Source organism: Dasypus novemcinctus, chromosome X (assembly GCF_030445035.2).
Source record: "Dasypus novemcinctus isolate mDasNov1 chromosome X, mDasNov1.1.hap2, whole genome shotgun sequence".
Taxonomy (NCBI): domain Eukaryota; kingdom Metazoa; phylum Chordata; class Mammalia; order Cingulata; family Dasypodidae; genus Dasypus; species Dasypus novemcinctus.
In genome coordinates this window covers 51062636-51134724 of record NC_080704.1, presented here as the reverse complement: position 1 = coordinate 51134724, position 72089 = coordinate 51062636, and positions in this window count along the sequence as shown.

The window sequence follows — 72089 nt, the reverse complement described above, 5'->3', positions numbered from 1 at the left end:
CATCATGATCAAGTGTTTTATACCAGTGATACAAGGGTGGTTCAGCATAAAAAAAATCAATCAGCATAATATACCACATTAATAAATCAAAGGAGAAAAATCACATGATCCTATCAATTGGTGCAGAAAAGGCATTTGACAAAATACAGCATCCTTTCTTGATAAAAAATATTACAGAAATAGGAACTGAAGGATATTTTCTCAACTTGATAAAGGCTATATGTGAAAAACCCACAGCTAACTGTATTAGTCAGGCAAAGGGGTGCTGACGCAAAGCATGAGAAATATTTTGGTTTTTATAAAGGGTATTTATTTTTCATAAAAGCTTACAGTTACAAGGCCCTAAAGACTCCAACTCAAGGCTGCTTTCTCACTCAAGTCTGTTGCATTTCTTGAAGCAAGATGGCAGACGATCTCTGCTTGGTCTCTTGGACCTTCCCACCTACTCAGCTGCTCTCTTCTCTTCAGCTGCAAACTATCAGCCAAATGACTCATCTCTCTTCCTGGGGCTTTAGCTGTTTGAACTCTGTTCTGTCACATGGCAAGGCTGAAATGACCAAGTTCTCTCCTCTTCTGTGTCCTTTCTGTGAGTGTCCATTTATATCACCCCACCAAGGGGGCAGCAACTCAGTCTGAATCATGCCCTTCTGATATGATTGAATCAAAGCCCTATTCTTAACAGGTAATTTAATCAAGACATAATAGCTGAATCTAATGCATTCAAAGGGTATCACACCATGAGAAGTAGATTAGTTTACAACCAAAATAATATCTCTCCTTGGGTTTCATAAATAATCTCAAACAGCCACATTCCACCCTCTAAGTCCCAAAAAGACATTAGAATATTCAAAAAACCTTAAATCCTTTCAGTTAACGATGCTAAGTACAAAATCACATCACAGTTATAGAAATGCAGTTTGTCTTGTGGCAAAATTTCCTCTGGCTGTAGAACTGTGAAACTTACAAAACAATTTTTCTGCTTCCAATATACAAAGGAACAGACATAGGATAAATATTTGCATTACAATAAGGAGAATTTGGTAAGGAAACAAGAGTCACAGGTCCCCTAGAGTTCTGAAAATCTGCAGGGTCCATTAGACCTGAAATCCATTAGATTTCAAAGTCTGAGAGTCATTCTTAAAATGATGATTTCCTCTCCTCCTTGGGGCCTCATGTGGTCTCACCCTTTCCACAGGTTTGTCCAATGGCCATTTTCTTGGTTCCACCCTCATCAAGTATCTGGGTGGTGACTGGGCTCCAGACTTCACCTTTCAAGAACATTGGGGTGATGGACACACTTTCCCCAATCTCTGGGGTAGAGTCTCAACACCCTTAGTATAGTGAGGTGGCAGCAACATTCTCCCTAATCTTTGGCATATAGGCACAATCTCCTCAGAATACTGAGATGGTGACCTGACCTTCCCTAATCTATGGGAAACAGTCCCACCTCTCTCAGAGCAGTGGGGTGTCAACCTCACATTCCTGAACCTATGGGGTACAGGCCCACCCCTCTCAGAGCAATGGGGTGGTGACTTCATTCTCTGCATCCTATGGGGAGTGTGATCCACCCTCTCCATAGCCTGGGGTGGCAAAACTCTCCCTGCAAAACAAGCTGGAATATCCAACCTCTTCAATTGTTGGGAGCAAGCACACTCTCTCTGTACACATGAGTGGGGTTCCTCTCTTAGCTCAAGGAGATGTCTTAATTCCAGACATCAGCTTCCATGATTTTCCTCTTAAAGACTTTTCCCTTCCATCTCTCCCCTCTCTGTGTCTTTTAGTCCAGGCTGACAGTGATTTTCTTCAGACAGATCTCACAAAAAGCTTATTGGTTTAGAATGCAGGAAGCAGGGGTACAGGCCATTAGACTGTAAGATTTTCAACAAGTCTTTCCTGGATAATTGCATTTTCAATCCTGACTTATAAGTTCCAACTTTAGTTAATTCCTCAAATGGGGCACTATCATCTGGGGGCTTGATTTCCAGAGGCTTTGAATTTCTGGAATCAGTTTCTGGTTTCTTTTTGCCCAACAATTCAGTTCTCAGCTTATCTCTTTCATCTAGCATTTTACTATAAGCTTCAAGGAGAAGCCAGGCTGCATTTTCCACATTTAGTTTGGAAATCTCCTTGGCTAAATGTCCAAGCTCTTAATTTTCAAATTCTGCCTTCCATATAACATCAGGAGACAATCTTGCTAAGTTCTCTGAAACTTTAAAACCCTGATCACCTTTCCTCCAGTTTCCAATAATAGTTTCATCATTTACTTCTAAAGCCTCATCAAAAGTCTCTTTAGCATCCATATTCCTACTGACAATCCCTTCAAAGAAATCTAGGCATTTCCTATTAAGCATCTCACAATTCCTCCAAAAAATACCCTTAATCCATTTATAGAACCATTCCAGTATTTTTGGTAATTGCATCAGACTGTACCCCGCTCCCGGCACCAAATTAGTCAGCGAAAAATGTGTTGATACAAAGTACCAGAAAACTGTTGACTTTAACAAAGGATATTTATTTGTCATAAAAGCTTACAGTTACAAGGCCCTAAAGAGTCCTACTCAAGGCTACTGTCTCACCAAAGTCTGTTGCCATGTGTTGAAGCAAGATGGCAGGTAATCTCTGCCTGGTCTCTCTGGCCTTCTCAGCTGATCAGCTGCTCTGCTCTCTTCAGCTGCAAACTATCAGCAGGTGGCTTATCTCTCTATCCTGGGTTTTAGCTGTTTGAGCCTCCTCTCTGACACATGGCAGGACTGAAATGACCAAGTTCTTTTCCCTTCTGTGTCCTTCTTCTGTGAGTGTCCATTTATATCAGCCCATCAAGGGGGCAGGGACTCAATCTGAGTCATGCCCTTCTGAAACGGTCAAATCAAAGCCCTAATCTTAACAGGTAACTTACTCAACACATGTCAGCTGAATCTAATACATTCAAAGTATAGCACACCCAGAGAAATAGATTAGTTTACAAACATAATCTCTCTTTTTGGGATTAATAAATAATCTCAAACTGCTACACTAACGTTGTACTCAATGGTGAAAAAATGAAAGCTTTCCTGTTGAGATCAGGAACAAGGCAAGAATGCCCATGTCACCACTGTTGTTCAGTATAGTGCTAGAGGATCTAGCTAGAGCAAACAGGTAAGAAAAAGACATAAAAGGCATCCAAATTGGAAAGGAAGAAGTAAAACTTTCTCTATTCACAGATGATATGATCCTATACCTAGAGAGCCCCCAAAAGTCTACAAGAAAGCTGGTAGAGTTAATAAATGGTTTCAGTAGAGTGTCAGGATACAAGATCAGTATGCATAAATCAGCAGCGTTTCTATATACTAGTAATGCACAATCTAATGAGGAAGTCATGGAAAAAGTCGCATTTACAATAACAACTGAAAGAATCGAATATTTAGGAACAAACTTAACCAAGGATATAAAGTACTTGTATTAAAGAAACTACAATGCATTGCTAAGCAAATTTTTAAAACAGTCCATGCTCACAGATTGGAAGACTAAATATCATTAAAATGTCAATTCTACACGAATTGATAGGCAGATTCAATGCAACCCCTATAAAATTTCCAACAGCATTTTTTAAACAAATGGAAAACACAATTATCATTTATTTGGAAGAGTAAGGGGCCCCAAATTTCCAGAAACATCTTAAAAAGGGAAAACAAATTTGGAAGACTCTGACTTCCAGACTTTAAATCATATTACCTAGCTGCAATGGTAAAAATAGGATGGTACTGGTCTAAAGATAGACACATAGACCAATGGGAGAGTGTTGATGGTTCAGAAACAGACCCGCACATCTATGGGCAAGTGATTTTTGACAAGCCTGTCAAACCCACCCAGCTAGGGCAAAGCCATCTATTCAACAAAAGGTGCTGAGAGAACTGGATATCCATATCCAATAGAAAAAAGGAACACCAAAAGAAGACCCCTATCTCACACCTTATACAAAAATTAACTAAAAATGAATCAAAGGCCTAAATATAAAAGATACAAGCATAAAACTCCTAGAAGAAAATGTAGGGAAATATCTTCAAGACCTGTTGGTAGGAGGTGGATTCTTAAACTTTACATCGAAAACATGAGCAATGAAAGAAAATATGGATAAATGGGACCTCCTCAAACTTAACCACTTTTGTGATTCAAAGAACTTCATCAAGAAGGTGAAAAAGCAGCTCAGTCAATGGGAGAAAATATTTAGAAACCACATATCTGATAAGGGTTTGATTTCCATTCTTTTTATTTTTTTATTTTTTATTTTTTTGTCTTTATTTTTTTAATATTACATTAAAAAAATATGAGGTCCCCATATACCCCCCACCCCCTTCACCTCACTCCTCCCCCCATAGCAACAATCTCTTCCATCATCATGAGACATTCATTGCATTTGGTGAATACATCTCTGAGCACCATTGTACCTCATGGTCAATGGTCCACATCATAGCCCACACTATCCCACATTCCACCCAGTGGGCCATGGGAGGACATACAATGTCTGGTAACTGTCCCTGGAACACCACCCAGGACAACTCCAAGTCCCGAAAACACCTCCACATCTCATCTCTTCCTCCCATTCCCCACACTGATCAGCCACCATGGCCACTTTATCCACGCCAATGCCACATTTTCTTCGATTACTAATCACAATAGTTCATGAATAGAATATCAGTAAGTTCACTCTCATTCATATTCTATTCCTCCATCCTGTGGATCTTGGAACGGTTGTATCCACTCCAAATCTATATAAAGAGGGAGCTTAGATTCCACATAGATGCTGGATGCAATCCTCCTGCTTTCAGTTGTAGGCACTCTTGGCTCTATGGTGTGGTGGTTGACCTTCTTCAACTCCATGTTAGCTGAGTGGGGTAAGTCCAATAAACCAGAGTGTAGGAGCTGAAGTGTGTTGAAGCTCAGGGCCTGGCTATCATATGGTCAGTCAAGAGATTCAGGTCCCCTGGGTATATATTAAACCCCAGCACCAACTACAGTTCTGGTAAAAGTAACAGGAGAGGCTTGTGAAAAAAGATCACATCTGAGTCCAGCTCCATCACACAGAAACACAAACTCCAAAGAAGGGCCAACTAGCATGGCACTGAACTCCATCTGCCATGTGCATAGACCATGTGGGTCTCTTTAGCCCTCAGAAGAATCAATACCCAGGATTGTATCTACTTTATCTCAGAATTACGTAATATTACCCACTTTAAAAAATAAAAATATTAAGAAAGAGAGAAAGAGAAAATAAATGAAATGAAAAATTTGCAAAGTCAATAAAATTGATAAACTTTTAGCTGGATTAATCAATTATAAAAGAGAGAAACAGAAAATTACTGATATCAGGAATGAAGGCGAGGATATCATTACAGACTCCACAGACATTGAAAGAGTAAGGGTATACTACAAACAACTCTCTGCATGTAAATTTGACAACTTAGATCAAATAAATCAAGTACTTAAAAGCCAAAAATCACCCAAACTAACCCAAGAATAAATTGGTAACATGAAGAGCCTTTTATCTTTAAAATAATTGAATTTGGGTTAAAGAGCTTCCTACAATAAAACCTCTGGCATATATAACTTCACTGTGAATTCTACCTTTTATTTAAAGAAAAATAGGCAAACTTCTAGAAAATAGAAGACAAGGAAATAATTCTGAAATTATCTGTGAGTACAGCATTATCCTGACACCAAACCAGGAAAAAGACCTAACAAGAAAAGAAAACTATAGACTAATATTCCTTATGAACCTAGAAAAAGTTTATCAAATCGAATTAAACAATATATAAATAGGTTAACCCATCATAACCAATTGTGGTTTATTCCAGGAATGCAAGGCTGGTTTAACATTAAAATAACAATTAATATTAACATAATAACAGAATAAAAATGAAAAACATAAGATTATTTTAATAGATTCATAAAAATTATTTAATAAATTAAACATCTCTTCATGATAAAACCTCTGAGCAAAATTCGAATGCAAGGAAACTTCTTCAACTTGATAAGGGTCTTCTATAGAAAACAGTAACGTAATACTTAATAGCTGAAGACTGACTATTTCCCCCTAAAGTTAGGAAGGCTGTCTGCCCTCACCACTACTCTTCAACATTGTACTTGATGTCCTAGGCAGTGCGGTAAGGCAAGAAAAAGAAATAAAACACAAAGGGATTGGAAATGACATAGTAAAATGGTCTTTACTTTCAGATTACATCATCCATGTGGAAAATCCGAAGGAATCTACAATGAAGTGACTACTAGAACAGGGGTTCTTAACCTTTTTTGCTCCATGGACCCCTTTGCCAGTCAGCTGAAGACCATGGATCCCTTACTAAGTCCACACTATATTGTGTATTATTTAAGAAATATATCACACCTGCTACAACACATCCCCACAAGAATAATGGTTTTTTGAATTTCAATTCAAGCTCACAGACCCTTTGTTAAGAATCCCTGGACTAGAAATAAGAAGTGAGTTAAGCAAAGTCACAGAATACAAGTTAGATATACAAGCATCAGTGACATTTCTATATTCATTCTATGAACAATTGAAATTGAAATTTTAAAATACCATTTTTACTATCATTAAAATTTGAATTATTTATGGTTGAATTTAACAAAACATGTGTGCAAGATCTGTCTACTAAATCTACAAAACATTGTTTAGAGAAAATACTTTAGTAAGTGGAGAGATGTATCATGTTCACCCATCAGTATACTCAATATTATTAAGATGTCAATTCTCTCCAAATTGATAATTGATCTTCAGAGTCTGTGCAATCCAGTCAAAGTCTAGTGCTTTTTTGTATAAGTATTCAATCTAACTTCTAGAATTAATATATAAATGACTTAGAATCACCAAATTATTTTCAAAAATAAGAAAATAGATGACTTACATTACCTGCTTTCAGACTGTCCTATAAAGCTATGGTAACCAAGACTGTGTGGTAATTGGTGTGAGATTAGATGTAGAGAAAAATAGAATAAAACATTCCAAAAATACACCCATGCATATATGATAGTTCAATTGATTTTCAATTATGGCACAAAGGGGTAGTTGAATCAAAAGAAGACAGTCTTTTCAACAAATTGTTTTGGAACATTTGAACATCCATATTAGAAAAATGAAACTTAACCCTTGCTTACACCAAAAACAAAAATTAAAGTGAAATAGCTCATAGACCTAAATGTAAGAACTAAACTCCTATTTTAAAAAAACATGGGAGGGAGCAGGGTTTGGTTCCCCATGCCTCCCAAAGAAGATAAGCAGATGCAATAAGATGATGCGATAAGCTGATGGATGAGCAGACACAACAAGTAGGGAATGGGTGTGGCTCAAGCAGTTGAACACCCACCTCCCACATGGGAGGTCCTGGGTTCCGTTTCCCATGCCTCCTAAAGGAGACTAGCAGACAATGAAAAGACACCGAGAGCAGATAATGAGCAGACAGATGAAGGAACTATCTTGGGGGAGACACGGGAGAAAATTGTTGTGATCTTGAGTTAGGCAAGGATTTCTCATATGGGAAACAAAAGCACAAACCAAAAAGAAAAAAAATTAATTAATTGGACTGGATCAAAATTTTATACTTTTGTTCTCCAAAAGGCACTGTTAAAAATTGAAAGACAAGCCAAAGATGGAATGGGAGAAAATAGTTGTAAATCACGTATCTGACAAAGGACTTGTATCCAGAATATATACAGAATTTTAAAAACTCAACAAACAATCCAATTTTTAAAAAGTCCAAAGACTTGACAGACATTTCACCAAAGAAGATATTTGGATGGTAAATAAGCATATGAGAAGATGTTCAACATTTGCTATTAGGGAAATTCAAATGAAAATCACAATGAGCTACCATTACGTAACTATTAGAATGACTAAAATAAACTATATATTATATATATATATATATATATATATATAGTTTATATATATTACTAAGTGCTGGCTAGGTACAGCTACTATGGAAACAGTTTGGCAGTTTCTTATACTTAAGTTGAATATATACTTAACCATATGAACCAAAAATCCCTTGCCTAGAAATGTACCCAAGAGGAATGAAATCATGTACACACAAAGACTTATACTCAAATATTCATAACAACTCTATTAATAATAGCTCAAAATGAGAGAGAATCTAATTCTCAATCAATTGGTGAATGGGTAAACAAACTCTGATGCATCCACACAATTGAGTACTAATCACCAATAAAAAGATACAAACTATTGATACATGTAATAACATGGATGAATCTTAAAATTATTATGTGGGAAGCAGATAAGGCTCGAGTGATTGGGTTCTTACCTACCATGTGGGAGATCCCATGTCCAGTTCCTGATGCCTCCTGGAGAAGGCAAATTGGTGCGACCGGCAGGCGCAGCAAGCTGGTGTAGCAAGATGATGCAATAAAGAGACAAAGAAGAAAGGCAATAAGAGACACAACAAATCACCTGAGGTGGCTCAGGTGATTGAGTACCTCTCTCCTACATGAAAGGTCCCCAGTACCTTCTAAAGAGAAGATCAGCAGACACAGAGAGCACAGCAAATGGACACAGAGAGCAGACAGTGACCACAAATAACGGGGTGGGGGGAGGGATAAATAAATAAATAAAAATAAATAATTTTTTTAAGAAAACCATTATGTTAAGATAAAGAAGCCAGATCAATCTGTGTGATCTATCATATGACATTCTAGAAAAGGCAAAACTATAGTGACAGCAGATCAGTGGATGCCAGGGGTGTGAATAAGGGTCACATGGGAGTCTTTGGGATGATGCAAATATATATATTGTGATTGAGGTAGTGGCTACATGACTATATGTTTGTTAATACACATCAAATTTTACACTTAAATGTAGTGAATTTTATTCTATGTAAGTTATACCTCATAAAGCTGATTAAAAAAATTCAATGAGATCATCTTGATGTAATGCCCTGAGAAGGACATAACATCATCTGTATAGTTTTTCAAACAAAATTATTTAACTATGACCTGTTCTTTTTTTTTTTTACAGTTTTTTTTTGTTACATTAAAAAAATATAAGGGAAACGGACTTTGCCCAGTGGTTAGGGCATCCGTCTACCACATGGGAGGTCCGCGGCCCAAACCCCAGACCTCCTTGACCCGTGTGGAGCTGGCCCATGCGCAGTGCTCATGCGCGCAAGGAGTGCCCTGCCACGCAGGGGTGTCCCCCGCGTAGGGGAGCCCCACGTGCAAGGAGTGCACCCCGTAAGGAGAGCCCCCCAGCGGGAAAGAAAGTGCAGCCTGCCCAGGAATGGTGCCGCCCACACTTCCCATGCCGCTGACGACAACAGAAGCGGACAAAGAAACAAGATGCAGCAAATAGACACAGAGAACAGACAACCGGGGGAGAGGGGGGAATTAAATAAATAAATCTTTAAAAAAATATATATATATATATATATATAACAGGTCCCCATATAACCCTCATGCCCCTCACTCCACTCCTCCTACATAAACGTCTTTCATCATCATGGCACATTCATCATATTTGGTGAATTCATTTTGGAGCACTGCTGCACCACATGGATAGTGGTTTACATTGTAGTTTACACCCTCCCCCAGTCCACCCAGTGGGCCATGGCAGGATATACAATGTCCAGCATCTGTCCCTGCAGTACCACCCAGGACAACTCCAAGTCCTGAAAATGCCCCCACATCTCATCTCTTCTTCCCACTCCCTACCCTCAGCAGCTACCATGGCCACTTTCTCCACATCAATGCTACAATTTCTTCCATTACTAATCACAATAGTTCCATGGTAGAATATCAGTAAGTCCACTCTAATCCATATTCTATTCCTCCATCTTGTGGACCCTGGGATGTTTGTGTCTATCCCACCTCTATATCGAGAGGGGGCTTAGATTCCACATGGATGCTGGATGCAATTCTCCTGCTTTCAGTTGTAGGCACTCTTGGCTCCCTGGTGTGGTGGTTGACCATCTTCACCTCCCTATTAGCTGACCTGGGTAAGTCCAATGAACCAGAAGGTAGGAGTTGCAAGTCTGCTGAGACTCAGTTGTTCGTTCATTTGTTTGTTTATTGTTATCTTTTTAAAAGACACATAGATCACACAAAATGTCACATTAAAAAATATAAGATGTTCCCATATACCCCAATCCCCACACCCCCACTGCTCCCACATCAACAACTTTTTTCATTAGTGTGGTACATTCATTGTGTTTGATGAGTACATTTTGGAGCATTGCTACACAACATGGATTATGTGATCTATTCTTGAATAAACTCTTAGACTAATCAGACTGTGAGATGTTCTACAAGACAACTGGCCTGAAATATTTCAAAATTTTCAGTATCATGAAAGACAAAAAATGGAGATTAAAAGAGCTACACTAAGTAAATACAATGGGTAATCTTGAGAAATTTGAATATTGATTTTTATTAAATAATAGTGTCTGTTGGCCTATCTCCTCAAACAGCTGTCCTAGAAGCTCAGATAGCAGACTCCTGCCTAGTCGCTCCCCCTTCCCCCGCCCCCCTCCCCGCGCCCCTAGCCTCTCCGCCTGCCCTCTGCCTAGTAACTAATCGCAACCACCTATCGGAAGGCAGTACCCGCCTGCACCAATCCCCGTCCCTATAGACAGCAGAGCTAACTTAATATCCGCCCCCATTCCTAGTAACTGCTTATGGCAGCCAACCACAAGTCCGCCCATGCTTCTGCCAATCCCCTACCGCCACGTCTCCCCCACCCTCTGCGTCTCCTATATAACCCACTGTACTTCCTCAATAAATCGGACTTGTGCACAGACCTGGTCTCCGTGGCATCTTCCTTTCCCCTGCCGTGTGTCCTCCACACCTGAGAGCCCCCGAGGCCGTCTGCCGCGACCTCGAACCCCGCTAAGGTGCGGCCCTCCTGGCCCCTCCAGCCGCCCCCGTCAGGAGGAGAAACCCCCGCAAGTGTCCTTTGAATATTGTTTCCCAAGTATTTTGTTTATGTAAGAAGAATTCCCTTGTTGTTAGGAAATATACGCTGAAGACTTTTCAGGTGAACGTGAAGTGTCAAAATGACTAGAACCATCAAGTTGTCCAGTAAAACAAAGCAAGCAAATACAGATATGCAGAGAGACAGAGAGAGACAGACAGACAGAGAGAGGGAGAACAGAGAAAAAGACTTAGAGGAAATATGCCAAAATGTTAACGACTGGTGAATATAGGTGAAAGGTATTTGTTGTATTATTCTTAGAAGTTGGTTTAAGAGTTTAAGATAACTTATTGCAAGTTTAAAATCCAGGTTTTAAAAAAAGATTGATACATATTCAGTCAGTCATATTTGCTCTCAATAGTAACATTAACACATGTTTAGTAAATAAAAGTGTTTTGCACCATGAACAAACAAAATAAATTTTTAAATGGAAAAAAATCAGTGCATTATTCAATAAATTCAATAGAAAAGCAGCTATTCAGAAAGAAATCTATATAGCATACATGAACATTAATTGTAAGTGGGTAAAAGTTAAATGCAAAAATTCAAACCATAAAACTTGAGCATTTGCTGACAAAGTATCCTCTAAATAGAGAAGAGCTTTCCAAGTTTAAAGAAATTAAAGGCAACAGAAAAAGATTAATAGGATTTATAATGAAATTAAAACTTCTGAGCATCAAAAACATAAGATTAGACCGTAAAAATTTTTAACAAATACAATGAATGGCTTATCAACTTGATCTTCAATATGTAAACTATGTTAAACACATTCAATAAGGAATATTTTAAGACCAGTGGAAAATAAGGAAAGAACACAGTCACAAAACAGAAATATAAAGAGCTGAAAGAACTAAAATTGTATTTAATCTTTAATACAATGAAAGAGATACCTAAATGAAATACCGTAATAGGTTCTATTTCCATGAAATCCAAATAATAATGTTTACAAAGTGGTAATTCCCCTTATTACTGAAGAAAATGGGAAATCTCTACCTTTTCTCATCTCTGGTAGGATTGTAAATTGGTAAAACTTTTCTGAAAAAGCAATTGGGGAACATCAATTTCAAGCCTTAAATTCTCCATAATCTGGTAACCCTTCCTAAGGAAATAATCAGAGATGCAGTCCAAGATTTATGCATTAAGTTAATATTTGTAATACTGTGTAGAATAGTGAAGGTATGGCAAGAGTAGAAATATCCTGCAATTAAGGGCTGGTTAAATCCCTTTGAATACATACAAAGAACCAATATGACTCAGGAATTAAGAAGGTGCTTATGAAGCAAATTTTAATGGCATGAGAAATTACTTGAGCTACTATTAACTGAAAACCTCAGAGTCCAAAATTCTCTATCAAGAGAATTCCAACAATTTAAATATGAATGCTTAGAAAAGGACTTGAAGGAAATAGCCCAAAATATTCACAGTAGTTATTGCTGGGTAATAGAGTTATAAATGGTTTTCTCTTTTTCTTTGTACCTTATAAATTCATATTTTCTTCAGAATATATGTCTTACCTATATTTGGGGATCTGACAACATTATTAATAAGAAAGAGGTCTGGTCTTACTTTATTTCCTTTTGGGAAGGAAAGCCCTGAACTTATATAATCTTGATGCTGGATTGGCCTTGGGACCATCTCATCCAACTGATCCCATTCAGGATTCTTCTCTATTTTACCTCTGCCAGAGGGTCCCTTATCTGCAGCTACACTTCCAGGACTGGATGGGGAGTGCACAGATTACAGATACACATTTTCTGTATAGACAATTCAAATTTTTTGGAAGTTCTTCCCTATTGAGCTGAAATTGAAATCTTTTAAATTTAAGTTAAGTCTTTTCTCAGGCAGTTAAGTGTGAAATGTACTCCTCACCTCCAAATATCCAGAGATAGCTACAAAAGGCCCCTCCTCAACCATTATTCCTGTATCATAATGTTCAGACCCCTTTTTAAAATCTTTTTTTAAAGATACATAGATCGCACAAATGTTACATTAAAAAATATAATAGGTTCCCATAAACCCCACTCCCCACACCTCCCACTCCCCCCACATTAACAACTGCTTTCATTAGTGTGGTACATTCATTGCATTTGATGAGCACATTTTGGAGCACTGCTACACAGCGTGCATTAGAGTTTATGTTGTAGTGGGTTATGGCAGGATATATAATGTCTTGCATCTGTCCCTGCAATATTATTGAGGACAACTTCAAGTCCCAATAATGCCTCAATATCACACCTCTTTTTCCCTCTCCCTGCCTTCAGCAACTCCCGTGGTCACTGTCTCCACATCAAGCCCCCTCTCAATTTAGATGTGTAGTGGACATCACCATCCCAGGGTCCTCAGGATGAAAGACTAAAATATGGATTAGAGTGGACTTACTGGTATTCTACTATAGAACTATTGTGACTCTAGCAATGGAAGAAATGTTCAGACCCTTTGAGATAATGGTCACCTTAACTTCACTATTCTAAATGTGGTCCATTGGCCAGCAACTTGGACATCACCTGGGAGAGCGTAAGCAGATTTAGAATCTCAGGATCTATCCCAGGCCTCCCAAATGAAATTTGCATTTTAACAAGATCCTCAGGTGGTTTTCATGCACATTATAGCTTAAGAAACTCAGGCCTCAAGGAGGACACATTCTCATTTGTCAACATTTCATTTAATAGGTACTCTCAAGACTATAAAATATTCCAATAGTCTTGTGACATTCAAAGTGATTGTTAGCTCTTCCAATATATCCATTCATTACAGAAACAAATATTTATGGAGTTCATCACTTTGTGCAAGCCACTACTTAACAAGCATTGTTAAGTATAAGACAAATGTGAAAAATTAAATCACTGCAAAGGTCTAAGAGTTTCAGGCCCCAGTGGAAGAGTTCTCAGAAGACATAAGTGATAAATTGGCCAAAGGACTGTATACACAATGGCAGCTATTGAGGCTTAAGAGAGGCAGAGATCATCTGAGATCAGGGTAGTTAGAGAGAAGTGAGCTTGTATGTGGGTTTGTCATGATTAAATGTCCACAGTCGGGTCAAAGCTGTGGTTAGGTCATCCCTGGACATGATCATGGTGGATCTAAGAGGCAATGTGACCTCAGGCAGGGGTTCTCAAAACTTTAAAGGGCATCAGTATCATCTGGAGGGCTTGTTAAAACCCCAGGTCACTGAGTTTTCTGAGTTTCTGAGCCAGTGGGTTGGGATGAGGCCTGAGAATGTGCATTAAACAAGTTCCCAGGTGAGGCTGATGTTGCTGGTCTGAGGATCACACTTTGAGAATCACTGGTTTTGGAGCCAGAGTTAGATCTATCATTTATTAACTTAAGTGGTGAGTCATTTTTTGTTTTTTGAGGTTTCTCATTGAGAAGTGGAGAATTACAATAACCACCTTATAAGATTTTCGATGAGTAAAGGAATAAAAGTATTTGAAAACACCTTAGCACACTGCCTGGAACACTGCAGGTACACACTAAAGTTTAATTTAATCTCTATTCCCCTCCCCAAAATGATTTTTTTGTCTTTATTCATTTTTTTAATATTACATTAAAAAAATATGAGGTCCCCATATACCCCCCACCCCCGTCACCCCACTCCTCCCCCCATAGCAACATTCTCCTCCATCATCATGACACATTCATTGCATTTGGTGAATACATTTCTGAGCATCATTGCACCTCATTGTCAATGGTCCACATCCTAGCCCACACTCTCCCACATTCCATCCAGTGGGCCATGGGAGGACATAAAATGTCCGGTAACTGTCCCTGCAGCACCACCTAAGACAGTTCCAAGTCCCGAAAATGCTTCTACATCTCATCTCTTCCTCCCATTCCCCACACCCAGCAGCCATCATGGCCACTTTCTTCACACCAATGCCACATTTCCTTTGATTACTAATCACAATAGTTCATGAATAGAATATCAGTAAGTCCACTCTAATCCATATTCTATTCCTCTATCTTGTGGACCTTGGATTGGTTGTGTCCCCTCCACATCTATATCAAGAGGGGGCTTAGATTCTACATGGATGCTGGATACAATCCTCCTGCTTTCAGTTGTAGGCACTCTTGGCTCCATGGTGTGGTGGTTGACCTTCTTCAACTCCATGTTAGCTGAGTGGGGTAAGTCCAAAAACCAGAGTGTAGGAGCTGCAGTCTGTTGAGGCTCAGGGCCTGGCTATCATATGGTCAGTCCAGAGATTCAGATCCCCTGGGTATATATTAAACCCCAGCACCAACTATAATTCTGGTAAAGTAACAGGAAAGGCTTTTGAAAAAAGATCACATCTGAGTCCAGCTCCATCACACAGAAACACAAACTCCAAGGAAGGACCAACTGACATGGCGCTGAACTCCATCTGCCATGACCAAAGAACCTGTGGGTCTCTGTAGCCCTCAGAAGAACCAATACCCAGGGTTGTATCTACTTTATCTGTCTCTGGGACTCTGCTCAGGTGTGCATAAGGGCAACCCCTCTGATAACCTCCTGGCTCTCTTTTGGAAACTCATAGCCACATAAACTCATTTGTCCTTTTCATTTCCCCCTTGATTCAGGTCAAAAAGCATTTTTAACTCCTGTTATTATATGTAAACTGAGATATTCTGCTGGTCCAAGTTGAACCTTTTATTCAAGGTCCTTTTCTAGTCACATCATCAGCTGGTACTTGGTAGTAACCCCTCAGCGCCAGGGAGGCTCATCCCCTGGAGTCATGTCCCATGCCGGGGGGGGGGGGGAAGGCAACACATTTACATGCTGAGTGGCTTTGAGACTGGCCACATTTGAGCAACAAGGAGGCTCTCAGGAGGTAACTCTTAGGCACACTGCAGCTCTAGGCCTTGCTCTTATTTCAGGTGCACAGGCTCACAAGCATAGTCATTAATATCAAGGGCTCATTGTTGGACCTTCCTTCTTTTTTGGTCTTTGCCGTTGCACTTGGTGGATTGTTGCTGTTCCTTTAGGGACTGTGATAGAGCTCCCCTGGTTAGGAACTCAGCACTCCCTCATTTGTTGTTTTTAATTTTTTCCACTATGAAAATATCCAAACATTTTTATGTACCCTGGATATATGCCCTGTAGAACTCCTTGCCAACCATGTGTCCCCTGTCACTAACATCCCACACCAGTATTCCTCCACTGCCATTGTTGAACCTCTCTGTGATCCAAAACTTCCTGAAAAGTGAAACCCAATATATTGCCAGATTCCCTGAATAGTAAAATGGAATATAGTGATGATTTTAAAGGTTAAATATAGAATACATATTAATTTGGAAAAGTTCTACATCCTATCTTTTTCTTTTCTTTTTTCTATTTATTAAGCTTATCTTCACAAGAGTTTTAGATCACAGTACTTCATATATACAATATACAGTACTCCCACATATCCAACATAAAACCTTTTCCCTTCCACAGCAATAATCTTTTTACATATTCATACTATATTTACTGAAACTGATGTACAGATATTGAGACAATAGCTTTCAAACAAGGTAACATTTGTGTTTACATTGTGGTTTATATTTTAGACTATACAATTTTCTAAATTTTTTGTTATCTTATGTTTTACATTATGATTTACATTTTAGCCTATCAGTCCCTATATATTTTTGGTGTAATTTTACATGTCTTATATCCATCCTTGCATACTCTTGCAAAATACTTCTATTGCCCACACAGTTACATTGGCTCCATCTTTTCAATACCTCTTTCCCCCTCCCCTTAGGGCCCACAGTGACAGTCAATCTTCATTGCTTGAAGGGTCATGTTCAGAGATAGTTGCAACAGTGTTGAGGGCTTGACATGCTCAACTGCCCTAATGCCCTGGGAGCCACCATTTCTCTTGAGAGATACAGTTCCCTCTATTTGATGGCATCAGTCCTCCCCAGGATATGGGTATACCTTCACTCTCATTAGGTCAGAAGGGGCGTTGCAGGAAATAATGGCTGAAAACTTCCCAAATCTACTGAGAGAGATAGAGGTACATGTCCAAGAAGCACAACGCACCCCAAACATCATAAATCCCAACAGGCCCACCCCAAGACATATACTTGTCAAATTGTCCAATGCTCAAGACAAAGAGAAAATTCTAAAAGCAGCAAGAGAAAAGAAAAACCATCACCTACAAGGGAGGCTCCATAAGATTAAGTGCTGATTTCTCATCTGAAACCATGAAGGCAAGAAGGCAGTGGTATGATATAGTCAAGGTACTAAAAGAGAAAAATTTCCAACCAAGAATACTCTACCCAGCTAAACTAGCATTCAAAAATGATGGAGAGTTCAAAATGTTCACAGATAAACAGAAATTGAAAGAGTATGCCAACAAGAACCTTGCCCTTCAAGAAATACTAAAGGGAGTTCTGCAGGAAGAAAGGAAAAAACAGGAAAGGCAGAAATGGAGGTGAGTGTAAGAGCAACAAAAAAGACAAAAAGAGAAGGAAAAAAATAAACAAAATATGACAAGCACAAGTCCAATCAAAATATGGCTAACATAAATAATTTCTTGAAAGTAATAACACTGAATGTCAATGGATTAAACTCACCTATCAAAAGATTCAGACTGGGAGATTGGATAAGGAAATATGACCCATCTATATGCTGTCTACAAGAAAAACATCTTAGACCCAGGAATTCATGGAGGTTGAAAGTGAATGGTTGGAAAACAATCTTACAAGCAAACAATAACCAAAAAAAAAAAAAAAAAGGCAGGAGTAGCTATATTAATATCAGACAAATAGACTTTAAATGTGAAACCCAAAATGATTTTACTGGACAATGTTCACTGTGGCATCTTCTTTGGAGGACAGGGGTAGTGTTGGTGTTGTGTGACGGTCACTTAGGAGTGGGCATAAGCCCTTTTCAGCGAACCTGGGGTGAACCTTCCATATCATTGGTGCATGCTGGTTAGTGTCTCATATGGCTGTGCCGGCCCATCTGCTGACAATTCATAGTGATTGGCAGTGAGTCAAAACCAAGCTACCACAAGGCTTAGAGAGACCATTCCAGGTACTGTGCCTAGAGGACTGATTTGAGAAACAGAAAGTAGAATTTACAAATTATATTCCACAAGGGAAAGATAAAAATATATTTCTAATTTATTGGAACTAAAAATTCAAAGGTAATGCCTTCAGATTAGGATCCAAGATGGCATTGGGTAGCTAAGGTAGGGTACAGTTCTCTTGCAAAATAGGGGAAAGGCATGGAATTTGTCTAAGGGAGTCACTTTGCAGACCCCTACAGACCAGAAGAGTGCTGCATGCATCTTCCAGAGGGACTGGGGAGGGAGAGACAGAGAGGCCAAAGGGAAAACCATGAGTTGATACCTCTCTAGCTGAGAATGCTGTCCATCTCCCACTCCCAAGGTGAACAGCCTTGGTAAAATCTGTGACTAAGTGGTCTACAGAGAGGGGAAAGGACAGGTTCCTCCTTAGGAAGAGGGAGAATGCAGCAGAGGGCTGAATGTGGTTTCTCTAGCACAAATATAGCTACTATAACTCTCTGGTTCAGAAGAACTAGTGGAAATTGAAAGATTCCTCTCTGTGGAAGGGTTTGCTGAGGAGCTCCATTTGCTGGCCAGCTAGGGAAGTGAAGGATGACAGCCATGCTGGACCTGGTTGGGCCCCATTAGTGGTTCTCTGTTCCCGTTTTGACTACTTAACAAAACAATATTAAAATTTTGGAAAAAGTTAAACTGAAAATCAAAGAGAGTTGTGAAAGAAAACCACTTGGCAAGACAGAGAAATTGATCAACAGAGCAAAATCAACAGCATAAACAGATGTCTAGGTATCAACAAACAATAATAACTCACACTAAGAAACAGGAAGATAATGCCCACTCTAAAGAATAAGACAAGAATCTAGGTGAGACTCAGGATTGAAGACAACTAATAAATGATTCTCATTCAAACCTCCTTAATTAATTTAAGGAGATGAATGAAAATATGACTAAAGAGATAAAGGATATTAAGATAACACTGTGTGAACATAAAGAAGAATTTGAAAACCTTCAAAAAAGTAACAGAACTTGTGGAAATGAAAGACACAATGGATGAGAGTAAAAATATATTGGAAGCATATAACTGCAGATTTGAAATGTTAGAAGAATGAATAAGTGAATTTGAAGACAGAATATTTGAACTCAAAAAGATAGGAGAACGGACAGAGAAAGGAATGCAAAAATTTGAACAGGGTCTCAGTGAATTGAATGATAACACAAAATGCACAAACATACACATTACAGGTATCCCAGAAGGAGAAGAGAATGGAAAGGGGACAGAAAGAATATTTGAGGAAATACTGATAGAAAATTTTTCAACACTTACAAAAGACATGAATATCAATATTCAAGAAGGACAGTGTACCCCAAACAGAATAAATCTGAATAGACATACTCCAAGACATCTACTATTCAGAGTGTCAAAGGCCAAAGATAAAGAGAGGATTTTGAGACCAGTAAGAGAAAAGCAATGCATTACTTGCAAGGGAACCTCAATAAGGCTAAGCACTGATCTCTCTTTAGAAACCATGGAGGTGAGAAGCAGTGGTATGATATGTTTAAGGTGCTGAAAGAGAAAAACTGCCAGTCAAGAATACTTTATCCAACAAAACTATCCTTCAGAAATGAAGGTGAGTTTAAAGTCTTCACAGACAAACAAAAACTGAGAGAGTATGTTACCGAGATTAAAGGGTGTGTTACAGCCTGAAAGGAAAAGACAAGGTCAAAAGCCCTGGAGAAAAGCTGAGAAATGAAGAACATAAGAAAGAGAAATCGAAAGGGTTAAGAAAGACAATAGTAAGATATGACAACAGAAAGCCAAGGGATAAAATGAATGAAGTACATAATGCCTTTATAGGAGTAACACTGAATGTTAATGGACTGAACTCCCCTATTAAAAGACATAGACTGATAAAATGGATTTAAAAAAAATAAGCCATCTATTTATTGTCTACAAGAAACTCACCTTAGACACAAGGACACAAAGTGGCTGAAAGTGAACGGATGGAAAATGATACTCCATGCTAATAGCAATCAAAGGGAACATCTTCAGACTTCTTATTTTAAAGAAATTTCAGCAAGCCTGTATATTTGGAGGAATATGAACATAGAACTTTCCCCTTTCTCTGTATAAAAGAGATCCTCTCACTTCCACACAATGAACAAAATGACTGGGCAACTGAACCTATTTCCCTATCACAATTTCTTTGGGAACTATTAGGATCCTTAAAACATTGAGGGATCCCTCAGGTATATTTATTCACTTGAATTTTACTGCTCACAGTAAAAAGATCCACTAAGAAACATAGGATCTTCTTCTTGATACCCAGATTGAAATGGGAATTTGGTTGATTCTCCTTGCACCTCCAGTAGCCTCCGACACTCCAGTGGGAATTTGTTCACTAGATTATATCTGGTAGTTAATTAATCACATAGCAAACTTTTGATGGGTTAAGACATAGCACAGGTAAGTTTTGACTGATGTGGAGGGAAGAAAGGATCACTCTGGAAGAGAAATCCTTGCCTATCTAAGTTTGGGATATTTAGGTGACATCTGCAGGACAGTGGACATCTCAGGTCAGGACATCTAGCAGGGGAATGAGATAGGAAAGAGAACAAAGTTTTCCCACTCTGCAATTTTACTTGAGGTTTCAAAAACAGACTTAAGGCCTTCTCTTTTTGTTTCTTTATCCTCCTAAAAACTGGACTTTAACAGAGAAAACATGTCCCCTCTCAGATTATGCGTCCTTCCTGGCTCCATTGTTTGCCTTCTGGATCAAATTTAAATGGCCTATTTCAAGAGCAGCCAGTATGCATTCACTCCAGTGGTGTACTGTATAAATAGCCATCATGGGCAATTAGTGTCTCTGATTTTTTCTTCTTCTAAATAATGCAGTTGAGTGATGTTTAATATATTTCAGTTTTGCTCTCTCCAAATCATGTCAAGTAAGTTATGTTTTCTTATGCCTTGCAAAGTTCATGCATATATGACTTCAACTGTGATTAAAAAGGATAAGGGGGATTTTTTTTTTAAAAAAGGATATGAACCAGCCATTCACTAACATTTTATAAGCATGAGATTGTTTTGGTCAGAAGATTTCCCTAGGAAAAAGTCTATTTTTTTTAGAGAAGACATTTTTTAGACAGTGAATATCAAGTTTCCATATAATATTAAATGGGAATTCTTTTATTATTCTTGTCTTTTTTATCCAACCACATGCAACAATGTCATGTATATTTGCTGCTCTGAATCACTTTAAGCTATTGATAAATCTGTTCTCTCATGATCCCAATAGCAGCAGCAGAAGTCTGTCTGAAAATTAGGGGTTACTACTCTTAGCTTGTTGATGATACTTATACTCTTTGCCATTGGTTCTCAAAGAATTAATTTCTTAGGCTTGATGCCTGAGACAAAGGTTGACTGAGAGGGAGGGTGTTCTAACAGCACTTGTGAGGGACAGCAATTTACCCAAGTACCAGGGTACAGTCACAGTGACCATTTTTAACTTTTTATTTTGAAATACTTTCAAACTTACAGGAGAGTTACAAAAATAATACAAACCCCATGCAGAGAATTTTGAAATACTTGTATTTGCCCTGATACCCATATCCACCAATTTTAACATTTTGCCACATTTGCCATATCATTTTATTTCTCTATTCCTCTATCTATCATTCCATATATCTATCTATCTATCCATCTGTCTATTTACAAATTCAGTTTTGAATACTTGAGTGTTGGAACATCATGTTCCTTGAACACTTAATACTGGTCTAAGAAATGTACATTTCTTAGAACCAGGATATTCATTGAAGTAACATCCTCCTTAAGTGCAGTTATCAAGTTCAAGAAATTTCACATTGATATTAATCTTACAGTCTGTATACCAATTTTTTCATATGTCCCAATAATGTCCTTTTGAACCTTTCTCCTCCCTTGCTAGAGCCTATCCAGGATCATGTATTGAATTTAATTGTTATTGTCTCTTTAGTTGCTGTTTCTTTTTTTTTTAAATTGTGGGAACATTTATACAACATAAACTTTCCATATGAACTACTTCGAAGCATACCATTCAGTGAAAATAATCACATTCCCAGGGTTGCAATACCCTCACCTCCTTCCATTACTAAAACTTTCCCATATCCCTAAATAGAAACCTTACACCCATGATGTATTAAATCCCCATGCCTTCTGTTCCCCACCCCTGACAACCTGTGCTCTAATTTCTGTATTTTCTTTTGCAGTTACCATGGGCCTTAAATTTAACATCCTAAATCTATAACAATCTTGTTTGCTTAGATACCACCTTAACTTCAATAGTATATGGAGACTATGTTGCTATACCTCTTTGTCACCCCACCTTTATGTAGTTCTTGGCACAAATTATGTATTTACACTTGATGAGTCCAAACCACTGATTTATCATTAATATTTCATGTCTTTGCATTTTAGAGCCAGTAGGAAGTAAAAAAATACAATAGTACTGGCATTTATATTAACCTGTGTCATTACCCTTACCCTTTATTTTTTCATGAAGCTTTGATCTATCATCTGGTATTCTTTCCTTTCAAACTTCAGAATTCTCTCTTGCATCTCTTGTAGGACTGGTTTAGTGATGATGAACTCCCTCACCTTTTGTCCCTCTGGGAATGTCTTAATCTCTCCCTCATTTTTAAAAGAGTTTAAAAGGCAGGTCCCCTGGATATAGAATTCTTGGTTGACAGTTTTGTGCTCTCAGCACTTTAAATATTTCACCCCAATGCTGTCATGCCTCCATGGTTTCTGATGAGAAATCGACACTATCGTATTGAGGTCCCCTTGCTTATCCATTGCCTCTCTGTTGCAGCTTTCAGAATTCTCTCTTTATCTTTGGCATTTGACAGCCTGGTTACAATATGTTACAGTGTGGATCTATTTGGATTTTTCTTTTTTGGAGTTCATTGAGTGTTCTGGATGTGTATATTCATGTCTTTTGTTAACTTTGGGAAATTTTCAGGCATCTTTTTCAAAAATATTCTCTCTGCTCTTTTCTCTCTTTCTTCTTCTGGGATTTACACAATATGCATATTGGCAAACTTGATGGTGCCTCCCAGGTACCTCAGGCTCTGTTCACTTCTCTTCATTCCTTCTTTCTCTTGTGCCTCAGACTGGACAATTTCAATTGTCTTACCTTCAAGTTCCCTGATTTCCAACTCTGCCAACTCCAATTTGTTATTGAACCCTTCCAAGGAATTTTAAATTTCTCTTACTATGATCGTCAGCTCTGTTTTGTTCCTCTTCACAACCTCCATGTCTTCATTGATACTCTTTTTATGTTCACCTATTGTTCTCCTGATTTCCTTTAGTTCTTTATTCATGTTTTCCTTTAGCTCTTTGAGCATATGTAGGAACGTTTTGTTAAAGTCTTCTTCTGGTGTGTTCCAGATCTGTTCCTCCTCATTGATTCTTTCTAATACTTTAATTTTCTCCTTAGCCTGGACCATCATTTCCTGTTTCTTCTTTTATGTTTTGTAATCATTTGTTGAAACCTGGACATTCTAGTATTTTAATGTGTTATCTCTGGAATTTAGACTTTGAGGCATCTGTTCCTTAAGCTTATATCGAGCTGGTGTTATGACAGAGCTTTCCTTGAATGCCAGGAGCTACCAAAAACAAAAAAATGAAGGAAAAAAAGGAAACGCCTTTCCTAATCTTTGCAGATTTACCTATGCAAATATTATCCTTCAGAGTTTATCCATGCAATAAGTTTAGAGATTAGCTCGAGGCCAATGCATAGGGGCTGTCCTTATCTTTTCTGTACATGCTTCTTGACTTGAGTATGAACATGAGGCTCTAGAAATTCCCCTGTGTGCACCAATATGATTGTCTCCCTTCCCTAAGAACCAGTTTCCTTATGGTCCTGGGCACTGTACTCTATGTCCTACAACCAGGAATCCCTTGCCCCAGGCAGCCACAATTTGACTCCTCTCCCACAATGTTGTGAAGGAGAGCTCTGTGAGCTGCCTTCTACATACAGGGCATGTTCTAGGATGGTAAATATGTGATGAGTATCCTGGTTCTGTCTCTGAGGCCACAACCTGAGTGGTAGGGCCAGACATACATGCTCCCTTTGTGTGCATAAGGGTTACTCTGCTTCCTCCAGACTGAGACCAGGAACTCATACTTGGAGCATAGGCCAGCTCCAACTGAGCTGGCGAGGGGATGGGGGGAATGGCCAGTCATGGTGCCATGAGATCCTAACACTTTTAAGATACCTTTAAAAAAAGTACTTGGTGTTTACACTGCTACTATAAATCTTTACCTGTTTTCTGGAGCTTTGAGAAAAGATGTTTCTGCCATTTCTTGCTGGTTGTTCAAAGCTTCTGTATGGGGACAGAGGCCTGAAGTTTCTCACTCTGCCATCTTGATTAGAACAGGGACTTCCATGAGAAAGACATCTAGGAATCAGATCATCAGAGATGTGCAGGCTCTTTTTTGCCAGCCTATACTCTCTGAGAAGACCCATTTGGGCAATAGGTTTCTCTAATTGTACTATTTTTTCCTACATCTGATTATATTTCATAATCACTGCAGGAAAGATAGCACCAATGGCCTAAAGAAAGAAAAAGGACTCAGAATTTGTTACAAAGCATGACCTTAATAGACTGTACCTTCAGACATGCCCACCTTCCTCTTCAGTTGCTGTGTCAGCACCCTAAGCCAACCATCCCACCTTCTAGCATCTTTTCTTAGTTTCTGTGACCCTCTTCGTGACCCTCTTCTTGCTGCTTCTACACACAGCCAGCGCCAGGGATCCTTAACTTCATTTGGTCACACAAACTGCTGTCTTGGAGTCAAGGATCACCCAGGAGGTTCCCCACCCACACTCCAGAAAATTGGCTTAGCTCAGTCTAAAGCTCTGTTTTCCAAAAAACTAGAGTGAGAGAAGGCAGGCTTGAGCCTGTCTGTGCAAAGGAGCAGATGTGTAAAAAAGCTGTGAGTTTGGAAATGTGTTGTTCTGGTGGAGCAGAAGCTATTGGTGCACTCTCAAGGAACCCTCAGCACTCACATTCCCATGTACCCTGACCCAACGGCTTCTTACGTCAAGTACCTGGGACTCTGCCTGAGGACTTTCTCTGGCCACTGAAGTGAGCTAGACTTACATATGGGATATGCTGGAAGTGATGGGCAGTTAATGGGTCTAGAAGTAGCCTTCAACTGGTGACTGAATAATATTGGTGGATAATACACCATTTCTCTCATCTCTCAGGCAGGATAACTTTGAAGTGTGTTCTACACAATCTTTTAGAGGTCCCCAGTGACATTGAGCCCCATTTGTACACAGCAACAATCTTCTCATTAGCTCACCCTCTGTTGTCTCGCTTTCCTTCCCTGTCTTACTTACTGTCTCTTATACTATCACTTCCTAGTATCAACCCTCAAATCCTTGTATCACGGTGTGCAGGAACCCAACCTAAAAGAGGTAGCTAGAACATGGGATGCATGGGATTGTGTCTAGCAAAGAGGCTGCACAAATCACCTGGGACCATGTTGTGATAAGACTTTATTCTATGGTAGCTAGGGGATGAATACTTGATTGGACACCTATCCATAGAATCACCCTGGAAACAGAGAGAAGAAAGGATTTAAGCAGTAGTTCCTAAGGTGTGACCCTCAAACCAACAGCATAAGTGTCATCTGGGAACCTGTTAGAAATGCAAATTCTTGTCTCCACTCCAGACTACTGAATTGTATACTCTGGGGGTGGCACCCAACAATCTGTGTTTTAACAAGCCAAACAGGTGATTCTAATGGCCCCTAAAGTTTGAAAACCACTGGATTAGTGAGCAGAGGAGAATCTGGCAACATGGCAACCAACCACCAGGTTACAATAAAAGCCCAGGTGAAAGATCTGAAGCCTGAGCTATCATATCATATATCAAGGCCTGAGCTATTGGTTTGGGATTCCTTCTTCCCTTTTTTTGCCTCAGACTGTGCTCTGCAAAAAGAGTGTGATTAATAAATATTTTGGCTTGGTATCTCCCATTCCATTATGAAGCAAGTGGCAATGGTGATGAGAGGGGCATGGGTGGAGGGAGGTGGGGAGAAGAGAGAATCTGGGTGCTGGGGTTACTTGGTTTATATGAAGTTTGGTCACCACTGACGATACACTTGGAGCATGGTCTTTTTCTCAGTCTCAGGGTCAAAGTCTTCTCCTAAACAAGTTTGCTCTTCTTTTGAGCAAACAGCAGCTACCCCCCTCTGAAATCAAGATCCCATGGCTTGTGTGTATGGGCCTGAGAAGTATTGTAAATCTGAGAATTAAATCCCCATAAACTGAGCAATAAAAGATTTTTAACAGTAATTACTTCCTGAGAAAGGGAACATTGTGTGTGGACAAGGGGGAGGGATAGAGTTTGGGAAGATGGATAGAGGTCTCCTGCTAAGTGGCCTAAAATCCCAAATTAGTTTATGCTAGTTTGAGACCTAATCCATATTATTATTATTTGCTGTTGCTTAACAACCTTTTCTTTTTTGTTTTCAAAGTCAATTTGACCAGGGTCTTTATAAGTCATGAGTTTTCCGAACCCCATAATTATGCCCTACAACCTTGTCCAACATCATCCCAGACCCTTGGTGCCTTTTGGCGGGGCTGTGGGAACTCAAAGTGCCCCACCAGTCCCCAGGGCTGGGTGGGTGAGTGAGACACGGTTGGCAACTGCCCATCCCACTGGAGCACCAGCTCTGGGAACAACGAAGCCTTTGACTGAGGCCTTCACGGGAAACTGGATGACATTCTCTGGGCCAAAAGGAGTAATTGGGAAGGTAGTTTTGTGGGTTGTCTTCCAAGCCAGCATTGAAACTGGGCTGTAGTGAGTCTGAAAGGAACCTGGCAGAGGAGGAAAAGGCCCTCCCTGTGCCAAGAACTGCTCAAACCAATCAAACGGAGCCAGTGTGGTGAGGAAATATTTCTGACTGGCAAAGATGGGTCCACTGTCTAGTGATTTACTGTAACTGGTGACAGCCAGTGTCCTGCTTGGTGAAGTGTGGCCTGTTGAAGGAGAACCTGACTGGATACCTTCTACCAGGAAAATGAATGTCTTTCTAGAGGAACTGAAGGGGAAGAATCTTTTGTTATTGCAAAGCCCTAAAAGGTCATTGTATGCCCTTCTTAACTAGACAGATTGAGTTATTGCTCGAGCTCTGTTGCATAAAATTAATATGAAAATAAAGATGCGAATGCACAAGAATTTAGTAGCATATGGATATTTTTCATAAACAAAGAGAAATAATTAGCTTGAAGAACAGGCTATGGTTGGCTACACCCAGGGACTTTTCAAATCAACTAGGGTTGCTTTGTAGATTAAGTATAAAGCTGCTATGAAATGAGTAAACACAAAACCTCTTGTCAGATAGAAAGACTAATGGGGCCAGTGTCAGCCCTGGGCTAGAGAGAACAAATCCACAGAGCCAACTCAGTCCCTTTAAAGCTCCCTTTGCAGAGGGGCATCTGGTCTTGTCCATTTGCAGCAATGTTTCTCGTTGTCATAACAACCAGCTGTAGAATGATCAATCTGGATACTGAGTGTCCTACCCAGTTCAATTGTTAGAAACTACCATAGGTTTTAATTATTTCAGTAAGTTTAATCATTGATATGAAAAACCTGGCAGTGATTGCCTTGATTGCTTCATTATCAACCTAAGGATGGTCAAAGAACCAGGGAAAGGGTCGCAGAGATTGGCCAGTCTGACCTCTATTTTTTACAGAACTGAGGTTGAGACGGGGAAAGTAACAACACCCAAGTCACCTACCTGGCTGGTGTGTGATAGAACCCTGATGAGAAATCCAGGCTGCAATTCTTCCCTCTTGTCTGCCACCAACACTTGCTGGTCAGCCCACAGGCCATTCTTTTTATTCACAGAAATAAAACATAGCCACTTTTTAAAATGCTGCTTTCTCCCAACAGCAGCTAATTCCCCAAAGACATATCTTAATTAAGCTAGTATAAGAAAAATAGCAGCAATAACTATAAAAATGATGCAAGATAAATATGAGCATTCTTTGCAGCTTAATTTATTATGACTTTAAAAGGGTTGCAAAAGCTCGCCTTGCTTCCGTGAAACAGTGCATTTTTGTAATTCCCCTCAGTTATGAATTAATACAGACCATTAGGGATGAGGCTAATGGTGGATGAGGACTATCTCATGGGGACTACACAGCACCTGAGAAAATGAATGGCTGTGGTATATGGACTTCCAACCAGTTCCTCCATATGACACAACTTGTCACAAAACTAGCCCCCAAAGAGGTATATTAATTTCTAATAAATAAACCTAGACACTTAAAACAATTTTTTTTTGCTTTTCTTTATAAGCACTTTCCCCACGTTGCTCTGCCCCAAAGTGTTTTGATTTGGGATGCAAGGAGACGTGGAAGGCGGAGTTTAAGCCAACCTACATGAACATGCTCTTCTGGCCCTTGGCTCCTCCTTAGAAGATCTAAATTAACAGCTGAGATTATGTGCTAATGAGAAGAAAAGCTAACATATTTGCAGACTGGTTAACCATGAGTAGCACAGCCAAAAGATTCCCCTTCAGAACTATCAGAAAACCTCAGAATCTGTCTAATTCCCAGTTGCAAGAAAGTAAAATCTAGGGAGCTTTAGGAAAAGCAGGGATTAGAAGAAACAATCTATCGGTGATTTTTCTCTTTTTTCTTCCTCATATGGTTTTACAAGGTTGCTGAGAGAGGCTTGAGGGAGTTTAGCAACTCACGGAGGGGAGGCTTGAGATAAAAGACAAGCCTCAGGCCCCTATAGATTTCTGGTTAGAAAAGTACTCGCTTTGAAACTGAAAACCCAAGACCAGGCTTTCTACTTAAAATGGCTTTACAAATTAAGAAAAATGAGGCCGTGCATCTGAAGACTGAAAGATGTGGGATGTTTTCCTACTGAGCCATCATCTCTAGGTAAACCATACCTGGGCAAGCTGCACCACTGACTTCAAAGAACCCCGTCTCTATCCCCGCAGAGTGGGCTTCACTGTTCCTGGTATTTTGTTCAGGGGACTTAAATTTCCAGTCCTACCATTCCTCACCCAAGAAAATGAAATGTAGCCTCTCCTTGTGTGAATAATAATAATAAAAGCCCTCAATAAATTAATGCAGAAGGATGAGGGAGCATCTGGCGGTAGGGATTCTGATTGATGGCAGCAGCTCTGGGCTCCCAAACACCCCCAGCCTCCTGTATTGGTAGTGGATGGGCCCTTGGAGGGCAGCGTTGTGATGGATAGGAAGCTGCGAGTGTCCCATTGGACAGGCTGATCATCTGGGCTACCCAGAATCTCCTTTTCAGCATGAAGACAATGACCATTTGGAATATTTTCCATGGAATAGAAGGTTAGTTTGATTTTTTTTTCTCACTTTATTTCAGTAAGGGAACAATTGGTCAGGTAATCAACTCCTGATAAATCACAGTAATGGCCCAATGTACCCAAGCTCAGTCCAATTCTGAGGCGAGGCTAATGCAGGCCAGAAACAAAGCATAAAATTGATTTATCCTAAATTAATTTTTCACCAAAAAAGGTCAATGTCTCCCTGAAGGAATCTCTCTTTTATAAAAACAACTGTGACACAGCTTCCAGAAAATGGGATTGAGGCATAAGCAAACTAGCAAGTCACCATTTGTATCCCCAAGGAGCACAAGATTGATATCTTTTCAGGAGGTAATTCAGCATGGAATGAGGTTGTCTCTAAATGAGAGAATGAGCAGATAAGAAGGAGTCTGTTTCTTCAAATTCGTTGCAGTTTTTGCACTGGTCATGCAGGGAATTGGCCTTACAGGAGCAATGGTGGAAATAGGAAACAACCTTGCCTGATTATTGATTTCCTTATCTTAATTAAGAAGATATAACATATGGACTTCAACATACTGATGGTCTAATAGCAGAACAATGACTAACTGTTTGGAATTGTGACACCTCCTCTAAGTATTTTAAATGGTTGCCAATTATTGAACACTTATATAGCATACCTTTAAGTTTTTTATATTTAAATATTTTTATGATTATTAAGATTTTTAGTGCAGCATTAAGAAAATTAAGATGATTACCCCCATTTTATAATGAGCAAATTGGTAAATTGGTACTGTGAAAGTTGTAATGTGCCAGATCCAAGGATACAAAAGCTGGTAGGTAGTATAGCCAGGAATTGAACCTGACTTTGTCTGCCTCAAGAGCTTGTGCTCTGAACCAACTAAACTATGCTGCTTCCTTTAAAAAAAACAAAAAACAAAAAACCTTAGGTTTCTCTAGAAGTAGAACCTGAGTACAAGTAGTTCATTTGGGAGAATATATCAGAAAACACTGTTAAGAAGTGGAAAAGTGGGGCAGACAAGGGAAGGAAACCAATGCAGGGTGAGTTATCAAGTCTGTTACGAAACTTGTCTGGCATCGTCCTTTTTGCCCTATCTTTCTACTTGTGGGTAGAAAGTCTTTTATTTGCCCCAGTTTCCTGGTTTCTTTCCAGATTTACGGCAAAAACCCACCAAATCTAATCTCACCCTTATCCCACCCTCCCCAACATGTCCTTCACATTGGTGCAGAAAAACATTTTCCTGAATGAATTTCCTGAACTGGTCAGATCATGTCCTTGATAAAAGACTTCAATTGTCCCAATTGTGTCCAGGATGGAATCCATGCTGCTTATTCTGATAACTAGAGCCCCTGTTGACTCCCCACACCCCCTACTACTCTTCCAACTTCATCTTTTCTTCTCCTCCACATCTCACCCCGGCATCTGCACATCCTTTTGGGAAGGCCAGCGTAGGATCCTTTCCCCCATTTGGAATGTCAAGATCACTTCATTCTCCCTTCCACACTAAGCTCAGAGCTCCTAGGCCACCTCCTTCAGGAAGTCCTCTCTAGCACCTCCCATGCTAAGCTAAATAACCTCGGTCCTAGCAAAATAACTTTTAACGTTGTGTGCCTTTTCATCAACCATTCTTGACTGTGAATTCTTTGAAGGTGGGCATATGAGGTAAATCATGTGAAATTACAGTTCAAAACAAAACAAGTTTTTAAGTCTTTTCTTTGTGACTCCCCATGAAGCTGCCCCCTACATGCAAAACATGTTTAATAACTTGTTTTCTGCAAACCAGGCACCACAGATGTGTGTTGATTTATTACAGGTTGGGAGATATCTCTGAGGATATCTGACAATTAAAATTTTCCTTTCTGTATCCCCAATGTGTTTTCTAGTACCAAGCACATAAGAGATCTTGGTATGTTTCGAATTGTGGCAGCTCCTCCAAGTATTTTAAATGGTTACTTTTTCTTTTTTCTTTTTTTCTCTTGTATCTCCTAACTTGATGCAACCATAGTTCTGAATATCAGAATTTTGAATTGGGATATACACCAAAAGCTCCAGTAGAAATCCTACTCTTTCTGGCTGGAGGACTTGGGAAAGGGGCTCTTGAGAGCTGCAGAGTATGGGGGATTTCTGTTATTTTTTTATTTTCCTTTTTCTCTCATTTTTATTTCTTGGCCCTGTCTCTGAGTCCAATCCCAGTCATGGATTTGCACTTCTGTGGTGTTGATGGTGCTGACACAGGTACCAAAAACTTGTCTGTCTGACTAGTAAAACCAGGAAAAGGGGCCCATATGTGTGAAGAATCCCTGTTATTTTTTTCCTCCATTTTTTCTCTTGCTGCTTCACCCTGAAGGCGGCCCCAGTATGCAGAACAGTGCTGGAGGTGGGGGTGTGCTAAAACTCTGAGGAAAAAAATCACACATTTTTCTGGCCAAAGGAACTTGGAAAAGTGGACCTTGGGAGCCAGAAAGTGTGGGGAATGTCCCAGAGAGGAGAGAGTTCGAGAAGAGAACCCTCTCTAATCCTATGAACTGACACAAGTTCTGGGCTTACCCCTGAGCTGTGCATGTGGAACTAAGCATAGGAAAGTCTTAGAGAACTGTACTATGATATAAATCACTCCTAAATCCTGTACAAACTCCTGAGTGTCACATAAAATGGACCAATACAAGCACTACAGCGATGGCATTGGAATCTGAAATGACATTTGAGCCACTGCCCATGGAAAATGAGACAGAACTTGACTTGCAGTCTGAATCTAACCATATTGATTTCTTGCTAAAACAATCATAAAATGTATTGACATTCTCCAGAGGATTTTAACAGGACCTAGTCTCACAACATAATAGTCAATATGTCCAGAATGCAATTCAAAATTATTTAACATACAAACAACCAGGAAAATCTGACCAATTCTCAAGGGAAAGGACAATAAACAAATGTCCAAGCAAAACTTAAAAACAGCTGTCATAATCATGTTCCATGAAGTAAGGGTAAATACTCTTGAAGTGAATGAAAAGATAGAAGCTCTCAACAGAGAAATAGAAATTATAAAAAAAGAACCAAACAGGGATTTTAGATATGAAAAATAATTCACTAGATGATTCAACAACAGAATGGAGATAATAGAGAAAAAGGTAAGTGAACTTGAAAGTAGATGAATAGAAATTACCCAATCTGAAGAACTAAGAGGAAAAAAAGATAGAGAAAGAAAGAAATCAGGGACCAAAAAAAAAAAGAACAGCATTTCAATAAATGGTGCTGGAAAAATTGGGCATTCATAAGCAAAAGAAAATGTACCTTGACTATACCTCAAAACTTAAACAGAAATTAACTCAAAATTATTCATAGACTTAAGTGTAAAACATGAATATGTAAGACTTTTAGAAAGAAATAAAAGAGAAACCTTTGTTACCTTGAATTAGGTAATGAGTTTTTGGATAGGATGCTAAACACATGATAAAAGAAAAAAATGATAAACTGGGTTTTATCAAATTTTAAAACTTATGCTCTGCTAAGGACATTTCTAATAGAATGAAATGACAAGCTGCAGACTTGGAGAATATATTGGCAAATCATGTATCTGACAAAGGACTTGTAAGCAGACTATGTAAAGAATTTTCAATACTCAACAAAATGAAAACAAACAGCCCACCCCAAAATAAGCAATGATTTGAACAAATACTTCAACAAAGAAGGTATTTGATAAGTGCTCAACATTAGGAAAAGGCAAATGAAAACCAAAATGAGATACTGCTACATCCCTATTAGAATGGGTAAAAAGAAAATAAATAAATAAACATTTAAAATTCTGACATTGCTATTGGAAATGTAAAGTGCAGCCACTTTGGAGAACAATTTTGCAGTTTCTTATAAAATTGAAAATAGACTTACTGTAGGATCCAGCAATCCCACTCCTTGTTAGAAAATTTTTCAGAAAAAGGAAAATTTTGCCTGTATATGAATGTTTGTTCCAGCTTTATCATATTTTCTAATAGGTGGAGGCAACCCAAATGTCCTTGTTTTGGTGAATGGATGAACAAACTATGGTACATCCATTGACGTACAAACGATTGACAACATGGATGAATCTCAAAGGTATTATGGTGAGTGAAAGATACCAGGATCAAAATGCTGCACACTGTATGAATGAATTTAAATGACATTCTCAAAAAGGCAAAACTATAGAGATGAAGAACAGATCAGTGGTTGCCAAGGGCTGCTGAGGAGGGAAGGGCTTGGTACCAAGAAGGTAGAAGAGGGAATTCTTCTTTAGGTGATAGAACTGTCCTGTATTTCAGTGGTGGTAGTGGTTATATGACTTTACGCATTTTTTCAAAACTCATAAAACTGTGCAACAAAAAGAGTGACTTTTACTGTAAGTTAAAAAATAAATTATAGAGTCATTCCAAATTTGGAGTCCTTCCAAATTTAGACCTCCAGTTTAGACATCTCCCCTTCTGCACGTGGATGTCTAATAAGCATCTTAAACCTTACCTGTCCTAAGCCAAACCCCTGATCTTTTCCCCCAGACCTGTCCCATCTACAACCTTTCCCGTCTCAGTTAATGGCAGCTCCATTCTTTTAGTTGTTCAGGTCAAAATTCTTGGCCTCATCCTTGATCTCCCTCTTTCTCTTTATCCCACATTCAATTCATCATAAATCCTATTCTCTCTATTCTTCAGTAACGTATATAGAATCTTACTACTTCTACTCCTATTAATCTGGCCTAAGCCACTTTCATCTTGCAATATTGTTCTTCCTAGACTCACTGCTTGTGTTAGACATGGAGACATGCCACCCAACTGGCTCCTCCAGGAAAGACTAGCAGACCGAACTCTGGGAAGTGCAGTTAGCAGAGAGCTTCCAGCTGGTCACTCCTCTCAAGTCTGTTTCAGCTGTAGAAAGTCCCAACACCCAAGTTAGGATGACCAACTATTCCAGTTTTCCCAGGACTGACGGGATTCAGACTATATCCAGGACAGCCCAGGCAAACTGAACAGTTTGTCACCCTACCTGAGGACAAGTTCTTTCTGGGGCAAGCTGCATCTGGTGACTGAGGCAGAGGGCATATAAAGACCCAGACATTTTTGCCCAATATGGGACACTCTGGTGGACAATATGCATTTCAGAGCTTCCCACCAGTTCACCTGAAATTTTTTTGGGTCTGCATTACAGTTCAGTTTTTTTCTCTACTCAATCCTGCTTCCTCTAACCTCCCTGTAATAGGTGTCGATCCCTGATATCTTATACCCCAAACTCTGTCTCAGAGTCTGCTTTCGTAAAACCCAATCTGTGGCACTCTTTCCATTCTTGCCTCACCCCCACGCATAGGCTATTCTGAGCACAGTAGCCAAAGGGTTACTTTAAAAATGCTAGTACTTCCCGATCTCCTGAAAGTATAAGCCTAAATCCTTGGAAAAGCTTGCTAGGCCCTACACAGTATAGCCCTTGATTGCCACATCTCTAACCCTCCAAAACCACAGGCCTTCTTGCTCTTCCATAAGCACGCAAAGCAAAAGGCCCACCTCAGAGCCTTTGTACCTGCCATTCTCTACACTTAATCACTATTCCCTTAGATACCCTCTTTATTAGTTTCTTGGACTTCCATAACAAATTGTCACAAATGAGACGGCTCACAACAACAGAAATTTATTTGCTTACAGTTTTGGAGGTCAGAGTCAGACAGGGTCATTCTCCCTCCAGGGATTCTAAGGGAGAATCCATTCCTTGCCTTTCCATCTTCTGGTGGCTCCAGATATTCCTTGGCTTGTGGCTGCATCACTCCAATCTCTGCCTCTGTCTTCACATGGCCTTCACATGCCCATCTCTCTGTGTCTATCCTCTCTTCTGTCTGTTATAAGGACATTTGCCGATTGGACTTAGGGCCCATGTGATAATCCATTATAAGGGTCTCTTGAGATCCTTAATTATATCTGCAACAACCCTTTTTCCAAATACGGTTGCATCCACAGGTTTGGGGGTTAGGATTATGGGACTACCATTCAAATCACTACACCCTCTTGGCTCACTTCTTCACTTCCTTCAAATCTTTCCTCAGAAGATGCTGTATCAACATTTGGCCTTCCATTGCCGCCCTATTTAAAATTGAAAGTACCTGACTCCATCCCCCTTCCCTGCTTAATTTATCTCCATAGAACCTATCGCCCTTGACATACTGTATATTTTCCTAAGGCTTTTTGTCTGTCTTCCTGTTAGAATTGTCAAGGGATTTTATCTGTTGTGTTCACCGTTGTATCCTCACCTCCTAGAACAATGCCTGGTGTGCAGTAGTGGCATTGAATGAGTGATCACCCCCATTTTATGGATGATTAAGCAATCATAGAAAGGTCAAGTAATTTGCCCAAGTGTGACACTCAAAGCAAGATCTCTCACACAAAAACTCATGTTCCTAATTTGATGGCATAACATCCTGCCCTGAGAACAAGGCATTTGCTGGACCAGGACAATTCCCTGATGCATTGCTGACCTCTAGAATCATCTATTGTCTCAGGGTTAAGAAAACATCTTATCAACTTCTTTCCTTTAGAATGTCTGGAACACATGAGACCCCTCCCCATATCTAAGGGTCCTCCCTAGATCCCAATTTCATGTGATAACATTCTCCATTAAAGAAATTTTCTCTTCTAACTAACCTAAATCTTTTAAATTGCAGTGGAGGTTAGTTTCTTCTTCTGTCTTAAGTGGGAAGAGAGAGCAGCTGCTCTCCCTTCCCTTGCATTTAGAGATTATTATCAAGTCACCCTGTGGGCATTGCTGGTCTAGACAAAACACATCAGACAAGTTCTCTTAGCTTTTTCCAGAAACCTCTTTTTTTTTTTTCTCCTTCCCTCTCCCTTCTCCCCTTCCTTGCAATGGGTTTCTGATAAAATGCAGGATGAGATTTTTGGCTTGTAGTATGCACTGCCCTTAGGTGATGTTCTGTAAATAATGAATGGAAAAGAACAAAAAATTTTAAATGCATGTTTTGGCACAAATTCAATTAGTGGTGTTGGCATTTGCTAACCCACAAATAAATGCATTTTCCCTGGCAACCAATGCCTGGTCCCAGATCTTAATGCCTATTTTCTGAGAGTCCTATTTGCAAACTGCACTTTCATAAGCAGCAGAGAGTGCTCAGACTTAGATGAAGAGAGGCAGCAAATAGCCCTACCCAATTCACAACCAGGGACACTGAGGCAGAAAAGGATTGTGTCCCTCTGGCATGGACAGATAACCTAGGCTTCCCATGCTGGATCACATGGATTCATCAAACTCCAGAGACCAAAGGCATTTGCTCATTCCTTCATGCAAGCTGCTCTGGAAAGTAAGACCAGATAAAATCCAAGCTGATATTTGGATGGATATTATTCTGTGCTCTGTGGCCCAGATTCTCAGCTTATAAAGCTTTGTGGCAATGTGTGTGGAGTCTCATCTCATGCTAGTTGATGGGAATTCCTATAACAAGGGAAACTTGAGCCAAATTCTCAACCAATATAACTCTGTGAATTCCCACAGAATTACGTAAGTTGAGAATCTGGTCTATGTGTACATGCATGTATATGACTTACGTTATTTTATGAGGTCAATCTCACTGTAGACATAACCATAAAAGTCCCTCCATTATATTGCTTGTTTTTGGAGGGGAGGTCATGATCTTAGACTGGGATTCCATACATAGTAGAGTAAATGGGAATACACACGCCCACACATACCAGGTTTTGTACAAGCATAAGGAAAGTCCACATTATTTGAATCCATTGGGCACAATTCTGATTTTGTTTTTTATTTTGCTTCTGTTTTTTCAGGATGTTTTGTTTTCCTCCATATTTCATTAGATTGAAATTTGGTGACCCCATTTTTGGATAATTCTAATCAACCCTGAACACAAGCTCTTTAAATTGTTGGGAAAGCACTTGAGAATTCCATTCAGGAAGTTCCAAGCACAAGAGCAATTTAGAGTTGGCTGTTGTACCCTTCCCTGGTGCAGGTGGCTTTTATCTTTATTATGGATAGTTCAATGAAACATTTTGGTCATTTGAGTTTATTTTGAATGTAACATTTAAGCCTGTAAAGAATAAATCCCATATGTGCAAGGAGGAATAACAGCAAAAAAGGAGACATGGAAACTTTCACCTTACCCCTCCAGCCATTGGTTCCAGGCCAACCTGGGCCTGCATTGGCAGAACATATCAACTTTTCAATGAATGCCATTTTTTTGTGTTGTGTAAAAAAGGTTGGTGGTCTTTGTCTAGTAGGTCTATGTAGACAACTACCTACATCACTTGTCTGAGCCCAAAAGTCAGAGCTGACTCCATGGCAGAAAAGCCCAAGAGTGTTTGGATTCAAATGGAGGGTATTTCCCATTTCCCTGGGTTGGTGTTGATGTAAAGCATAATTAAAGTCTTTGATGACCCTGCCTCTGCTTAACTGACTGCACAAAATGTTTTTTCATCGAGGAATGTGAGTACTGTCTGTCCTTTATGGTTTCAGCTTTTTCTTCCCTGCCTCTATCTACATGGCTTGTGACTGACTACCCTTCTATCACATTTCAAAAGCTTTTAATTCAGCCAATTACTAAGCAGGTTCTACATTATCCAGGCCTTGGGTTGGGCTCTAATCTGAAAGAAGTCTCAGCCTTAAGGAGCTCACAGGCTGCAGGTAGGGGGAGGTCAAAGTCAATCCCAAATCATAACATCATGGAGCTGGGCAGCCATGGAGACAGTGTGCTATGACTTGGGGGACAGAGAGGGGATCCAGCAAAGAGGGAATAGCCAATGATTAAGGTCTTGAAAGATTTGAGTAGGATTTTGTCAGGCAGTGGAGGGAAAGATGCTGTAAGCTGAGGCAACCCAAAATAGTAAAGTATTTGTATCACTTCAGGGACCCCTTCGGTGGCTCCCTTAGCCATCATGTTAAAGGGCAAATGCATCAGTATATCTACAAAGCACTCCACTTGGCTGGCATCTCTTGGTCCCCTAGATTCTTCTTTCATTGTTTCCCTTTCTCTTGACCTACACCCTAAATATTCTTTACTAGTTTTCACATTCCAGTGTATTTGCATTTTTTTTACCAGAATCACTTTTCCCCTGCTCCTTTGTCTGGTTGACTTCCTCTCATCCTTTAGGACTCCACTTAAGTTTTTCCAGGATCCTCTCCCTGACCCTTTCTCCATCTCCAAAAGTGATATTTGATACCCTTCATGGGTATTTTCATGGCTGTTTGTATATACATTCCTCCGTATTGTTATAGCTAAGCACTTGTGGCAGGGACAGGGTTTTTCAGTTCTGTGCCAAAGCACCTAACACACTCTCTAGTACACAGTAGATGCTAAAAAATATATTTGATGAATAAAAAATGAAGCCTTTCAAACTTACTCCTTCTTTAGTGGTCTCTCTCTCAGTAAAGGGCACCATCATTGTCTAGTTTCCCAAGCCATAAACCTAGGAGCAAGCCTTGATTCCTCTCTTTCTCTTTTACACCACACCAATCCATCAGCTAGCTATTCTTGTCAGCTCTGCCTCCAAGACATATCATGAGTCTATCCACAACTCCTTCTCCACTACCATCCCTTCATCTCAGGCACCATCATCCCCTACTTGGACAACTACAAGAGTCTCCTACTGTGTCTCCTCTGACCTTCCACACTTTCCCCTGTGTAATCAACCACCCATATAGAAGCTAGAGTGATTTTTTCTTACGGGTAAGTCTGAACATATCTGTCTTAGCCTCAGATCCACCAGAAAAAAAAATTTATGTGGATGTTACTCCCAGGAAGTTGCAGTAAGGGACAAGGGAAGTGAAGCAGGGAAGGACAGAGAAGGGAATGAAGTATATGTTACTGAGCTGACCACTGTTTAGTATCAATCAAAACCAATTGCTTGAGCTCATGGGTTGGTGCGGCGGCTTGCTCGGTCGGTAGAGGTGGGGTCTGGCTGTGGATGAGGGGTCGGTTCAGCTTAGGACGAGGGGTCGGTCTGGCAGCAGACGAGGGGTCGGTCTCACAGGGGTTGCACGGTTCGGCTGACGGGGTCGCCGGGCAAAGCCGGCGACGAAGGGGTCGCCCGGAGAAGCAGGCGACGAACTGGGGACAAGGGAGGCCAGGCCCTTGTCGGGGGCTCTCAGGACTGGAGGGCGCACGGCAGAAGAACTACCGTGGAGACAAGGTAAACACGCAAGTCCACTTTATTGAGGGAGAGGCAACAGTTTTATAGGGGCTGGGGAAGGCTGATTGGTCGAAGCCACGCCCTGTTCTGATTGGTTGCCGGAGAAAGGTCAGTGGGCAGTACTGGGCGGGGGAGGGGTGGTGATTAGGGATTGGCTGTTGCTGTTGCTGGGGGAAGTGGCAGGGTTTAGTGATTGGTGGCTGCTGTTGCTGGGGTAGAGGGCAGACTTGAGTTTCCCGCCCACGCCTGGCTGTTGCTGCTGTCGGGGGAAGGGAAAAGGGTGGGCTGGATTTTTCCGCCCACGCCTGGCTGTTGCTGCTGTCGGGGGAGGGGAAAAGGGCAGACTGGATTTCTCCGCCCACGCCTGGCTGTTGCTGCTGTCGGGGGAGGGGAAAAGGGCAGACTGGAATTTTCCGCCCTGCGCCTGCGCAGGGAGAAAGAAGAAGAAGGGTGCCGCCCCACAGGCATCGTGTGGCGCCATCCGGGAGGAGGGGCGGCCGCGGAAGCATGGCTGCCGAGAAGGGGAGACCCGAGGGCACTCTGCGCCCATGCCAAGCTCCCTTCAGGGGTGGCGGTGAGTCCGACCAGCCACCCTATTATGGGGGCAGCGGCTTGGCCTGCCGCGGCTGCTCCCCCGCCAGGCCAGCAAACCACACTTCAGCCCGAGGGGTGACCGCAGGTTGGCTTCCAATAAATCATAAAGGGACTGAATTTCAGGACTGTCTGTCCACAAGGAGGAAGGGGGAAAACTACCAACTTCTGTCTCCTGTGCATCAAGAGCCCACCATATGAGATTTTAGCTCCCTTCACTTATGGATTGCACATGTATAGGCATTGTGTGGGTGCCTTATCAGACAAACTACCCAAAGGCACTGTTGACACACGAGGTTGAGGAGCTTTTAAGTTGTATCTAAGAGGTGTCTGATACAATGCCACTCCCTTACCTGAAACCCTCCAGTAGATTCCCATGCATTTCATGTAAAATCCCTGACCTACAAGCATTTTGTTTAAACCCTGTCTTAGTTTGCTAAAGGCTGCCAATGAGAGAATACCAGAAATGGTTGTCTTTTATAAAGGGAACTTATTTGGGGTAAATCTTACAGTTCTAATGTGGTGAAAATGTCCACATCAAGGCATCATCAGAGATGTTTTCTCACCATAAGTTGGCTGCTAACAGATCCTAGAGTCTTGTCACATGGTGAGGCAAGATGGTGGGTCTGCTGCTCTCTTTCTGCTTTCTTCTCAAGTTCAGCTGTGGGTGATCAGGCATCTCTTCCTGGGCCTCCTTGAGCCTCTCAGGGATTCTCTGTCTTTCTGCAGTTGTAGGAAAACCTGGAATCATCTCTCTTACATGGCACTGTCAAAATGGCAGAGCTCCCTTTCTCTGTGCCTCTCCTTACTCTGTTTATGTTATAAGACACAACAAGAGGGCAGAGACCCACCCTGGGTCATGCCTCACTGATGTAGTCCAATGAAAAGCCCTAAAGTGATCTAATTGAGAGTGATCTAATCTAAGGGTCCCTTAATTGAACCCAATGCAATCAAAGGGCCCCACATCCAAAGCAATGGATTAATTTAAGAACACAATCTTTTCTGGGATTTACAAAATTCGGAGACACTCCCCAACTCATCTCCTACTACTGCCCTCTTTAGACAACTGCTCCAGCCAAACTGACCTTCTTGCTGTTCCTTAAATATACCAAGTTTGTTTCTACCTTAGAGGTTTACTGGACTCTTCCTGAAATGCTCTTCTCCCAGATTCACCTGGCTGCCATCCACATGTCATGGAGGTCTCACTTCAGAAGTCTCGTCTTTGGAGACCCCTTTCCTGTCACCTTACCTAAAGCAACCCTCACCCACCCAGTCACTATCATATCATTTGATTTTATTTTCCTGAGAGCTTTTATCTCCATCTGTAACTACTCTAGTCATTTGTTTGCTTGTACACAGTCTTTCTTCCAGGATGAGAAGGTAAGCACCATGTGGGTTTAGAGCTGGCTGGTAAAAGGTTCTCAATGACGGGATCATTCAGAAAATGGATCTGACCTTATCTCACCTCAGGACCAGACTTCTCCCAAGGCTTTCCAGGTGATGACTAGAGAATCAGATATAGTCATTGTAGTAAAAAATAAAGAACTAGAAAAGACCCCTCCCCCCACCAGCCCACAGTGGCACCTTTATTTCCTCTTACAGTGATTTCTAACTATTCCTCCTTCCTCCCCTTTTAAAATCCCTTAGGGGTATGGTAGGTTGAGTTATGTACTCAAGAAAAACACATATTTCTTAGTTTTAATCCTATTCTTGTGATGTGAATCCATTGTAAATAGGACCAGTTGATGATGTTATCTTTTATTAAGGTGTGACTAACTGAATCAGGATAGGTCTTAATCCTTACTCTTGAGACCATGAAGAGAGAAAGCCACAGGAAGGAGCCAGAAACTGGAAGTGAGAAGAGGGAGAAGAGGACATCACCATGTGACAAGAAAGCCAAAGAATCCCAAGAACTGTCGGCCAGCTAGAATGCTACCTATCTGGGAGAAAGCAAGCTTCCCAGCCTCCAAAACTGGAAGACAATAAATTCCCATTGTTTAAGCCAACCAATTGTGTGGTATTTGTCATTGCAGTTTGGAAATTAAGAGAGAGTTTCCCATTGCCTCCAGGATAAATTCCCAAACTCTCAGGATTTTGTAGAAGACCCTCCTTAATCTAAGGTCTGTCTGCCTAGTTGCTGAGACTTCATCTCCCTACTTTCTTCCCTCCTTTCTCTTTGCCAGGACTGATGAAAATGGATGGGCAGGTTGTACAGGGCACCATTCTGGAGGGCACTATTGTCATCTCTGTGAATAGCTTCCCCTTGAGCTGGGCACTTCCACAACTGGAACCAGGCAGCCCTGCCCTGCCCTCATCTGAAGTTACCCAAAATATTGTGCTTAGCTTTTGCCCCTCAGATCCCTTGCACTTTCTGTTCCCTTTTCCTGGAAGGCATAATTCATAATCCCTGCTTATGTAAAATTGATCACCAGCTCCAAGAAGATTTTCCCCCTTCTGTCTACCCACATAGAATCCTGTGCAGATTCTGATCACTGTACTCACCCCACCATGCTATAACTGGTCTCTGTTTTTCTCCATTGTAGTAGAGTATATATAAAATGGCTGCAACAGTACTTCCAGGGCCTGATGTTCTTGCCACTGCCCCTTCAAAACATGGAGTCTATTTCTACTTCCCTTGAAACTGGGAAGAACACTGTGACTACCTTGGTGAATAGAATTTGGAGGAAGTGATGCTACACAACTTTCTGAGGCTGGGGCATAAAAGGCAGTACAAGTTTTGCCTGGCTCCCTCTCTTGGAACACAAACTTTGGGGTTCCTGAGCTGACTTGTAAGAAGCCTGGGTACTCAGAGGCCAGCATGCTGGAGAGAACATGTAGCAAGAACACACAGAGATAGAGATGCCCAAGGAGTCCCAGCTGTTTGAGTCTTCCCAGTATCACCTGTGGATATGTGAGTGAGATTTATATTCCAGTCCCCAGCCTTCCCCACACTGCCCCAGCTGATGACGACTGGAACAGATACGAACTGTCTATGCCAAGCCCTACATAGACTACAGATTTGTGAGCATAATAAATTTTGTTCTTTGGGTGACCAAGATTTCCTGGTTTTCCAGGGTCTTTTTAAGTTTTAAAACCGAAAAGTCTCACATTCCTGGAACTTCCTCAGTCCTGGGAAAACCAGGAAGGTTGGTCACCCTCGTTGTTCCTTGTATTAAGACCCTAAGTTTTGGGGCAATTTGTTATGCAGCTGTCGATAGCCAGAGCAGCCTTATGATGGACTCCGTGAGGGCAGGGAGCTTATCTTTTCATTATTGTATTCCCAGCACCTCAGACATAGCTTTTCTTTCTGTTGGATATCAGAATGACCGGCTGAACAATCAAATACATTTTGTGGAGGCAGTAACTGTTCAAAATGGACAGCATCTTAGGTGAATTTTATAATTGCATTTTATAACGTCTGGGTACATAAAGCTATCTGATAAAATGGATTGCATCTAGCAGTTTAACCTCATTCTTTTTCCTCCTGGCAAGTACAGGCAGTATGGTTGTTTCTATGTCTTTCCATTTGCTCAAATGTGGTTACCAATCAGACCTTTCGTTTATTTAATCTCCCCACCTGGCAGGGGCTATTGGAACATAAAAAAATCATTCTGTCTTACATCTGCTTTCCAAATCATTGCTGGCTGAATTTTCAAATTATTATCTATCTGTAATGATGTTTCTCTTCTCTCAATAATGTCCAGATTTATTGAGTTTGAAAGTCTTGGATCCTTTTGTTAAGGATGAACCTCCCAGGTTTACAACTCCTCACCCAGATCTCAATTTATAGTCATGAACAGCTGCTCAGCATACACTATTTAGGCTGCAGGTGTAGTCTGCCTGTGAAATAAATAACCCGATTCATATTTGCATGCAATACAGAATATTACTCAGATGTTGGGATGAATACAATGGTATCATCTGTGGGGAAAACACATTAACTGTTGTGATGAGCGGAGGTCCCTAACAGAGACAATGTGCAGCCCAGAATGAGACGTGCCCGGGCAGTGACTGCCACAAGGCCACAATAGTGGATCCCACCCTGGAGCCACAGCCTGACTCTGTCATTGCTGCAAGACTGTGATTTAGGGACAAAAAATCTAGATTAAAACAAAAAAGTCCCACAGCCTGATTTGGAACTGGACTCTGTGATCTCAGGTCTGTAGTTTGTAGAGTTGTCCTTGTCCCAACAGACAGAACTTGGTACAAGTCCCCACAATTCTGGGCTAGCTGCTTCCAGCCCATACAGAGGGTGACAGTCACAGTGGGAGGGGGGAACAAGGATGAGAGGGGTTTTCTGGGGCTTGTCCATCTCCTGACTCAGCAGCATCATGTCAAATGCCCCCCAAGGGCCTAACTTGGAAGTGAGAAGGCAGCAGCTGAAAAAGGTGATTTTTAATTTTTAATATTTTATTGAAATATATTATACAAACAGAAAAATACATGAACTATAAATTTCCAGCTCAGTACATTTTCCCAAACTGAACACACTTATGTAAAGTACCCAGATCAAGAAACAAAGCATGACCAACGCACCCCAAAAGCCTCCTCAGGCTCCCCACTCACTAACCCCCTCCTCCGTGGTAACTTCTATCCTGACATCTAACAGTATCAATAAATTTTGCCTGTTTGAGGGACCTTATATAAATTCCAATCATCAAAACATATCCTCACTTGTCTGGTTCCTATTTATTATATTTGTGAAGCTCATTAATGTGTTGCATGTGAACAGAGGTCATTCATTCTCATTGCTATACAGTCTTCCTTTGTGTGAATACATCACAATTTATCCATTCTGCTGTTGATGGCCATTTGTATAGTTTTTTATCTGGGATGTTATGGAGAGAGCTGCTATGAACATTCTAGTACATGTATTTTGGTGACTATAAGTAAACAATTCTGTTGGATATAGAGGTAGAAGTAGGCCTGCTGGATAGGAGGGGATGGGGCAGTAGCTTGTAGTTCGTCCAATTTATTTGGGAGAGGTTTGATTAAAAGAAGTGGGGACAGGAAGTCGAAGTGATTGGGCTCCCGCCTACTGCATAGGAGGTCCTGAGTTCAGTTCCCAGTGCCTCCTGGAGAAGATGAGCAAGACAGCAAGCTGGCACAATGGTCTAGTGCGGTGAGCTAACGCAACAAAGTGACAGAACAAGGAGACACAAAGAGTAAACACAATGAGAGACAGAACAAAGGAGGAAGTGGAGGTGGCACAAGCAATTGAGTGACTCTCTCCCGCATAGGAGGCCCTGGGTTTGGTTTCCGGTGCCTCCTAAAAAGAAGACGAGCAGACAGAGAGAACACACAGCGAATGGACAGAAAGCATACAGCTAGCACAAACAAAGGGGGAGGAATAAATAAAAATAAAAATAAATCTTTAAAAATGAAGTTGGGGCATGGATGCTCATTTTGGCATGTTGCCTTCCTAAGACTAGTCCAGGGGGATTTCAAGGAGAAGAGGAAAAAAGCACGGGCTTTTCTCCTGTCCTTTCCTTCACCATGACTGGGTATATATCTCATACACCCAGACACGTCTCACATGTTGAGGTATTTTGAGGGGCTCCCACAAAGACCTCTTGTCCCCAAACATCTCCCCCATTGGTCTAATGTCAATGAGTGATTTTCTTGGTAAGACACATTAAATGAATGACAAATAATTGTAGAAAAGGTAACATTCTAACTTTAAAGGCCGGTTTGAGTCCAGCTGCTGAGTGCCAGGACTGGATACCAACACTGAGCCAAGTAAGCCAGGTGGATGAGTTAATTACCAGGTAAACATGGCATTGACATCAAAACTGAGCAGGTGGTCCCTGTCAGAGTCAGAGCCTGTAGACAAATCTGAGATCAATTCTAGTACACATTGGAATCCTCTGGGGAATGTTGAAAAATCTTGATGCCCAAGCAACGCCCAGCCCAATCAAATCAGACTGGTGGATCCAATATGCAGCCAAGGGTGATGCCACCCAGGGGACATTTGGCAATATCTGAAGACATTTTTGGTTATCACAGCTGGGGGCATGTGCTACTGGCGTCTAGTGCATAAAGAGAAAAAATGCTGATAAATACACTGCAAAGCACAGGACAACCTCACCCTCCCACATCCGGCTGTTTGTTGTTTTGATTGATTACCCCACACATCAATTCCCCATGATGGCCCAGTGATAAAGTCCCTAGGGAATATCTGGGGCTTCTCCTGGTTTCCAGAAGAAGTCTCTGTTCAGAATTGCAGAATCTTGGGGATGGTGGTCTTCCAGCAACCATCTTGGTGGTTATTGATGTTCACGTGGACTTCCTGCCAGGTTCCAAATCCGTTTACTGATTCCTGATCTTACTAGCCTGTTTTACCAATGGCCATCTTGTTAAAGTTGTGACCCCTGCTCTAGATGAATTCTTTTGGAGAATGGGACCTGGCATTATCTCTTTAAAAGTCTGAGGCTTTGGCCCAACAGGATCCCTTGAACAGGATAACTGGATGATAGATGATACTTTTGAACAAGGCAATTTTTCCTGCCTTTTGCTTTCTGGAGGCTGAAGATAGTATCTCCTTGTCCTCTTTACCTCCCAAAGAAGAAATGAGATAGAAAAATTCCTTTCCCAAACATGACTATACCCAGTCTGTGTCAGAACTTTGGAATAGAAACTGGGTAACTGGGTAACATGCTATTGTCCTTATACCCTGAGTTGGACCTGAGTACCATGATGTGGAGAATTAAGCACAATCTGCTTGGATCAAAATCCCCTTTCAAATGAAATTTGGAAAGTTAAAAACATTTTTTTCTAGTATGATAAGGAACAAAAACAGAGAGTATCTTCAACTACAATCAAGACAGTTCCATCCGTCTGCCCCATGGGATCTAAATTCCTCTCAATTGGAAGCAGAGTGGGCACCACCAGCCCCCAAATCTTCAAGACTGAAGAACAAACAAACATAAGGGGGAGAAATGAAACCATGGACAAAAGGAGACTTATTATTATTCTAGTAATAGAAGAACTTGTAATGTTGATATAAAGACAGTGGTCACCAGAGGTTCTGAGGGGAGGGAGAAAGAAGAAGAGGTGTAACATGGGGCATTATTGAGACATTGGGATCATTCTGCACGACATTGCAATGACAGATATAAGCAGTTATACATTTTGTCAAATCTATAAAATTGTGCAGTGCTAAGTGTAAACCATAATGCAAACTATAGACTATGGTTAGTAGCAATGCTTCAATACATGTTCATCAATTGTAACAAATGTACCACACTAATGAAAGATTTGTTAATGGGGGAAAGTGTGAGAGGGGAAGGGGGTGGGTATATGAGGATCTCCTATATTTTTGATGTAACATTTATGTAATCTAAAGCTCCTTTTTAAAAAAAAGATTTAAAAATTTTTTTCCTCATTGTTTTGCAGGACTCATTCATGACCTGCTGTAGGACACATGTGTGATTATAATCTAGTTCAGGGGTTCTCAACCAGGGATCTGTGGGCTTGAATTGAAAAAAAATCAACTTATTATCTTTATTTTCTCTGACCTTGTAGCACTTTGAAATGGTTATAAATTCCAAAAATAGATATTGGATTATGTTTGTAATCTGGTCTGTACCTGGGCATGATTGAGTTATGGTTAGGGCTTTGATTGGACCTTGTAGCAGTTTGATATGGTTATGAATTCCAAAAATAAGATATTGGATTATGTTTGTAATCTGGTCTGTACCTGGGCATGATTGAGTTATGATTAGGGCTTTGATTGGGCCATATCATGAGGGCTTTGAGTCCCTACCCCTTGGTGGGTGGGGACTCACAGATAAAAGTCATGGCAAAGGACAGAGTTGAGCGTTTCTGATGTTGGAGTTTGATGCTGAAGTCTTAAGCTGGCATCCCAGGAAGTAAGAGCACAGAGGAAAGAAAAGCAAGCCCTAGGAAGAAAGGAAACCTTAGCCCAGGAAGAAGAAAGCACTGCTTGCTGTGGACCAGCAGTAGGCAGAATTTCCTGAATCCTTAGAAACTCCTGTGGGGAGTTTGCTGGTGGGCTAGAGATTGTGCTCATTATTCTAGGAAGAATGAAGAAGCACCCTTTAGTCTACCATTCTGGCATCCCAGAGTCCTAGTCTGACAAAGTTCACTGCTCCACATAATTTGGAGCTGAAGCCCTGTCTCAGCGTCCTGAGAATTTCTATTTTCAGGGCTTAACTGGCCCACAAATGTCCTTGTGGGTAGGTCTTGGGGGTATCTGATTCCAGATATCATATCAATGAGCCCAAGCCGACTTGGTGGGAGGCCTGAGCAGCAGCCCCAAGTATATCTGTTCCAGGAGATATTTGGCTGCTCTCTGAATGAATGGGCCCGAGGAAAGGGGGCCATTCAGTTTCCTGCTCTGGTTCTTGACACCCCTACTTTCCAGGGTCTGAGAACAACTGACCCAAACAGAAGTTTCTGAGTTAAATCTTAGGATACATTTGGCTGCTTTCTGATTCCCTACACCACAGGGAGTCATAGACCCCCGCCACCAGGCTTTCATGGGGCAGTCCTAGACTTGGGAGACAGGTTGACTAGATTCAACCTTAAGCTTCCAAGCTGAATGTACTTCTTTCTCCTATCCTTTCATAAGTTTTAGACCCAGTCTTAGTTCTATGACTTTACTATTTGATAGTTTCCCAGTTAAGCCAGTCATCAAAAGGCCATTAAGGAATTAGAGGTTAATTTCTCTAGCTAATAGACTTTGGGGTCTGAGGCAATAGCTTCCTTGCTAAACAAAGGCACTTTTCCAGTTTCACAGTTTCTAAAACATTCCAAAGCATCCTAATACAAACCTTCAAAGAGAAATTCAGTTGCAAGAAGTAGAAAGGTAAAATATGGGTAAAGGTTAATTATGCAAGGGTATCCTGGTCTGTGAACATCCTGGTGAAAGGAACTCCCACGGCATCCATTTTGGCTCTGCCCACCACCTTCCTACTTCATCCCCCAGGTAACTGGGTGTGGTCAGATAGTAAAACTGCTTGCAAAGGCATGGACCCGGTGAGAGGGGTAAGCCCTCAGCTCTCTAGTTCTCCATCACTGCTGTGCACCCTCTAGGGGAGAGGGCAGGAGAAGGCAATGGTGGCTGGCCCAGGGGGCAGAGACAACGGCTGCTAAAAGAGCTTGAAAGAGAGGCATAGTGAGCTCCTGTCTTGTGCCCCAGCCCTCCCAACTGGGGTTAGATCTAACAAGGTGGGGTGTGCAGTGCAGACGCAGAGAATTCCCGAGCCCCAGCCTCTTCCCTCCCAGAATTACATCCTGTGGGGGCTCGTAGATGAACCCATTTAAAATAAAGAACCAAAGGAAGGCATTAAACAGGCTGTCAACCATAGTTTCACTCACCAATAAACTCCTGGCTGGCTCACCAAATATGCTACTGGATTTCATTTAGGTTCTTTGACTCTGCTGGAGAAATGAATTTCAAGAGCATGTCGGGTGAGTTAGGCTAGTAATTTATTCAGGTAGGGAGGGAAGAGAAATGGAAGAAAATAACAGAGCAGGAGTCCCAGGTAGAGAGGAAGGGGGTGAAAAAGGATAAAGAGTGCTGATTTACAAGCTACAATTTCCCATTACAGAGTATAAATGCCCAGGTTTGCTTGTGTGGCCATGTGGCAGAGGAAACATGGCGAGAGTGGAGCACAGAGGGCAGGAACGGGTCCAGAGGCAAGAGAGTGGGGTAAGAACATGCTCAGGCCTCGAAGTCTGCTTTATAAACTATTATTTATTCCACCCCTAAGCTAATGGCTGCGAGGGGTTCCAGCTGTTGGCTGTTTTGATTGATTACCCCATCCATCAATCCTGTAGTGAGGACCCAATGATAAATTCCTTGGGGAATATCTGGGGCTTTTCCTTACTCCCAGAAGAAGTCTTTGTTCTCGATAGCAAAATCTTGGGTGCTGGGGGTCTTCCGGCAGCCATTTAGGGGGTTACTGATGTCCACGTGGACTCTTTGCCAGGTTCCAGATCCAGCTATTGATTCCCTATCTTAGTAGTCTGCTTTACAAGTTTACCTGAACATAAATTAGGGGGTTACCAACCCCACCAGCATTTTATTAATTAGCTAAAATGACTCACAAAACTCACTGAAAGCGCTATACTTTCTATTATAGTTTTATTATAGTAAAAGCATACAAATGAAAGGAAACCAAAAGAAGAAACGTGTAAGGTGAGGTCTCTGAGGTTCTCAAAGGCAAGTTTCCAGGTCCTCTCCATCTGGAGTCAAGAAAGTGCCACCCTCCTGGCATAGAGATGTCATTATCAATCATGAAAGCTCACTGGAGCTTCAAGAATGTCCAGAGTTTATGGGGGGTTTCATTACAAAGGAATGACAGATAGAATCAATGCCCCCTTCCCTCTCAGAGGTAGGGAAGATGGGCTGACATGATTTGGCTCAAAGCCTCAACCCCTTCATCACCTGGTTGGTCTTTTTGGTGTGGCCAGTCCTCACCCTAAGACTGAAGGTGCAACTGGCCCCTCCCCTAGCATTTGACTGATCAGATGTGGTCATGGGTCCACTTTGAATAACAAAAGATACTCCTGTCACAGGAAATTCCAAAGATTGGGAGATTGTTTTCTCAGGAACTGGAGTCAAAGACCATTCAGGTTTTTATTATGCTATACCAATTTAAAAAACCAGCCAAGTGGAGAGAATTGCCATGGGCACTCAGTAACAGCTAGTTCAGAGCAAGGACATCTTTTGGGTCTGCTTTTATGAAGAAGGAACTCTTGTCTTTTGGTTCCTGGAGGAATGGCCTTGTAATAATAATAATATTAATAAAAATAAAACAGCTAGCAGCCACTAAGTGTTCACTAAGTGCTTATTACATTACATATGCTAGATATGTAATCCTCCGAACAATTCTAAAAGGTGGTCCCCATTTTGCAAATGGGGAAACCAAAGCATGAAAAGGTTATTACCTCACCTAAGGTCACACAGCCATAAAAAAGCAGAACTAGGGCTTCACATTAGGTGGACCAACCTCAAAGCTCTCAGGTGAGACCACTGAGACTTGTGCCGGATGTAACTATTCTTCTGAGTCACGTGAAATATGCCAGTCACTGTTTTTGGCCCTGGGTATACAAAAATGAATAAAGAAGTGTATCTCTGACCTCAAGAAGCTCCCAGTCCTTCAGGAAGAAGGCACAAAACACATTATCACATAAATCCAAGTAAACTTGCAGCTCTTCATTCTGTTCTGAGTGTATATGAAGCAGGGGGTTTGCCTAGAGAAAGAGGAATTTGGATGGGACACAGCAGGTATGGCTTGTCTCTAATCCATACTGTCCAGGGTTTCACCTAGGAAGACTTGAAGGCTGGGGGTGACTTGAAAAGCTGGAGCTGTAATCAGTCATTTGGAGATTCCTTTACTTGCATGGCTGGAGCCTGGGCTGGGATGCCATGAAGGTGGGATCAATTGTGTCTGTTAACCAAAGTCCCTACAGATGACATCTCATATGGCTTGAGCTTTTCAGAGCAGGGCAACTGAATTCCCAGAGGGAGCATCCCAAGAGAGTCATCAATGAGTAAACCTCTCCGGAGAACCAAGCAGAAGCTGCATAGTCAGAAATCACCCAGCCTTATTTCTACCATATTCAATTGGTCAAAACAATCATGAGTGTGCCTGGGTTCAATGGTAGGGAACATAGATTTCATTTCTCAATGAATTGTGTTCCAAGGATATTCATGGTTTGAAAGGGGAGTTGGTTAGCAAAGGGGAATGATTTTTCAATCATGGAAATTTATTTGTTATAGTTTGTGGAGGTGAGATTTTCTGGAGTGTTTCACATTATACCTATCAGTCACTTCCAGTTCTCCAATGGGTTTCACTGGTGGAGGCTGAAAAAACATGTCAGGATTTGCTTCACTTCCTCAGGTGAATCCAAACTCTCAGGTTGGGCCCAGAAATCTGTATTTTAACAAGTCCTCCAAGTAATTTTTATGTGAGCTAAAGTTTGAGAAACACCTCTCTACATCTTAGGACCCTGTCTCTCTACCCTTTACTACCTGTGCTTCAAGAATAGAAAAGTAGAAGATTCCTTCCTGAGAAACTGAATGAACCTAGAGCAAAGTTCTTTAGATTAGCAGCTCCCCTCCCAGTGAATCAGTTTGTTTTTTTACCAAATTTCCCTGCAGTAAAGATCACCAGCTGACAGTGCTGCCCTTTGTACAGAATATCCCATCAGCTTTGTAGAGTCACTCTTTTAAATATAAGTGGACAGCCAAGAATCAGCAGACATCTGGAGAAAACCACCACACTAAAGGCAGAGATCAAACAAATAAACTGCTAGAACAAAAAGGTCTAGAGGATATAGAGAAAATACCATGAACAGAAGAAAACCTCAATGATAACAATGACAACAACAAAAAAGTCCAATAATAACTAACATTCCTAAATATAAAGGAGGGAAGCAGATGTGGCTCAGGCGACTGGGCTCCTGCCTACCACATGGGAGGTCACTGGTTCAGATCCCAATGCCTCCTAAAGAAGACAGCAAGCTGGTGCAATGGGCAGGCATGGCAAGCTGACACAAGAGACACAAGAAGAAAAAACATAATGAGAGACACAACAAAGAAGGGAGCAGAGGTTCCTGGTGCCTCCTAAAGAAGACATTGAGCTAGTGCGACAGGCAGGCATGAAGAACTGATGCAACAAGAGATGTGGGGAGGAAAAACAGAGTGAAAGGCACAACAAAGCAGGCAGAAGAGATGACTCAAGGTATTAGGCATCCCTTTCTCACATCAGAGATCCCAGGTTTGGCTCCTGGTGCCCCCTAAAGAAACAAGAAAGACAAATAGACATGGCCAGTGAAAAAACAAGGGGGTGGGGAGAAATAAATAAAATAAAACAAATCTTTAAAATATGTATATAAAAGAGAAGATGCTGGATTCATGAAATGAGAACATGGCATGAAAAAGTCAAACAAATGGAAATTCTTGGAAAATAAAATTGGGTATTTAAAATTTTTAGTGGAAGGGTTACAAGATAAAGTGGACAATAATTTCTTAGAAAGCAAAATGAAAAATGGGGGGAGTAAGAAAATTAGATGAAAGGGACATTTCATCAGCCTCACCACTCCTCTCCCCATCTCCTTTCCCTCTTCTCCCCTAATGCAGGCCTGTATTTGGCAAATATCAAAGAGGAGAGCTGCATTTGTGGAGTACCTATATGTGCCATGCACTGAGCTTTGCACTGTGAAGGTCTCATTGATGTAGGGCTCTAATAGAGCGATCTGAACCACTCATACAGGGATCCCTGAGGATGAGAGAACTGGTTTCCTTAGAAGACAATATTGAAGAGCCATTGGGATGTTAAACCCAGTTGTCCAGGTGGGCTCCCAACATGAGGGCAAAGCCAGGGGAGGTTAAACTGATCTGAGTAAGGAAATGCAGGGAAGTTTAGGCTCTTCGTATATTACCCCTCTTCCATGCCTACTTACCCAAAAGGAGGGAGAAATACAGACAGACAGAGACCGAGAGGGGGCTGAAAGAGGGCTAAGTCACATATTTGACAGCTGGAGCTATAGTTAATGAAAATGGGAATTTGTAAGTGCAGGGATGGCTAACATTCAATTTTAAGTTGTGTGTATTGCTACAGGGCAAACCTCCTTCTCCCCAGAATGTCAATAGTAAAGTCTGCTTTCACAAACATGACCTTGTGTGAGTGGGTTGGTTTTTGGATGTGTTGAGGATACAGAGGGAAGAGCTGGGACGACCCATGCTGCACAGGGGAAATCCAGAGCAGGGCTAATTCAGAAGGACAAGTTTGTGACCAGTCACGGCTAGGACAAATGTTAGCCCCCTATCCCTTTCTCCACAATCCTTCCTCAAGTCCCCAGATAATCTGCGTGCGTTGGATGAAGTTTGAAACTCCTGGGCAGGATTACCTTGTTTGACATCGTTGTTACATAAATACAATTCCACTGAAACTCATGACAGATCTGCAAGTAAGGCATTGTTGTCATGGTTTTACAGAGGAAGAAACTGAGAGTTGAACATGTATGTTAGATAACTCACCCAAGATCCCACAGTTCTATGTGGCAGAGCTGGAATTCAGAGCCTGGCCTCATGGGATCCAAAGCTCAGGTTTCTCCCATTACACCAGGTCCCACAGAAGGAATGATGGGTGAAGTTCATGTCATTCAACCTTTCCCTGAAGACACCGTACTTCTGAACTGAGGGGTTTTGCTGTTGCTGTCTATACCCCAGTGTGGAGTAACTTTTGGTCTAAGGGCAGGTATTTCCTGATCACCTGAGGCTTTTAGTCAATTTCCCATCTCCTCTTGCTTCTGCTTCTTCTTCTATTCCAAAATCTATTCTGTTTCCTTTCATAAGCAAGCAAGCATGAGATACAGACAGCCTCATTTATTTTAACTATAAAGGAAGAGCTCTGGGAAGTTAATCAGACTGCCAGGAATCTGGAATTTGCTGATGAATGGACATTTGGCTGAGCATAGTAAATTCTCAACTAATTGAAAGCAGATAACAAGAGTAATGCATCCACCTTGAAAAAAAATCACATTCCTAATAAATAATTGGAAATGGCAATCTTTTGACATATGAACTGAGGGGAAAAAGTCTTAAATAAATTCAGGACTAATTCCTGTCACATATATTATATTGTATTTAGCAGTCGTGCTATATGAGAAGATTAAAAGCTATAAATCTCTTTGCAACACCATCTACAGCAATGTTTTAAACCCAGAATAAATAGGAGAGGGGTTGTTAGAATGCCATATAGACTATTGACTTCCATCGTTTTAGTGTCTTGGGTAGGTATGTGGAGGTGGTGGATAGGGGTGGGGTGGTTTATTTCCCTCTCTCTCCACCTGCGCTAAGATTCAGAGGAAATGGATATTTAAAGAGATTCAGTGGGTCATTCTGGTCACTGGATTACCACCACAAAGAGCATCTTCTAGGAGGTTCATGCTTACCCAAGTGTGATCTTTGGACCAAAAGCATTGGCATGTTAGAAATGCAGAATTTCAGGCCTCATCCTAGACCTACTAGAATAGACCATCAGGGGACTTGTGTGCATATTAACATTTGAGAACCATTGCTCTGTTGTTCAGTACAGGATAATTCTAGATAGCTTGAGTGAAAGCAGAGCCAACCAGATTCATCCAGGATCTGGTTTGCACCAGGCTCTGGGATAGATACAGTGCTCAGACTAAGGACTCAGAAAGATCTTTATTTTTCTCCTGCCTTGTCTGAGGAGCTGGATCTATCTCCTGCCCAGGCCCTGCCTTGACATTCAGCTCCAGAAGCCAGGTCCTTGTTTTGCCTCCTCACCCCTACTTCAGAGTCTATCTCTGGGCTGCCAGTCTGGGACCCATTTCCTCTGACTGGGAATCCTATAGCTGGGCCTCTTCTCAGCCTTCTGGGGTCTGTAGCCCTGTCCTGGATTACCTCAGGCACCAGGCACCTATGCGTCCTTGCCTGTGGCCACTTTTCTTGAGCAGTACCCACCTGCCTGCCTGGTGAGGCCAGGGTGCTGCAGTGGTCTGGAGCCCACATGCAGGCCACTGAAGGAGGCAACAGCAAACCTCTAACTTCTGTCCCTGCTCTGGAATCCTCTTGGATTTCTGGTTAGTGCAGACTTATTAAGATTTCTGACGTCATTTACTTTTAAGAAAGGTGTTTTAGCCATTGTTTTAGTGTGGTAGGCTGTTGGAAGCAATATACCAGAAAGGGGTTGGCTTTTACAATGGGGATTTATTGACTTGCAAGATTACAGTTCCGAGGCTGAGAAAAATGTCCAAATCAAGACATCATCAGGTGGTGCTTTCTCCCTAACTACTGGTTGCCAGCAATCCTGGACTCCTCTGTCACTGGGCAAAGCACATAGTGGTGTTTGCTGGGTTCTCCCTCCTCCTCTGGTCTTCCTTACCTTCAGCTTCCTGCTTCTGTGATTCTGTCTGTCTTTCTATATTCATCCCATTTATAAAAGACTCCCGTAAGGGAATCAAGGTCCACTCTGGGCGTGTCTTAACTGAAGTTACCTAATCCAAAGGCTTCACCTACCATGGGTCCACAGGAATGAATTAACTTTAAGAACATAATTTTCTGGAGTCCATTCAGCTTCAAATGCCATTCAGCTTGAATGCCTACTGTGTGTCTAAGTACTCCATTAGACACTTTCCTTATATGATCTCATTTATTCCTCACAACAGCCCAATGAGGTATGTATTCTTTAAAAATTTTGAGGTATATTGTACAGTAAAATGCATAAATCTTAAGTGTATAGTTAGATAAGTTTTGATACATATATACAACTATGTAACTCACATCACAATTAAGATTCAAGCCAGGAAGTGGATTTCGCTCAACTGATATAGTGTCTGCCTACCATAGGGGAGGTCCAGGGTTCAAACCCAGGGCCTCCTGACCCATGTGGTGAGCTGGCCCCACGCACAGTGCTGATGCATGTAAGGAGTGCCGTACCCATGCAGGGGTGTCCCCCACACAGGGGAGTCCCAAGTGCAAGGAGTATGCCTTGCAAGGAGAGCCACCCCATGCAAAAAAAGCGCAGCCTGTCCAGGAGTGGCACCGCACACATGGAGAACTGATGCAGAAAGATGATGCAACAAAAAGAGACACAGATTCTGGGTGCTGCTGACAAGAATGCAAGCAGACACAGAAGAACACACAATGAATGGACACAGAGAGCAGACAATGGGGTGTGGGAGAAGGGCAGAGAAATAAAATAAAAAATAAATCTTATAAAAAAAAGATCCAGGCCATTTTCATCACCACAGACAGTTCCCCTGTACCCCTACTCAATCAATTCTCCCCATCCCAGAGGCTACCATTATTCTGACTTCTAGCCTCATAGATTCATCCTCACTGTTCTTGGAGTTCATATACATGGAATCCTACAGTGTTGTACTCTTTGGTGTCTGAATTCTTTCACTTAACATGAAGTCTGTGAGAAGCATTGTATTGTTGAGCATATCAGCAGTTTCTGGTGAGATATTTTAATCCCCATTTTCCCTGCAAGTAAATGGAAGATTTGAGAGATAAACTAATTGCCCCGGTCATATGAGAAGGACCAGAGATGGTATTAGAATCCAGTGAGCCTGCCTTAAGAGCCACCTCAAACTCTCCTTCCGATTGCATTATACCAATTATTTTGGATTGTACTTTTCTAAATGAATCCCATTCTGTTGTTCCTTGTACTTAGCTACTCTTTAATTCTCTGTATTGGCTGCCCTGCCCTGGCTTTTGGGAATGGTTTTCTCTTTTCACCTGGATGGTTTTAATGGTGTCTACAGTTGAATGAGACCATCAGAAGTGATTTCGTTTGACCTAATGTAAGGGGGAAATGGAAAGGAGAAATGAGATTATAAGGCTGTGAGTCTCTAAAAAAGAGTCTGGAGGTTTTCAGAAGGAATACCCCTATGTACAACTGAACAGAGTCTAAGAGACAGATAAGGTAGATACAACCCCAGCTATTGGTTCTTTTGAGGGATAAAGAGACCCACGGGTTCTATGGTCATGGCAGAAGGGGTTCACTGCCATGACAGATAGCCCTTCTTTGGAGCTGGTGTTTCTGTGTGATGGAATTGGACTCAGAGGGGATCTCTTTTCACAAGACTTGCATGCTACTTTATTGGAATTGTAGTCGGTGCTGGGTTTAAGATATATGTAGGGGATTTGAATCTCTGGACTGATAATATGACACCCAGGCCCAGAGCCTCAACAGACTTCAGCTCCTACACTTTGATTTATTGGACTTACTCCACTCAGCTAACATGGAGTTGAAGAAGGTCAACCACCACAACATGGAGCCTAGAGTGTCTACAACTGGAAGCGGGAGGAGTGCATCCAGTACCCATATGGAATCTAAGCCCTCACTTGACATAGATGTGCAATGGACACAACCAATCCAATGTCCACAGAGAAAATGTGGAATGGGTGTGGGAACGGTAGCCATGGTGGCTGCTGGGTGTGGGGAACGGGAGGAAGAGATGAGATGTGGAGGCGTTTTCGGGACGTGGAGTTGTCCTGGATAGTGCTTCACGGACAATTACGGGACATTATAGATCCCCCCAGGGCCCACTGGATGGAACGTGAGAGAGTCTGGGCTATGATGTGGACCATTGACTATGGGGTGCAGTGATGCTCAGAGATGAACTTACCAGGTGTAATGGATGTGTCATGATGATGGGAGAGAGTGTTGTTGTGGGGGGAGTGGGGGGCGGGGGCGGTGGGGTTGAATGGGACCTCATATTTTTCATAATGTAATTAAAAAAAAATAAATAAATAATTAAAAAAAAAAAAAAAAGAAGTGATTTCATCCAGGCTTGCTTGTGCGGAAGTGTCCTGAGGAGACTACCTGGGTAAAGCCTTGGACAGAGCAAAGGTGGATTCCCCCTTTCTGAGGTAACTCAGAGGTGGAAGCTGCCCCTTTGAGGTGAGATTAGGGGGCATTTGAATGTCCAATTAGTTATGCCCCAAACTTTTTGCCATTTCCTGAGGAGAGAGAGCCTTTATTTGGCAGATGAGAACCAAAAATGCCAGCACCATATCACTCACAGAATTTATATGCTGACCAAATGGGAAAATAATGATAAAGTAATTTCTAAACTGTAAAGTGCTCTATAAAACTTAGCTGTCATTGAAGTCCTTCACTCTTGGGTTCTGTGTTGCTTCAAAGAGAAACTTAAGGGAGCAGATGAGGCTCAAGCAGTTGAGCATGTACCTCCCATATGGGAAGTCCCGGGTTTAGTTCCCAGTGCCTCCTGAAAATACAAAAACAAATAACAAGCAAAACAAACGAAGAAACCAACTCAGGGAAGCCAATGTGGCTCAGCATTTGAGTGCCAGCTTCCCAGAAAGAGATCCCAGGTTCAATCCCTGGCCCCTGGTACCTCAAAAAAAAAAAAGTGAAACTTAAGTCAAAAGGATAAATTAGAGGCAATTTCCCATATGGAAAGAGCAGTTTGACTACAATACTGGGGCTGTGTGATTTTTTTTCACTTTTCGGGTCTTCCCTTTATAAATAGAAATATCTGCATCTAATGCCTGTAGTACTTTCCCCCAGTTTGTTTTCATTTTCACTGAACATTTAAAGAGAGATATCCTAGCCAACCAGTTTTTGTTTTAATTTTCTTTGACCATTTGAAATAGAGAAGATAAAAATGTAGAATGTAGTAAAAATAATTATTAAAGAATTAGTTATACAAAAGCTTCCTTTCTCACGCCATTCCAGGGAATGAAAAGAATAAGAGAAATCTGAAATTTGGGTTGAACAGAAGGAAAAGTTGCCTGAAAGAGCTAATTATTGAATTAGAATAGATTAATGTTAGGAGCACCCTTGGTAAATCTTTCAATTCACAATAATTGATCACTTCCAATAAGACAAAAGCCTTGATTTCCTTAGAGAGCCTTTTAAAAGTACTCCTATTTTTCTTTTATCCTATTGTAAAAATTCTAGTTTCTTTTGCTTTCCTTTACAGATTTCATAGTTAGACTGTTCAATCATCCCTACAGCTTTTCATGTAACCTTTCTAAATTTTTAAGTGGCAGAATTCATAAGGGCACACTCTACAGTGAAAAGATTCTTATAGATCTTATGAGCAATATTCCTGTTTATACGATCCATCTTGGACAGTGATTAAATGAGACAGCTACTTAGCTAACACGTTAAAGGGTTAAGTTTTGAGGTGTTTTAGTCATACATGGGTATGTCTATAGGGAAATTTTATAGTTTGCTTTTTATATAAAAGACTATTTTTTTAGGGCAATTTTAGATTTACAGAAAAATTGTGCAGGAAGTACAGAGAATACATGTATACCCTCTCTCCACCAACACAATTTCCCCTATTAGTAACATTTTCCATTAGTGTAATAAACTAATTGATGAACCAATATTAATACATTATTGTTAACTAAAGTTCACAGTTTACATTAGAGTTTGTTCTTCGTGTTGTATAGTTCTACAGGTTTTAAAAAATATGTAATGTTATGTATCCCCCATTACCATATTATACAGAATAGTTTCACTGTCCTAAACATGCCCTGGGCTCCACCTATATGTCCCTCCCTTCTCCCCCAACCCCAGGCAACCAAAGATCATTTTACTGTCTCTAGAGTTTTGTGTTTTCCAGAATGTCACATAGTTGGGGTTATATAGTATGACAGTATGGAGCCTTTTCAGACTTTCTTTCAGATTCCAATATACATTTAAAGTTCCTTTACGTCTTTGTGGCTTGACAGCTCATTTCTTTTTTAATTACTGAGTAATACTTCATTGTCTGGATGTACTACAGTTTGTTTATTCATTCCCCTATTGAAGGACATCTTTATTGTTTCCTATTTTTGGCAATTGAGAGTAATGTTGCTATAAATATTTCTATGCAGGTTTTTGTGTGAGCATGTTTTCAACTCATTTAGTTAAATACCTAGGAGCACAATTGCTGGCTCGTATAGCAAGCCTATTTTCAGCTTTGTAAGACACTGCCAGACTGTGTTCCAAAGTGACTGTATCATTTTGTATTCCCACAAGCAATTAATGAGAGTTCCTACTGGTTTGCATCCTCACCAGTATTTGGTGTTGTCAGTGTTTTGGGTTTTAACCATTCTAATAAGTGTGTAATGGTATTTCATTATTGTTTTAATTTTCAGTCCCCAAATGACATATGATATTGAGCATCTTTTCAAATGCTTGTTTGCTATCTGTACATCTTCTTTGGTGAGGCATCAGTTCAGATCTTTTGCCCATTTTTAACTGGGTTGTTTGTTTTTTTATTGTTGAGTTTTAGGAGCTCTTTGTGTATTTTGGATACAAGTCCTTTGTCAGATATGTGTTTTACAAATATTTTCTCCTAATTCACAGCTTGTCTTTTCATTCTCTTAAAAATTGTCTTTCATAAAACCGATGTTTTTTATCTTAATGAAGTCAAATTTATCAATATTTTCCTTCATGGATTGTGCTTTTCGTTGTGTATCTAAAAAGTCATCATCAAATCCAAGGTCACCTAGATTTTCTCCTATGTTATTTTCTAGAAGTTGTATAGTTTTGCATTTTACATTTGGGTATATGATCCATTTTGAATTAGTTTTTGTAAAAAGTGTGACGTCTGTGTGTGGTAGATTTAATTATGTGCCTCTATTTAGATATGCTCATAATCTTTTTTTTTAAGATTTATTTATTTATTTATTTCTCTCTCCTCCCCCCCACCCCCACCCCGGTTGTCTGTTCTCTGTGTTTATTTGCTGCGTCTTCTTTGTCCACTTCTGTTGTTGTCAACGGCACGGGAATCTGTGTTTCTTTTTGTTATGTCATCTTGTTGTGTCAGCTCTCCATGTGTGCGGCAACATTCCTGGGCAGGTTGCACTTTCTTTCACACTGGGCGGCTCTCCTTACGGGGCTCAGTCCTTGCACGTGGGGCTCCCCTAAGTGGGGGATATCCCTGCGTGGCATGGCACTCCTTGCGCGCATCAGTACTGCGCATGGGCCAGGTCCACACGGGCCAAGGAGGCCCAGGGTTTGAACCGCAGACATCCCATGTGATAGACGGACGCCCTAACCACTGGGCCAAGTCCACCTCCTCATAATCTTAATCCATGTCCCTGTGGGTGTGAGTCCATTGCAAATAGGACCTTTTGTAGATGTTATTTTTAGTTAAGTTGTGGCCAAATGAAGCAGAGTGGGCCTTAGTCTGGATTATTGGAGGCCTTATAAAGAAAAAGGACTGTGGTCAGAGAAGGCCACAGGGAGAAGCAGGAAGTTAACAGGAACCCAGAAGAGGAAAGAAGAAGGATGACATTACCATGTGACAAGAAACAGATAAAGCCAAGGAATCCCGAAGATTGCCATCAAGCCAGCACTAGAATGCTAATGACCTTGGGAGGAAGCAAGCCCTCTACCTTCCAAAACCATGAGACAATAAATCCCCATTGTTTAAGTCAACCCATTATGTGGTGTTTGTCAAAGCAGCTGGCAAGCTAAGACATAGCATTTAGTTTCATTTTTTTGCATGTGGATGTCCCATTGGTGCCTTTGTCAAAGATCAGTTGACTGTATTTGTGTGATTCTATATCTGAACTCTCTACAATATCCCATTGATATCTTTATCTATTCTTTCACCAGTACCACACGTTTTGATCACTATAGTAAGTCATAAAGTCGAGGTGTGTCAGTCTTCTGATTTTGTTCTTCTTTATTATTGTGTTGACTGTTCTGGGTGTTTATCTTTCCATATAAACTTTAGAATCAATATGTCAATATCCACAAAATAGTTTTCTGGGATTTCTTTTTAGAACAGTTGTAGGTTTACAGAAAAATCATGCAGAAAGTACATAGTACATATTATCCCCACACACACACACGTGCAGTTTTCCTTATTATTACCATTTTGCATTAGTGGGGCAACTTTATTACAGCTGCTGAAACAATATTATTATAATTATATATTTTTTTTAATTTTAATTTTTTCCTTTCTCCCTTCCCCACTCTGCTGTTTTTGCTGTCTGTGAACATTCACTGTGTGATCTTCTGTATCTATTCCTCTTTTTTTTTGTCTTCTCTTCTTGTCTTTCTCCTCTAGGATTCACTAGGACTCAAACCTGGGGACCTCTGATGTGGAGAGAGGTTCCTTGTCAATTGTGCCACCTCAGTTTCTGGTCTCTGCTGTGCTTCACCTGGACTCTCCCCTTTGCTCTCTTTTGTTGCATTATCATCTTGCTGTGTGACTCACTTGCACGGGCACTGGCTCACCACGTGGGACTCGGCATGCCATGCAGGCACTGCACATGGCACAGGCATGCTTTATCTTCTTTTTTCACCAGGAGGCCCCAGGGATTGAACCCAGGTCCTCCCATATGGTAGGCAGAGGCCTTATCACTTGAGCCACATATTAACTACAGTTCGTAGTTTACATAGAGCTCACTCTATGTGTTATATACTCCAATGGATTTAAAAAAAAATTTTTTTATGGTAACATCCTAAAATTTTCCATTTCAACCATTTTCTATTATACCATTGAGTTGTGTTAATTATATTCACAATGTTGTGCTACAGTCAGCACCACCCATTATCAAACCTTTTCTATCACCTTAAACAGAAACTCTGTACCAATTAAGCATTAAATTCCTATTTCCCATCCCTGTCCCTGGCAACCTGTATTGTACTTTTTGACTCTTAATTTGCATATTCTAATTATTTCATAGGAGTAAGATCATGCAATATTTGTCTTTTTGTGTCTGACTTATTTCGTTCAACATGATGTCTTCAAAGTTCATCCATATTGTATGTAGCATATATCAGAACTTTATTCTTTTTGACAGAACAATATTCCATAGTATACATGTACTAGATTTTATTTATCCATTCATCAATTGATGGACACTTGGGTTGCCTTTTGACTATTGTGAATAATGCTACTAAGAATGGTAGTGTGCAAATATCTCTTTGAGTCTCTGCTTTCATTTCTTTTAGTTGTATACCTAGAAGTGGGATTTCTGGGTCATATGGTAATTCTATACATAAATTTCTGAGGACCGAACAAACTGGTTTCCACAGCAGCTGCACCATTTTATATTCCTACCAACAATGTTCAAGGGTTCTTATTTTTCCATACCTTGGCCAACACTTGATATTTTCCATTTTTTAAAAATAATAGCTATTTTAGTGGGTTTAAAGTGGTATCTCCTTGTGGTTTTGATTTGCATTTCCCTAATGGCTAATGATGTTGAGCATCTTTACACGTGCTTATTGGTCATTTGCATATCTTCTTTGGAGACATGTCTATTCAAGTCCTTCGCCCATTTTTTTTGTTTGCTTGTTTTTTGTTGAGTTGTAGGACTTCTTTATATATTCTGGATATTAAACCTTTATCAGATTTATGGTTTCCAAATATTTTCTTCCATTTTGTAAATTGCTGGAATTTTTACTGTAGTTTATTTTTAACTTCCTAGCAATTAATTTTTCTGATCTTCTTCCTCTTGTTTTCTAGATGTTTCCCCAGGTTTACTAGGGGATCTCACTACTGTATTCCTCAGCTTTCCAGGATAGCTTCTTCCCCAGGCTCTCCCATGCCCAGAATGCTGCAACATAACCAGTAACTATATTGAGAACATTTGTTTTTCTGTCCCCCAGGTCACTGACTGAAAGTTTAAAAAACAATGAATCAAAGCCTGACATTCAAGGGCATCAATTAAGTGTGAGGTTTCATACTGCCTTTTCATTGGTGGTAGACCATAGCAGTTAAGTGTGCTGTGTTTATTTGTTGAACTTGGGCAAAGTATGTAGTGTCTCTTGATAGGCACTTTAGCTGAAATGCCATGCCCTTGTGCTGTTTCCAAAATATTATGAGGTACAAGAGTATAATGGCTTGGACTGATAGACTCAGGTTTTGAAAGCAGCCTCTGCCTCTTACTAGCTGAGGGACCTTGGACAATTCACTGAGCTTCCTCTTGTCTTAGTTTCCTCATGAATGAAATAGGGATAATAATAGCAACTTCACAAAATTGTCAGAATTAATGAGTTTGTAAATTGTTTGGTATATCCAAGAGGTAACTATTTGGTGAACACTCCAAGCTTTCAGCTTGTGTCCTTCCCAAAAGCTGTGGGATTTGGGCCACAAAGATGTTTCCAGTTTGTTGAAGAAATCTGTTGTTTCAAACAAAGTAAAAGTTCTTTAAAGTCAAGAGAAGTTTTACATATTGTCTCTGCAGTCATTTAAGATGGGAAATTCTGGTGAGTTAATTCCTTTCAAAGCTATGAGAGTCACTTTCCTGTATCCATTTTTTCTTAGAATGTAACCGTTTATTTTGACTCAACTTTTTTCCTTTATTTTCCCAAGAACATGCATAGTTTCAGAAATGACATGAATAGTTCTGTAATTTCTGAGAGCATCCCTTCTTTAGGTTTTATTATGGAAGATTTGTGTAGATGCTTTTATTATTCCCACATAACTTTTTCAGTCTCAACCTTCTTCCTAGTGGTGATCCAGAATTTTCCTATCTATCCTGAAGTGATGCAAGTCTGGCCCATTCCCTGTAACCAGACCTTTACACAATAAGCTTGTCCACAACATGTTGATACCATCTTCTCCATCTCAGCCACAGCCTGCCCTTGTTTTCAGTTCAACAGTGACTCATTCATGGTTAGTTTGGTCTACTCTATGTCATTAATAAAGATGTTAAATAAAGATTTATCTGAAGGCAATACCCGAGTAACTCTGTTAGAAAGCCAAGGAATGGTGAGTTTAAAAGGACACTTTGCATTATCTCAACACACTATTACCTTTCGTGAATTATAGAAATGGTGGATGCAGGGAGTGTGGAACATATTGCATGTTTGTTCTTTAATGATACATTTGTCCCAGTGCCTAAGGTAATGCTTGTATGCAACATTTGGTTTGAATCTAGACCTAGAGGTTATTCCCATGGATTTAAATAGATTCAAAAGTCATGAACAAAGGGATGTTGGAATAACACAAAGTGTCCCTTTTAAAGCTCACTCTCTCATGGATTTTCAATTAAAAAATGAGTCTTTATTTAAAATCTTTATTAATGACCTAAAGTATCACCATTTTGCAATCCCCTAGGAAGTTAATGGGTCTAGGTATTGATCAACAGCTGCTAACATCACAAAAACAGTGACAATCAGATATCATGTACTTTCAATGGAAGAACATACCATCACTTATAGTCTTGCCAAAAATATTAAACCTGTATCTCTGATCAAACTTCTAGATCTTGCTACCAGTTTATAGAAAATACAAAGACAGAGAATGTGTGTTATTTGCTTCAAAATAATATGAGAGAAATGAATGGGAGTGTAGATGAAAGAATTGAAAAAACATTGATAACTTTTGAAGTTGGGTAATGGGGACTCATATTATTCTCTTTACTTTTGTATCTGTGAAAAGTTTTCCATAATAGAGAAGAGGTAGATCAAGAGAAAGCAATATCAAGAAATTAGTACACAATGTGAGTGTAAAATATTGTGCATTTAAGTTATGTGCAATATTGTATATATACTTAGACACAGAGGTAGACTGATTCACTACAGAAAGAGTTTCAACTAGACCTGAAGGATTTTACTCAAAGTTCTGAAGTTAGTAATCTAGAGCCTGGCTCTGAACCTAAGTCTTTCTGCCTTAAGATTTTAACTTTTAATCCTTAAGCTATATGCTTACTTACTGTATCTAAGTGGGAGAGGCAAAGGATGATGAAAAAAGAAAAAAACAATATTTACTGGTTGGTGTCTCTGTGCCAGACACTTTATACATCTATAATCTCATCTTAATCCTAACTTTAAACCTTAAGGTAAGCATTATTATTTCTAGTATACAAATCATTTCTTAACTGGTGCTAAGAGAAATAAAATAACTTGCCTAAAGTCAAATAAGAAGTAAGAAAAGGGTCTGAGATGTTTCTTTTATTCAGTCTGATGTCAAAACCCCTTGGAGGGAAGCAGATGTGGCTCAAGTGATTGAGGTTCCCCCTACCACATGGGTGGTTTAGGGTTCAGTACCCAGTGCCTCTTAAAGAAGACAAATAGACTCGTGCAGTGGGCTGGCATGGTGAGCTGAAGCAACAAGGAGACACAAAGAGGAAACACAATGAGAAAGACAACAAAGCAGGGAGCAGGGGTGGCTCAAGTGTTTGAGTACCTCTCTCCCATATGGAAGGTCCCAAATTTGGTTCCCAGTGCCTCCTAAAGAGAAGATGATCAGACACAGAGAGCACACAGCGAATGAACACAAAGAGCAGACAGTGAGAGCAAACAACCAGTGTGTGTGGGGGGATAAATAAATAAAATAAATAAATGTTAAAAAAAACTACCTTGGCATGGAAAGAGAAATATATGTAAACAATAGATAAAAATTAGTATGATAATGACATAATTGATATTTGTATGAAGGTGCTGTCTTTAAAAGGAGATGGGGGAAATCATACCTTCATTTTTTCAACAAACCAGCAATCTCCAATCTTTTTCTTAATATTTTTATTTTAAGATGTCCTTGTAAACATCCCTTGTGATGGACAGTTTCCATGCATGTTGCCAGAGTCCTAACCCATGTCGGTCACTTCTGCCTGCTTTCAGTAACTCACTCAGCCCACACAGGATAGCCTGGAAGTGTGTGCGTGGTGGAGGGTGACATGGGGAGGCTTTTGGTAGACGGGGTTAAATTAAGATTCCTAGGGACAACCTTTCACAAATGAGGGAGTCAACAGATAAATATGTCACCTCCCATCTTTCCAAGGAACAATTCCCAGGCACATGCCATAATTCTTCAGAGAGTTCCCAATAGGACTCACAGAGGTAATCAACTGATTCAACAAGTTACCTGTATTGGTTTTTTCTTTTTCCTGTCCCATGCTCCCTGCTGCTTCACTGTTACTTCCTGGATCACCTACCAGATGAAATCCCTGCACTCATGTTCTTGCTCCAGTTCTGCTTTTGATCGAACTTTGAAGTCATCTCAAAAAAAAAAAAAATTCTGAGCCCACACTTCTAATGATGCACATTTTTTACTTATAAATTATATTTGGGATTATTTCATTATATATGTTACAAAACATACACTAAGAAATTCTGAAAAGGTGAAATAAACAAAATAAATAATATTTCCTTCTGCCCCTCGTGACTTTTTTTCCCTTGCTGTCTGCTTTCTGTGTCCATTCCCTGTGCCATCTTCTGTCTGTATTTATTTTTTATTTATTTGTTTATTCTCCCCCCTTTGTGGCTTGCTTACTGTCTGCTCTCTGTGTTCAATTGTGTGTTCTTCTGTGTTTTTGCTTGTTCTCCCCCCCCCCATTTTTTTTTTGTTGCATCACCTTGCTGAGTCGGCTCTCTGAGGCGCTTGAGGGCTGGTGGCACTCCATGGCGCCCGGGCTGGTGGCTCTCCACAGCGTGCAGGTGAGTCTGCCTTCTCAAGGAGGCCCCAGGACACAAACCCAGGGCCTCCCATATGGTAGACGGGAGCCCAACTGATTAAGCCACAGCTGCTTCCCAATAAACAATATTTTAAAAATGATTTATTAACTAATGGAACAAAAGCTCTTTTTTATTTTACTAAAATTACTTTTCAAGTGAAAACAATGTAATTGATTATGCTTTGTTCTTTTTGAAAAATCTCAGTTTAACCTTTTTTGAAAATGTAATTTGAAATTCTTGTTCTAATTTCAGTTTTCTTATTTATTTAGATATAATTCATGTATCATATGATTTACCCATTTACAACGTACAATTCAATGGATTTTAGTATATTCACAGATAAGTGCAACCATCACCAATTTTAGAACTTTTTTCACTACAAAGAGAAATCCTGTACCCATTAAGCAATCACTCCCCATATTCCCCTTTCCTCCCCAAGTCCTATTCAACCACTAATCTACCTTCTGTCTCTATATATTTGCCTAGCCTGGAAATTTCATAAAAATGGAATCATCCAGGGAAGTGGATGTGGTTCGAGCAATTGGGCTCCTGCCTATCACATGGGAGGTTCCAGGTTTGGTTTCCAGCACCTCCTGGAGAAGATGAGCAAGACAGTGAGCTGAGGTAACTAAATGACACAACTAGATAATGCAACTAGATGACACAATGAGATAACACAACAAGAGAGACAACAAGCAAGGTGTGGGTGTGGCTCAAGTGATTGGGTGCCTCCTTCCCACACATGAGGTCCTGGGTTACGTTCCCAGTGCCTCCTAAATGAAGACAAGCAGACACAGAGAGCAGACAGCAAGCACAAACAATGGGAGGAAATAAACAAATATTTTTAAAAATGGAATCATCCAATATGTGGTCCTTTGTGGCTAGCTTCTTTATCTTAGCATAATGTTTCCAAAATTCATTTATGCTATAACATGTATCTGTACTTCATTCCTTTTTATGACCAAATAGCGTTCCATTGTATGGATATGCAACAATTTATTTATCGTGGGTTGATGGGCATTTGGGTTGTTACCACCATTTTGTTATGTTGAATAATGCTGCTATGAACATGTGTGTACAAATCTTTGCTTGAACTCCTGTTTTCAGTTATTTTGAGTATATACCCAGGAATGCAATTGCTAGGTCATATTGTAATTCTTTATTTAACTTTATTGAGAAATCACCAAACTTTTTTCCACAGTGGATTTCCCATTTTATATTCCCAACAGCAAGCGATCCAATGTCCCAGATCCTCGCCAACACTTGCTATTTCCTTTTTTTTTTTTAACAATAGCCATCCTAGTGATTATCAAGTGAGATCTCATTATGGTTTTGATTTGCATTTCTGTGATGAATATTGAGCAATGACGTTGAGTATCTTTTCATGTAAGTTCAATTTATTTTGAAATGATTTTTATGACCAACATTGTTGGAAAAGGACACTGACAAAGATGTAGATTCAAATGGAAGAAACAGATCATTGACTGTATTGACTAGTCACAATAATCTTTCTTTTGCCCTAGGCCATACAACAATTATGCAAAGTGGTTTTGTTGTTGAAATTTGGCTTGTAAATGTCTATCTTTTGATGTCAAACTGTTTTAGTAAAAGATGCAGCATTTGGAAGGTATCTTCACTTAGACAGGATTGAAATTTTTGTTTTTATGGTTTTTTTAAGTGTGCAGTTATGAAAGTGTCTGTCACCCATACACATTGTTTTCTTCAACAAAAGTAACCCAATGAAGGAAACTTCTATGCTTCTTCTCCATAGCATATGTTTCAGAGAGTAGTTAATTTCTTACCCATTTAGAATATTAATTTCTCAAAGGGAAAGATTATACTTTTACAAAATTTATCCACTAAATAACCAAAGCTACAATCATTGTCATCCCAGAATACATCAGCAAATTTGGAACCCTTATTTAAGGTAAAAGAAAAATGCATAGATAATCTTTAAATATCAGTACTTTTTAGAATGCTTTCCCACAGTATTTCCTCTGTATGATACAAGTGATTTTCATGATCAGCACCCATTCTATCATGAGGTTTTATGCAGATTCAGCTATTTAAAATAATATAATCCATAATTCCACCTAAATGAACACTCAGACTTCTGTTTCTCACAATACATACACAAAGTCAACAAGTGAGGATGCCTTTGTCATCCCTATTGTATTTTTAAAAAAATTTTATTGGGATAAGAGTCACATAATAAAATTCACCATTTAAACCATTTCACAGTGCACAATTCAGTGGCCTTTAATCTATTCAGAGTTGGGCAATCATCACCACAATCTAATTTTAGAACTCTTTCATCACTCCAAATAGAAACCCCATAACCATTAACAGTCCCTCCCCTTTCCCCATCTCCTGCCAGCTTTTTGTTCCCATTGTATTTCAAAACTCCTTCTTTTTCCTCAGAAAACTGCCTACTGTGTGTCACACATGAACTCTGAGAGGAGGTCAAGTAAACCAACATACTATCATCAAAGCCTATTTAATTTCTTACTTCAAGGTTAAAAATGTTATAGAAGTTCTAATGGTTTCTTTCTGAAGACTCTGGAACCTTTATTGAGCGTATTTCCTAGAATTCAGTAGGTGTTCAATAAATCATTGTTGGATAGATTGGGGGTGTCCTCAGGATCACCTCAGAATTTTTCAGACCTATGGGGAGTGAGCCATAAAATTAGAATTATTTGACAAACACAGTGCAAGATTTTTTTTTTGGTGGCTCATATTTTTGGTACACAAAGATGTTTATAGAAAAAAAAACAAGATAAAAAGGCTTTATAGGGAAGCGGACTTGGTCCAGTGGTTAGGGCGTCTGCCTACCACATGTGAGGTCCACGGTTCAAACCCCAGGCCTCCTTTACTCGTATGGAGTTGGCCCACGCGCAGTGCTGATGCACGCAAAGAGTGCCGCACCACGCAGGGGTGTCCCCGTGTAGGGAAGCCCCATGCGCAAAGAGTGCACCCCGTAAGGAGAGCCACCCAGTGCGAAAGAAAGTGCAGCCTGCCCAGGAATGGTGCCGCACACACGGAGAGCTGACACAACAAGATGATGCAACAAAAAGAAATGCAGATTCCCGTGCTGGTGACAATAACAGAAGTGGACAAAGAAGAACATGCAGCAAATAGACACAGAAAACAGACAATGGGGGGGGGGGGGGAGAAGGGGAGAGAAATAAATAAATAAATAAAAGGCTTTATAATCCCACTTTTTACATAATCTTGGCAGAAAATTTTATAAAGTAAAGCATGTACATGGCTAGAAAATTCAAATGGTATAGAAATGAACAAAATAAAAGGTGACTATTTTTTTCCTTGCACCTCTTGTCTCTTTTCCCAAAGGCAGCTACTGTTGATAAATTTTTGTCTCCCCCTCCCCTGCCAAATTATTTGGGAATATACTAGAAAATCAACCACTCGGTCTGTCCCTCTATCGATCCAAATTTCTTTCTTTATTTACATAAAAGGAATCATCCTATAATACTTTTCTGCACTATCTTGGAGATATTTCCATATTAGCCCAGACAGTACTGGCCATCCTTTCTTGCAAAGTAATAACAAGGAGTATAGTGCACTGGTTAGAGCATAAACCCTGAAGCCAAAAGATTGAAGAGAGGGGAGGGATAAAGGGAGTGTATTAGTTTGCCAAAGGGGTGCTGATGCAAAGTACCAGAAATCTCTTGGCTTTTGTAAAGGGTATTTATTTGGGGTAGAAGGTTAGAGTTACAAGATCCTAAAGAGTCCAACTCAAGGCTGCTTTATCACCAAAGTCAGTTGCCACATGTTGAAGAAAGATGGTTGCTAATCACTGCCTGGTCTCTCCTTCCTGGCTTCCTCTTCCTCTTAAGGCTCCATGGGCCCAGCTTCTTCCCGATCCCAGCTGTAGGCTGGCATGGGGCTTGTCTCTCAGGGCTTCCTCTCTCTCAGCTACAAATTATCAGGCAAATGGCTCAGCTCTCCCTGGGGCTCCAGGATCAAAAACAACAGAGCTCTCTCTCTTCCCGTGTGTCTTCTTGAGTAAATGTCCATTTATATAGGCCCAGCAAAGGAGCAGGGACACAGTCTGAGTCATGCCTTATTGATGTGGTGGAATCAAAACTGTAATCTGAACAGGTAATTTA